This window comes from Heloderma suspectum, chromosome 15, assembly GCF_057233095.1.
Source record: "Heloderma suspectum isolate Gila_16-S chromosome 15, 16-S_ref, whole genome shotgun sequence".
NCBI classification, from domain to species: Eukaryota; Metazoa; Chordata; class Lepidosauria; order Squamata; family Helodermatidae; genus Heloderma; species Heloderma suspectum.
The window spans coordinates 15889748-15959876 of record NC_139472.1 but is presented as its reverse complement, the minus strand read 5'-3'; the positions used below and the strand labels follow the sequence as shown (position 1 = coordinate 15959876).

Below are 70129 nucleotides of genomic sequence, written 5' to 3'. Positions count from 1 at the left end.
CAATGCTGTGCATGTTCAGGCAGGAGAAAACAGCCCTACTGCTCCCAGCATGCCCCAGCCAGGCATGCTGGGAGTTGTAGGACCCCGAGGGAGCAATGCTGTGCATGTTCAGGCAGGAGAAGAAAAGCCCTGCCGCTCCCAGCATGCCCCAGCCAGGCATGCTGGGAGTTGTAGGACCCAAGGGAGCAATGCTGTGCATGTTCAGGCAGGAGAAAACAGCCCTACTGCTCCCAGCATGCCCCAGCCAGGCATGCTGGGAGTTGTAGGACCCCGAGGGAGCAATGCTGTGCATGTTCAGGCAGGAGAAAACAGCCCTACTGCTCCCAGCATGCCCCAGCCAGGCATGCTGGGAGTTGTAGGACCCCGAGGGAGCAATGCTGTGCATGTTCAGGCAGGAGAAGAAAAGCCCTGCCGCTCCCAGCATGCCCCAGCCAGGCATGCTGGGAGTTGTAGGACCCAAGGGAGCAATGCTGTGCATGTTCAGGCAGGAGAAAACAGCCCTACTGCTCCCAGCATGCCCCAGCCAGGCATGCTGGGAGTTGTAGGACCCCGAGGGAGCAATGCTGTGCATGTTCAGGCAGGAGAAGAAAAGCCCTGCCGCTCCCAGCATGCCCCAGCCAGGCATGCTGGGAGTTGTAGGACCCAAGGGAGCAATGCTGTGCATGTTCAGGCAGGAGAAGAAAAGCCCTACTGCTCCCAGCATGCCCCAGCCAGGCATGCTGGGAGTTGTAGGACCCCGAGGGAGCAATGCTGTGCATGTTCAGGCAGGAGAAAACAGCCCTACTGCTCCCAGCATGCCCCAGCCAGGCATGCTGGGAGTTGTAGGACCCCGAGGGAGCAATGCTGTGCATGTTCAGGCAGGAGAAAACAGCCCTACTGCTCCCAGCATGCCCCAGCCAGGCATGCTGGGAGTTGTAGGACCCCGAGGGAGCAATGCTGTGCATGTTCAGGCAGGAGAAAACAGCCCTACTGCTCCCAGCATGCCCCAGCCAGGCATGCTGGGAGTTGTAGGACCCCAAGGGAGCAATGCTGTGCATGTTCAGGCAGGAGAAAACAGCCCTACTGCTCCCAGCATGCCCCAGCCAGGCATGCTGGGAGTTGTAGGACCCCGAGGGAGCAATGCTGTGCATGTTCAGGCAGGAGAAGAAAAGCCCTGCCGCTCCCAGCATGCCCCAGCCAGGCATGCTGGGAGTTGTAGGACCCAAGGGAGCAATGCTGTGCATGTTCAGGCAGGAGAAAACAGCCCTACTGCTCCCAGCATGCCCCAGCCAGGCATGCTGGGAGTTGTAGGACCCCGAGGGAGCAATGCTGTGCATGTTCAGGCAGGAGAAAACAGCCCTACTGCTCCCAGCATGCCCCAGCCAGGCATGCTGGGAGTTGTAGGACCCCGAGGGAGCAATGCTGTGCATGTTCAGGCAGGAGAAGAAAAGCCCTGCCGCTCCCAGCATGCCCCAGCCAGGCATGCTGGGAGTTGTAGGACCCCGAGGGAGCAATGCTGTGCATGTTCAGGCAGGAGAAGAAAAGCCCTGCCGCTCCCAGCATGCCCCAGCCAGGCATGCTGGGAGTTGTAGGACCCAAGGGAGCAATGCTGTGCATGTTCAGGCAGGAGAAAACAGCCCTACTGCTCCCAGCATGCCCCAGCCAGGCATGCTGGGAGTTGTAGGACCCCGAGGGAGCAATGCTGTGCATGTTCAGGCAGGAGAAGAAAAGCCCTGCCGCTCCCAGCATGCCCCAGCCAGGCATGCTGGGAGTTGTAGGACCCAAGGGAGCAATGCTGTGCATGTTCAGGCAGGAGAAAACAGCCCTACTGCTCCCAGCATGCCCCAGCCAGGCATGCTGGGAGTTGTAGGACCCCGAGGGAGCAATGCTGTGCATGTTCAGGCAGGAGAAAACAGCCCTACTGCTCCCAGCATGCCCCAGCCAGGCATGCTGGGAGTTGTAGGACCCCGAGGGAGCAATGCTGTGCATGTTCAGGCAGGAGAAGAAAAGCCCTTCCGCTCCCAGCATGCCCCAGCCAGGCATGCTGGGAGTTGTAGGACCCCGAGGGAGCAATGCTGTGCATGTTCAGGCAGGAGAAGAAAAGCCCTGCCGCTCCCAGCATGCCCCAGCCAGGCATGCTGGGAGTTGTAGGACCCAAGGGAGCAATGCTGTGCATGTTCAGGCAGGAGAAGAAAAGCCCTGCCGCTCCCAGCATGCCCCAGCCAGGCATGCTGGGAGTTGTAGGACCCAAGGGAGCAATGCTGTGCATGTTCAGGCAGGAGAAAACAGCCCTGCCGCTCCCAGCATGCCCCAGCCAGGCATGCTGGGAGTTGTAGGACCCGAGGGAGCAATGCTGTGCATGTTCAGGCAGGAGAAAACAGCCCTGCCGCTCCCAGCATGCCCCAGCCAGGCATGCTGGGAGTTGTAGGACCCAAGGGAGCAATGCTGTGCATGTTCAGGCAGGAGAAAACAGCCCTACTGCTCCCAGCATGCCCCAGCCAGGCATGCTGGGAGTTGTAGGACCCCGAGGGAGCAATGCTGTGCATGTTCAGGCAGGAGAAAACAGCCCTACTGCTCCCAGCATGCCCCAGCCAGGCATGCTGGGAGTTGTAGGACCCCGAGGGAGCAATGCTGTGCATGTTCAGGCAGGAGAAGAAAAGCCCTGCCGCTCCCAGCATGCCCCAGCCAGGCATGCTGGGAGTTGTAGGACCCAAGGGAGCAATGCTGTGCATGTTCAGGCAGGAGAAAACAGCCCTACTGCTCCCAGCATGCCCCAGCCAGGCATGCTGGGAGTTGTAGGACCCCGAGGGAGCAATGCTGTGCATGTTCAGGCAGGAGAAAACAGCCCTACTGCTCCCAGCATGCCCCAGCCAGGCATGCTGGGAGTTGTAGGACCCCGAGGGAGCAATGCTGTGCATGTTCAGGCAGGAGAAGAAAAGCCCTGCCGCTCCCAGCATGCCCCAGCCAGGCATGCTGGGAGTTGTAGGACCCAAGGGAGCAATGCTGTGCATGTTCAGGCAGGAGAAAACAGCCCTACTGCTCCCAGCATGCCCCAGCCAGGCATGCTGGGAGTTGTAGGACCCCGAGGGAGCAATGCTGTGCATGTTCAGGCAGGAGAAGAAAAGCCCTGCCGCTCCCAGCATGCCCCAGCCAGGCATGCTGGGAGTTGTAGGACCCAAGGGAGCAATGCTGTGCATGTTCAGGCAGGAGAAAACAGCCCTACTGCTCCCAGCATGCCCCAGCCAGGCATGCTGGGAGTTGTAGGACCCCGAGGGAGCAATGCTGTGCATGTTCAGGCAGGAGAAAACAGCCCTACTGCTCCCAGCATGCCCCAGCCAGGCATGCTGGGAGTTGTAGGACCCCGAGGGAGCAATGCTGTGCATGTTCAGGCAGGAGAAGAAAAGCCCTGCCGCTCCCAGCATGCCCCAGCCAGGCATGCTGGGAGTTGTAGGACCCAAGGGAGCAATGCTGTGCATGTTCAGGCAGGAGAAAACAGCCCTACTGCTCCCAGCATGCCCCAGCCAGGCATGCTGGGAGTTGTAGGACCCCGAGGGAGCAATGCTGTGCATGTTCAGGCAGGAGAAAACAGCCCTACTGCTCCCAGCATGCCCCAGCCAGGCATGCTGGGAGTTGTAGGACCCCGAGGGAGCAATGCTGTGCATGTTCAGGCAGGAGAAGAAAAGCCCTGCCGCTCCCAGCATGCCCCAGCCAGGCATGCTGGGAGTTGTAGGACCCAAGGGAGCAATGCTGTGCATGTTCAGGCAGGAGAAAACAGCCCTACTGCTCCCAGCATGCCCCAGCCAGGCATGCTGGGAGTTGTAGGACCCCGAGGGAGCAATGCTGTGCATGTTCAGGCAGGAGAAAACAGCCCTACTGCTCCCAGCATGCCCCAGCCAGGCATGCTGGGAGTTGTAGGACCCCGAGGGAGCAATGCTGTGCATGTTCAGGCAGGAGAAGAAAAGCCCTGCCGCTCCCAGCATGCCCCAGCCAGGCATGCTGGGAGTTGTAGGACCCCGAGGGAGCAATGCTGTGCATGTTCAGGCAGGAGAAGAAAAGCCCTGCCGCTCCCAGCATGCCCCAGCCAGGCATGCTGGGAGTTGTAGGACCCAAGGGAGCAATGCTGTGCATGTTCAGGCAGGAGAAAACAGCCCTACTGCTCCCAGCATGCCCCAGCCAGGCATGCTGGGAGTTGTAGGACCCCGAGGGAGCAATGCTGTGCATGTTCAGGCAGGAGAAGAAAAGCCCTGCCGCTCCCAGCATGCCCCAGCCAGGCATGCTGGGAGTTGTAGGACCCCGAGGGAGGAATGCTGTGCATGTTCAGGCAGGAGAAGAAAAGCCCTGCCGCTCCCAGCATGCCCCAGCCAGGCATGCTGGGAGTTGTAGGACCCAAGGGAGCAATGCTGTGCATGTTCAGGCAGGAGAAAACAGCCCTACTGCTCCCAGCATGCCCCAGCCAGGCATGCTGGGAGTTGTAGGACCCCGAGGGAGCAATGCTGTGCATGTTCAGGCAGGAGAAAACAGCCCTACTGCTCCCAGCATGCCCCAGCCAGGCATGCTGGGAGTTGTAGGACCCCGAGGGAGCAATGCTGTGCATGTTCAGGCAGGAGAAGAAAAGCCCTGCCGCTCCCAGCATGCCCCAGCCAGGCATGCTGGGAGTTGTAGGACCCAAGGGAGCAATGCTGTGCATGTTCAGGCAGGAGAAAACAGCCCTACTGCTCCCAGCATGCCCCAGCCAGGCATGCTGGGAGTTGTAGGACCCCGAGGGAGCAATGCTGTGCATGTTCAGGCAGGAGAAAACAGCCCTACTGCTCCCAGCATGCCCCAGCCAGGCATGCTGGGAGTTGTAGGACCCCGAGGGAGCAATGCTGTGCATGTTCAGGCAGGAGAAGAAAAGCCCTGCCGCTCCCAGCATGCCCCAGCCAGGCATGCTGGGAGTTGTAGGACCCAAGGGAGCAATGCTGTGCATGTTCAGGCAGGAGAAAACAGCCCTACTGCTCCCAGCATGCCCCAGCCAGGCATGCTGGGAGTTGTAGGACCCCGAGGGAGCAATGCTGTGCATGTTCAGGCAGGAGAAGAAAAGCCCTGCCGCTCCCAGCATGCCCCAGCCAGGCATGCTGGGAGTTGTAGGACCCAAGGGAGCAATGCTGTGCATGTTCAGGCAGGAGAAAACAGCCCTACTGCTCCCAGCATGCCCCAGCCAGGCATGCTGGGAGTTGTAGGACCCCGAGGGAGCAATGCTGTGCATGTTCAGGCAGGAGAAAACAGCCCTACTGCTCCCAGCATGCCCCAGCCAGGCATGCTGGGAGTTGTAGGACCCCGAGGGAGCAATGCTGTGCATGTTCAGGCAGGAGAAGAAAAGCCCTGCCGCTCCCAGCATGCCCCAGCCAGGCATGCTGGGAGTTGTAGGACCGAAGGGAGCAATGCTGTGCATGTTCAGGCAGGAGAAAACAGCCCTACTGCTCCCAGCATGCCCCAGCCAGGCATGCTGGGAGTTGTAGGACCCCGAGGGAGCAATGCTGTGCATGTTCAGGCAGGAGAAAACAGCCCTACTGCTCCCAGCATGCCCCAGCCAGGCATGCTGGGAGTTGTAGGACCCCGAGGGAGCAATGCTGTGCATGTTCAGGCAGGAGAAGAAAAGCCCTGCCGCTCCCCGCATGCCCCAGCCAGGCATGCTGGGAGTTGTAGGACCCCGAGGGAGCAATGCTGTGCATGTTCAGGCAGGAGAAGAAAAGCCCTGCCGCTCCCAGCATGCCCCAGCCAGGCATGCTGGGAGTTGTAGGACCCAAGGGAGCAATGCTGTGCATGTTCAGGCAGGAGAAAACAGCCCTACTGCTCCCAGCATGCCCCAGCCAGGCATGCTGGGAGTTGTAGGACCCCGAGGGAGCAATGCTGTGCATGTTCAGGCAGGAGAAAACAGCCCTACTGCTCCCAGCATGCCCCAGCCAGGCATGCTGGGAGTTGTAGGACCCCGAGGGAGCAATGCTGTGCATGTTCAGGCAGGAGAAAACAGCCCTACTGCTCCCAGCATGCCCCAGCCAGGCATGCTGGGAGTTGTAGGACCCCGAGGGAGCAATGCTGTGCATGTTCAGGCAGGAGAAGAAAAGCCCTGCCGCTCCCAGCACGCCCCAGCTGCCGTGGCTGGCCGGGGCATGCTGGGACTTGTAGGACCCAAGGGAGCAAGCCTGCGCATGTTGGGACAGAAGAAAAAAGCCCTACAACTCCCAGCATGCCCCAGCCGCCATGGCTGGCTGGGGCATGCTGGGAGTTGTAGGAGCCCAGGGGAGCAATGCTGTGCATGTTCAGGCCGGAGAAAAAAGCCCTACAGCTCCCAGCACGCCCCAGCCACCATGGGAGCAATCCTATGCACGTTTAGACAGGAAAGAAGGCCTACAATTCCCCGTGTGCCAGCTGGCTGGGGCGTGCTGGGAGGTGTAGGAATTCTTTTTCTGTTTAAACATACATAGGATTGCTCCCTAAGTCAATGAGACTTAGGGGAAAATCCAACTAAAGCACAACGTAGAGTAGACCCATTGAAATGAAGGGTGTTTAGACATGACTAACTTTATGTCCCATTCATTTCAGTGGGTCTACTCTAAGTAGGACTTTAGTTGGATTCTTCCCTTAGGCAACTGGTGGCCCTCCAGTCGCTTTGGTCTACAACTCCCATCAGCCCTAGATAGCCAGTAGTGAGGGATGATGGGAGTTGTGAGCCAACTCACAACCCTAGGTTAATAGTCGCTGTTGAGGCAAGCCTTGCACATGCCTACTCAGAAGTAAGCCCCCACTGAGTTCAATAGGGATCGCTCCCGAGCAAGGCTGCTCTCCTGAACTTAGTGGGCTGGATCAAGGCTTAGAAATATGTAGAGTCAGCGGGTAGTATCCATTGTTAGTCCTACATAGAGTAGACCCATTGAAATGAAAAGGACAGGGTAGTCGCACCTAACTTAGGTCTCATTCATTTCAATGGATCTACTCTACATAGGAATAACTTTGGATACTACCCTGTGGGACTTAAATCAGTGGGACTGAAGTTAGTCGTGGGATACCATGACTACAACTTCCATTTACTTTTGTTGGGGCAACAGCAACAGCGGTCATTCATTCAAAAGGAAGCTGCCCCCGGTACAGCACTGCCTTCCTCATGCTCTCATTCCAGAGAAATTTGTTAATCACAGTACTATTATTTATTATTTCTATTTTTATTTCGTCCCTGGATGGTTTACAAAAATAATAAAACAATTAAAATTTAATGAAATGTTTTATAGTCTGTTGTGTTACAGCACGGGTAGGGAACCCAGAGCCGTCCAGATGTTTCAGACCACACCTCCTATAATCCCCTACCATCATCTATGCTGGCTGGGGTTAATGGGGATTGTAGTCCACAATATCAGGGGGGCTATCAGGTTTCCTACCCCTGTATTACAGTGAAATCCTATAAATGTCTACTCAAAAATAAGCCCTACTGAGTTCAATGGGACTTACTCCTATATGGGGGGGGGGGTGTAAAGCGGCAGAACAGCAAAGCAACAGTGAGGGTCTGGAACCAGTGTGGATGCTGTCGGTCTTAACGTAAAATGTATAAGAAAGGTGGAAAGACTAACAACAGAGAATTAAAAATACATTTTAAGCTAAACATTTTGGCTTCTGCCCTCAGTAGCTGAGCCAACGAACTGGGTTAACTGCCACTCCTGATACCCAGTTAACAGCACAGCTACTGATGATGGGGGAAGCTGAAACATTTAGCTTAAAATACATTTTTAATACTCTATTGTCAGTCTTCCTATCTTTCATATATATATGGATTACAGCCTTAATTTGCATGCTTTCTTCTATTTTTCTTCCTTTTTAAATTTACTTTGATTGTGCCTTGCTACTTTTGTTAGCTGCCCTGGGAGCATAAATTTATGCTGAAGGTGTGAAATGTAAATGGCGTAAAGAAATAAATACAAAACATAACTAAGATACCATAAAATCAGCATCTGCCAGCGGGGTTAACGTTGTATCTAAGAAGGTTGGGAAACTAAAAAGGCCTTCATCGCTTGCTGCCAAAAAGACTGCGACGCAGACATTAGGCAAATCTCTCTGGAGCAGCATAAGGTGTTTTGGACTTCCGACTTCCAAGCGCCCCTGCCAGCATGGCCAAATGTCAAGAATGCTGGGAGTTGTAGTCCAAAACATCTGGAAGTCACCAGGTTGGGGGTGGCTGCTCTAGAGTAGCTAAGGGAACTTCCCATAGCTGCCCTCCCCAAGAAGGCTTTCCTGATGCCCACAGTGTCCTCTTTTCAGCACAGGAAGACATTTCTCCCAGGCATTTTAGATTTTAATTATTTAAATTGTCCAAGGCCTTTAAAATGTTATTGTAACCTTTTCCGTCGTTGTTTTTAACCTGTGTGAGCTGCCCTGAGAGCTTTTGTTACAAAAAAATATTTTTTATTATGCGGAAAAGCATAATAAATAAACAAACAAACAAAAATAAAAGCAACAGTACTGAGAAGGTCGTCTATAAGGTAACTACCTGCCTCAGATGGAAGGGGCACCTGCAGGAGCCCTCCTCTGAAGGTTTAATGCACGCGTAGGTACATACGAGAAAGTGCAAAAGCTGGGTTGCAGTTAAACCTCAAAAAACCCCAAGATTATGGCAATCAGCTTGATTGATAACTGGCAAATAGAGGGAGAAAACGTGGAGGCAGTGACAGACTTTGTCTTTCTAGGCGCAAAGATTACTGCAGACGCTGACTGCAGCCAGGAAATCAGAAGACGTTTACTTCTTGGGAAGACAGCAATGACAAATACTGATAAAATAGTGAAGAGCAGAGACATCACACTGACAACAAAGGTCCGCATAGTTCAAGCAATGGTATTCCCTGTAGTAACCTATGGCTGCGAGAGCTGGACCATAAGGAAGGCTGAGCGAAGGAAGATCGATGCTTGTGAACTGTGGTGCTGGAGGAAAATTCTGAGTGCCTTGGACTGCAAGAAGATCCAACCAGTCCACACTCCAGGAAATAAAGCCAGACTGCTCACTTGAGGGAATGATCTTAAAGGCAAAGCTGAAGTACTTTGGCCACATCATGAGAAGACAGGACACCCTGGAGAAGATGCTGATGCTAGGGAAAGTGGAAGGCAAAAGGAAGGGGGGCCGACCAAGGGCAAGATGGATGGATGGATGATATTCTGGAGGTGACGGACTCGACCTTGGGGGAGCTGGGGGTGGCGACGGCCGACAGGAAGCTCTGGCGTGGGCTGGTCCATGAAGTCACGAAGAGTCGGAAGCGACTGACCGAATAAACAACAACAACGGGTACATACGGAGACAGCCTGGTTCTTCAAGTACCCTTGTCTTAAGCTGTGAAGGGCTTTAAAGGTCAAAACCAGCACTCTGCGTTGGACCTGGATATAGATCGGGATTCAGTGAGTAGGTGTAATATCGTAACTTCCATTCCCGGTTAGTAATCTAGCAGCTGCATCCTGCACTAACTGCAGTTTCCAAATAGTCTTCAAGGGCAGCCCCATGTGACAGCATGTGCCTGTAGTCTAGAGCACAGATGACTTAAGAGACCAGGCTATCTCTGTCTAAATAGGGTCACTGCTGGTGTACCAGCTTACGCTACAGCAGCACCACCTGGACGGGCTGTTTAGCAAATGTGGCAGTACATAAACGTTAATAATAAATAATAAAATAAGCTAGTAAAAGGCACTCTGTCCATGCCGCAGCTGCAGCTTGCGTATCTCATGACAAAAATGGATGAAGGAGCACACTAAGAACTGCTGCCCAAAATTAACGCTGCACTAAGCAACCCTGACTTCTCATATATTTCTGTACAAGAATGCAAAGAATTCATAATGTGGCCCTTAATTCTCATGACTTTACGAAAAAAAAAAATTGCATGTCAATCACCATCAACAGAGACCAGGAGGGAGAATATTTCTCCCCGCCCCCCCACTTCCAAGATAGTTCTAGAGTGCAGGAATGGAAGAATATGCTTCTGTTGCGTCTTCCGCTCAAAAAACCAGCAGCAACGTCACAGGGGGTGGGGAGAGAAGTAACGCAGAGCAAACACAGCTCCTGCGCTACGGGGACAAACATTTCTTAACTCTTTCTCATGGCCTGGAGGCTGTTCAGGTTTGGGGTGTGGGGAAGTTCAGAGAAGCAACCTTTGCCCCATTCCTTTTTCCTGAGGCACTGGCTTCAATTATGGATGGGGAGGTGAATAGCGGAGGAGAATGAGTGGAGGCGGGCAGCGGGGAGAAAGCTGCAATTCTCCATTCCTCCCTTTCCACACCCATTCAGTTTGACAGGCCTTTAGTTTAGCTATCCATTGAATTAGGTCCCATAATCTTTCGTAACCCAAACCTAAATAGATGTGACTTTAAAAATGGCAGGTTTTCCCAATGTACCCCTGCCTCCATTTCCTTCCCCATCCTCTGTAGTCTCCCCTGTATTGACTTTTAGATGGTGGGCCTTACAGGGCAGCAACCTATCATCTTGTATTCTGCAATTCATATTGATCATACTGTATTAATAATTATCTATCCCAGTTCCCAGCATTGTCATATTCTAGACTAGTGCCCAAGGGAAAAAAACAACAACCAGCCTTGCCTCTCAATGGCTGGGGTCACCAAGGGACAAGAAACAGGTTTAGCCCTCACTCCATTGGTGTTGTTGAGTGCATCCCTTTACTTTCCCCATTATAAACAAATTATTGCTGTTCACCCTTATGAGCTGCACTTGGAAACATAAGAGCCCATGGAGGGCCCACAAGCAGGACATCAACACAATACTACCCTCCTTCTAGTGTTCTCCAACAATTGATATTCAAACGCATGCTGCCTCTGCTACTGGAGGTAATACACAGCCATCATGACTAGTAGCCACTGAAAGCATTGTTTTCCATTACTTTGTCCAATCCCCTTTTAAAGCCGTCCTGTGGTAGCGAATTCTGTAGTTTATGTGCTGTGTGAAGGACTTCCTTTTATCTGTCCCGAATCTCCCACCATTTAACTTCATGGGATGACCCAAGGTTCTAGCACTATGAGAGGGAGGGGAAAAAAAGATCTCCTTACCCACTTTCTCCATACCTTGCCTAATTTATACATCTCTATCCTGTCCCCCTCACTTGCCATTTTTCTGAGTTAAAAAGCCATACTTGTAACCTTCCCTCATAGGGGAGTTGCTGCATCTCCTTGAACATTCCGGTTGCCCTTTTTGCCCTTTTTCCAGCTCTACAATATCGGGGGGGGGGGGGGTAAGGATACAAGTGTGACAGGAGTGTGCATCTAGAAATTACCACACAATAGAAACCTGATTAGATTTATTTACACATAACACAAAGCAATGGATCTGCTGTATGCTCTGATTCGAATGCTGGATTTGGGTAATTTGGCAAGTTTGCGGGCCCAGAGCGATGGCCCAGACAAACAGGCACTGGCAAAGTCTGAGATTAAGAAAAAGAAAAAGAACAAAATAAATCGGATATGTTATGAGAACCTTTTCCCCACTCAACGGAAGCTGTTAGCCCCTGCAAGCTCCATTCACTACCTGAAAACAAGGATTTAGTTTTTATCAGCTGCTCAAGGTCATTCAAAATCAAGGCAAAGTTGAAAGGGCATATTTGCCCTTTCAACTTTGCATATTTCCAGAGATAAGCTAGAGTACATTTCAAAGGACGAAGCAAAATTCTGTACAATTTTCTTCCAAACATTTCTGTGAGCAGATGCAACAAAAGACAGGAGAGTAACTGTCCCTCAGGGTGTTGGGTAGACCAGGGAAGCATGGCCATTAAAGCTTCTTCTTTCATGTCTACATGACAAATGTGGAGTGCTTCCAGATGGAGGACTCCTGGCACCACCAATGAGAAGACATTGTCCAGCTGTTCCATCTTTCCCTTCTTAGTGGATTTTCTTTGGTAAGGAAAAAACAAGGAGAAGTAATGGGAACATATAGGAGGGTTACAAATTGAAGACGAGGTCGTCGTCTGGACCCCCTCCCCTTAATAATCCTCGTCTAGAAGCACCCATGACCTCCCTATCAAAATTCCCTTTTCTACACAACTGTGAGGGTTTTCCCCTATCACGGAAGACTTTTCATTATCAATAACAATACATAATAGAAATGAAGAATTATGGCTAAAATTACAGCAAAACTTTTGTGTGTGTGTGGGAGAGGGGAAGTGTACATTCGATAAAATGCATTTTTAAGAAAGGTTTTGAAAAAATATATATTATTCCTTTGGATTATGCACAATTATTTTGAAAAGAAGGTGATTCCAGAGTTCCATGCTATAGCTTTGGGCCTTTGAGGAGTGACTGAAAATCCACCCGTTTGTTTTCAAGCAGCTAAGTCAATCATAGGAAGACACCTTACCCCATGTCAGACCATCGGTTCATCCAACTCAGTGCTGCCTACACTGACTGGCAGCAACCCAGGTTTTCAGACAGGGGTCTTTCCTAGCCCTGCTTGGAGATGCCATGGATTGAATACAGAGCCTTCAGCATACAAAGCTTGTGCCCTACCACGGTGCTACAGGATATGTTTTGGAGGTGTCAACCTTACAGTGGGTCAGGCAGGTTTCCAGATCACCACAGTTGCTCTTTTGGGGCAATCTTGTTGCAATCATAGCACCTGGAATCTTCACCCTATTTCATTTGGCCACCTACAAATATGGAATAAAAAACTTTTTCCCAACCCTAGTTCCAGTCCAAGTCTTTGCATATTGCTACGAGCACCTGAGTTTCTCTAGCCACATCAACTGGCTTGCAACACTTTTTAAAGAGCAAACTTTTTAAAGTGTTTTAAGAGCAGAAGCAGCTTTGCAGAAAAGCTATCCAGCCGCTTCGCTGTGAACTACGAGCCTCTGGAACAGCCCACGTCCTCACGTGGTCTTCATGCCTACATCCTGTATGCTCAGTGGAAGTGGCTTTCCCTCGTTGTGATCAAAAATACTGTCCTCAACTTCTACTGCGATTTGTCTCCCGGGCTCTCTTTTTAAAGGGCTTTCTTCCTTCGACAAGGGAAGGTCTTCTGTTGCTAAAGCGCAATCTTCAGAATCGGCAGCAGCCGAACCATTCAGGGACTGGAACTGCAAACCGTGGTCTGAATTACAGACGCTGACAATACAGCTGACATTCACATGCGTTCCTCCATTGCCTGATTGCTCTGTACAAAAACAAAACCGGAGAGAGAAAAGTGGTTTAAAGCAGAAGAATAGAAAACAGAGTCCTGCCAGAATGCTATTTATTTTTATTTATTTATTTAAAAAAAAACTAGGACTTTTTAAAAGTGTGTGGATTTATATTGGCTTCCTTTCATAATGCTTCTTATCTGCACTCATCTTCTTTTTTGAGCAGCAGCTTTGCTTTGTCCCTACTCTGCTTAAGAGCAGCCCGAGGGATTTGGAAGGCACAGCCAGCCACTCCCAGTGAGGTGGCGCAGCGTGGGTTGTGGCAAAGAGGCTGGATCGTACCCTGCTGACATGCCTGCCTGTGGGGATGCCTGGGGAGTGGTAAATAGAGGGTCTGTTGCTGCCTGGGTCACTGCAGCTCATGGAATGGTGTGGCTGGGGCATCATTCTGCAGCCTTAGCCACTGTGTGGGTTTGGACAGTCACAGGGCGGGGGGTGGGGGAGAAGCCATGATGGCCCATTGTTTACATAATTCTTATTCCCCTACAAACCATGCCGTGCAGGAAGTTGTAGTGTGGATACGAAGCCGCCGCGCCGCGCGCCAGGTTCGTGTGACACGCCAGCCTGCGCTGCAACGCAGGTCATTATGTAAACAGCGGGGCTTCTCTTCCCCCCTGCGACCGTCTGAACGCCCCCTGTGTGTTGTGAGGCAGGGAAGTGTGCTTTGAGAAGTTGGAGCAAAGAAGCAAGAGGGAGAGTGTTGGCTGAACCTGTCCCACTTGCCATGTTTCTGAGGCAACTCCTATCCCAACACACAAGTGCAACTGTTGCTTTCGCCCTTGCCCACGTGTATTTTGAACCTGGGGCAGGCGGGATGGCAATCAGCTTGGGTACACAGTTAGGGTGGTCAGTTTGAGTGGCAGCAGAAAAGTCATCGGCGGGAAAAGGGAGGTTGAGCACCCACCGTGCTGCTTTTCTGTTCCAAATCCCGCTGCCTTCAAATATACTTTTCCTTAGTAAACCCTAGTTTCCATGCCCTATTGTAACTAAGCCTAAATACATATAACATGGACATTCATCGCCCAACCTCTGCTTCTCTCCCTCTGTTGTTTTACCCTCTGTTGGCCGTTACTGTAAATCCTTTAAGATGGGGATACGGCCTGTTGCACTCAGTAAAGCACAAGAATTGGGATTGCTATTATTTTTAAAATCCCAGCCAAAGCACCATACGCACTGCCAGCAGTGTATAAACAAATTAATTACAATAATAATAGAAAAATGGGTTGCCAGGATCTTACATGTAATTTGTAGTTCAGTCCTTTGTCAGCACTGAAGAGCAAATCAGGACTGGAGGACTATCCAGGAAGCAAAACCAAAAGATGATCAAGGATACAGACTCAGTTTGACCATGTTGCTCAAAGCAAGGCTCAGCTGGAACTGGACATCCTTCATATTCCTTCCTGCCCAGAAGCATTCAACGACCAACCTGGTTGGACAGAGTCCATCCAGGGCCTGAAGGTACTTCAGTAGTGCCCTGCATATTGTAGGATGCCCTCCCCAGAAAGGTCCATCTAGTGCCTACTGTAACATCTTTCGGCACCAGGAAAACCCCTTTTTATTTTCATAGTATTTTAAAATCTTTCAATCGTTAATATAGTCAGTTTAAAATCTCTGCAATATGCTGTGGTTTCAGCATGGTTGTTTTAGCTCTGTTGAATGTTTCCCTTTGGCTTTCTATACTCATCCATTGTTTGTTTATTACATTTATATCCCACCTTTCTTCCATCGTGGAACTCAAGGTGGCTCCATGTTGTTCCCAGGTGGTCTCCCCTCCAAGCACTGACCAGACCCAGACCTGCTTAGCTTCAGCAACGTGGCTACCTCATGTGCCTTCAGACTATGCCCTGGGACATTGTTGCTGTGATATTTTACTCTCAAGATCTCTACTTTGTGGAATGGTTGTTTTATTGTTATAGTCGTTACGCTTGCTGCTGCATTGATCTTTGTTTTATTGGAACTGGAATGATGATTTTTAACCTCTTTCGTTTTGTACATCACCCAGAGAGATTTTGTTATTGGTCAACCAATAAATGGAACAGGTAAGTCATCTCTAATCATGCCAGTTTCTTACTTGACTTTGCTCCGTTTTGGTGCACGCAGGTATTTGATGGGGGAGTTCTTTCCGGAGTCTTTCCGGCTTCAGTTTTTAAAGCGCTTACGTTGCTGATTCCGCTGCTTTTGTCAGACCCAGGTGGGCTGTCTAAAGACCCGCTGGAGATGGAGATCTGCAAGAGATTCTGCTCCTCTTGTCTCCGAGTGCCTGAGTCTTCGGGCCAGTTGCCAGACACCTTTGTGTTGGCAGAGAATGGCTGAAAGAGAATTGAGAGCCAGACTGTCAGAGGTGTATTCAAGAGATCTAGGGTCATGCCCCAGACAGGGTTGATAAAAATCAATGTTTGTTTTTTTTAGAATGGATTTTTAAAATTTAAATTGGATTTTTAAAAATGTAAATCAGATTTTGATTAAAAAAAAAAAAAGCGTCAAAAAAGAGCCTAGGTCAAAGGTATCGTCATGAATACTAATTATACAGCTTCTATTTATAGTCTATCAATATGTTGACAGTGGCTTACGGAGATGGGAGATAACCTGATCAGCTGTATTCTGCACTGCAAGTGGTATACAGAAGGGCATGTTCTCTCTCTCTCTCTCTCTCTCTCTCTCTCATTCTCAAGGCCTTATAGAATCATAGAACAACAGTATAGTAGGGTTGGAAGGGGCCTATAAGACCATTGAGTCCAACCCCCTGCACAAGGCAGGAATCCAAGTCAGAGCATCCAGACAGATGGCTGTCCAGTCTCGTCTTGAATGCCTCCAGTGTGGGACAGCCCACCACCGCCCTAGGTCACAGGTTCCATTGTCATCTTGCTCTGACAGTCAGGAAGTTTTTCCTGAGGTTCAGCCAGAATCCGGCTTCCTGTCACTTGAGCCCATGATTCCGTGTCCTGCACGCTGGGATGATGGAGAAGAGATCCTGGCCTTCCTCTCTGGGACAACCTTTCAAGCCTTGCCTCTCTCTAAGTGCAAAGATAGAGAAGGTCAATGAATAGAGAATCTGGGGAGATGGAGTAGATCTGGACGAGGAGGAGGAGCCTGGATATAAATGCAAGGGATGAGGGAGGGGAATAGAAAGTGAAAACAAAAGTGAACAGAACATGTCCATGCAGTCTTGACTCCTGAGGAAACTTCTGCTGCATGTATCCTCCACGGCGTACCTCCCTTCTCAAGAAACCTACATCTCTGAATATATATTAAGGTTATATTAAACAATAATGTACTTCTACTAAAAAAAAGATGATTAAATAGAACCTTCCTCACTAGTGATTTAAGCTGTGATTTAAATCCTTAAAACTGAGTCCTTCAGAGAAGCGATTGAAATCATGACTGAAATCAGTTTGATTTAAATCAAATCAACCCTAGTCACAGATGTGGGATCTCCCTCAGAGAGCAGACACCATTTTTCCCCACAATGCCCCAGAGTGACACCAGGCCCGGGGCATTGTGGGGGATGCAGAATGGCACCCAAGCTGCCAACGAAGAAGTTCTGCTATTACCTCTTGTGAAAGCAGGGAAAAAACAAAAAACATGGAGGCAAGGAGAAAGAAGCCATGCCACTGCTCCCCAGTATCACCACCTGCAAATAAGGCTGAGAATTTTGGAGAGTCAGTGTGGTACAATGGTCAGAGTGGCAGGCCAGGACAGGTTCAAATCCCCCCTCTGCCGTAAGGCTCACTGGGTGATACACAGAGTGTGACAGGCTTGTTGTGGGGTTAAAATGTGTGTGAAGGGGAAGAGAACACTGTAAGTTGCCTTGGGCTTCTTGAACGACGGTTGGGATATAAATGTTGCAATAATAATTTTGAGAAGGGCATTTGTCAGCCAGCTCCCTGATCTGCATGAGCAGCTGCAATTGTGCGGGAGGATTGAGGCTTCTCTTTCGCACGCTTTCTGCCCTGCAGTTCTAGCAGTTCAAGGGAAGCAAGGCAGCTTGTTTTCTGAAGCAACAGGCTGCAGCCGTTTCACAGGAAAGAGTGAATCTAATTTTAATCGCTCCTGTGGGGGGCCAGCTTATAAGGAATTCCAGTAAACTGTACACATACCTTTGGACTCATATCTTTGCCTGGAAGATTACAATGCCTGGAGAAAATAAATCTGGCACCAAATTGATTGGCAAAACCTTTCTTCCCCAGAGCTATTCATGTCCTCTTATTGCCATTTAATCTTATCACCACTTTGAAATTTTGTGCTTATATGTTATTATTTAATGTGTTGTTAAAATTATTTCTATCCCACTTTCTGCCAGAAAGGCCCCCTAGCATCAAACAATGGCCGGGGTAGGTGGGTGTAGTATCAAATATAATAACTACCTCAAGGAGCACCTCCAGCAACACCAGACAGGCTGCTCAACAAGATCAGCCTCGGTCCGATGGCCTTCTCTCTGTCCCATCAGCCAGGACAGCTAGGCTGGTGAGGACGAGGGAGAGGGCCTTCTCTGTGATGGCCCCCACTATGTGGAACTCCCTCCCTAGGGAACTCTGCCATGCCCCCTCTTTAATGAGCTTCCTCCGTGCATTAAAAACGTGGTTGTTCAGGCAGGCATTTGGGGCAAGCATGGCCTTGGTGCTTCGGCTATTGGGCGGTAGAGAAATGAAATAAATAAATAAATATAAATAGGTGTACAAAATGAAGCAGGACAAAGGCTAATAGAGTTTTGCCAAGAGAACATGCTGATCATAGCAAACACTCTCTTCCAACAGCACAAGAGGCGACTCTACACATGGACGTCACCAGATGGTCAATATCGAAATCAGATTGATTATGTCCTTTGCAGCCAAAGATGGAGAAGCTCCATACAGTCGGTAAAAACAAGACCTGGAGCTGACTGTGGCTCAGATCATGAGCTGCTTCTTGCAAAATTTTGGCTTAAATTGAAGAACGTAGGGAAAACCACTAAACCATTCAGGTATGACCTAAATCATATCCCTTATGAATATACAGTGGAGGTGACGAATAGATTTAAGGGATTACACCTGATAGGCAGAGTGCCTGAGGAACTATGGACGGAGGTCCGTCACATTGTTCAGGAGGCAGCAACGAAATCCATCCCAAAGAAAAAGAAATGCAAGAAAGCAAAGTGGCTGTCTGATGAGGCTTTACAAGTAGCTGAGGAAAGAAGGGAAGTGAAAAGCAAGGGAGAAAGGGGATATACCCAAGTGAATGCAGATTTCCAGAGAATAGCAAGGAGAGACAAGAAGGCCTTCTTAAATGAACAATGCAAAGAAATCAAGGAAAACAACATAATAGGAAAGACTAGAGACCTCTTCAAGAAAATCAGAGATCTCAAGGGAACGTTTTGTGCAAAGACGGGCATGATAAGGACAAAGAAGGCAGGGACCTAACAGAAGCAGATAAGATTAAGGAGAGGTGGAAAGAATACACAGAAGAACTATACAGGAAAGATCTGAATGTCCCTGATAGCCATGATAGTGCAGTCACTGAACTTGAGCCGGACATCCTAGAGAGTGAAGTCAAGTGGGCCTTAGGAAGCATTACTAACAACAAAACTAGTGGAGATGACAGTATTCCAGCTGAGCTATTTAAAATCCTAAAAGATGATGCTGTTAAAGTGCTGCACTCAATATCCCAACACATTTGGAACACTCAACAGTGGCCACAAGACTGGAAAAGGTCAGTTTACATTCCAGTTCCAAAGAAGGGCAACGCCAAAGAGTGTTCAAACTACCGTACAATTCTGCTCATTTCACATGCCAGCAAGGTGATGCTCAAAATCCTACAAGCTAGGCTTCAGCAGTATGTGAACCGAGAACTACCAGAAGTACAAGCTGGGTTTCGAAGAGGCAGAGGAACTAGAGATCAAATCGCCAACATTCGCTGCATCATGGAGAAAGCAAGAGAATTCCAGAAAAAGTCTATTTCTGCTTCATTGACTACGCTAAAGCCTTTGATTGTGTGGATCACAACAAACTGTGGCAAATTCTGAAAGAGATGGGAGTACCAGACCACCTTACCTGTCTCCTGAGAAACCTGTACGAGGGTCAAGAAGCAACAGTAAGAACCAGACATGGAACAACCAATTGGTTCAAAATTGGGAAAGGAGTACGACAAGGCTGCATATTGTTGCCCTGCTTATTTAACTTATATGTAGAGTACATCATGAGAAACGCCGGGTTGGATGAATCACAGGTCGGAATTAAGATTGCCGGGAGAATTATCAACAACCTCAGATACGCAGACAATACCACCCTAATGGCAGAAAGCGAAGAGGACCTAAAGAGCCTCTTGTTGAGGGTGAAAATGGAGAGTGCAAAAGCTGGTTTGAAACTCAACATTAAAAAAACTAAAATCTTGGCATCTGGCCCCATCATTTCCTGGCATATAGAAGGGGAAGAAATGGAAGCAGTGACAGATTTTACTTTCTTGGGCTCCAAGATCACCGCAGACGGTGACTGTAGCCATGAAATTAAAAGATGCTTGCTCCTTGGGAGGAAAGCTATGGCAGACCTAGACAGCATAGTAAGAAGCAGAGTCATCACCTTGCCGACAAAGGTCCATCTAATCAAAGCTATGGTTTTCCCAGTAGCAGTGTATGGCTTTGAGAGCTGGACTATAAGGAAGGCTGAGCGCCGAAGAACTGATGCTTTCGAACTGTGGTGCTGGAGAAGACTCTTGCGAGTCCCCTGGACTGCAAGGAGGTCGGATCAGTCAATCCTAAAGGAAATCAACCCTGAGTGCTCATTGGAAGAACAGATACTGAAGCTGAAGCTCAAATATTTTGGCCACCTAATGCGAAGAGAAAACTCTCTGGAAAAGACCCTGATGCTGGGAAATACTGAAGGCAAAAGGAGAAGGGGATGGCAGAGGATGAGATGGCTAGATAGCATCACCGATGCAATGAATACGAAGTTGAGCATCGTCCGGGAGAGAGTGGAGGACAGGAAGGCCTGGCATGCTATGGTCCATGGGGTCACGAAGAGTCGGACACAACAGAACGACTGAACAACAACAAAAGGGTATTTTAGAGAATGTTTTTATTGTAGAATTTTATTGTTTTAAACTGTTTTATTATATGCTGTACATTGCCCAGAGTGGCTGGGTGACCAGCCAGATGTGCAATTAATAAATTAAATAAATAAAAAAATAAAAATTACCTTCCTTAACAGCTTCTGTTGTGGTAAGAAAAAGGATGGAAGAAGTGGTGGGAAAACACAGGATGGTTACAGAGGGAAGACAATGACTGTGTTCGCACAACATGACGGCCTATTATTGGTTGTTGTGTGAAACAAGCCACAATGGGCTGTTGTGACGTCCCAATCCGGTCCGCTTCCTGCAGGGTGGCTTGTTTGGGGACAACAAGACACACTGATAAACTGTGGCTTGTTGTAGGGGTTGTTTTACGCACAACGGGTTGGCATGTCATCCGAACCCGGCAGAGCCAACCTATAATGGGTTGCAGCAATTGGATACAGAGCCACTCGGCAAGAGCAGAAAAACCTCCTGTTGCTCTTCCCAATCAAGCTGCCTCAAGCCTCCCTCACCAGTGACAACCCCTCCAACAATGCCCAAATGGCACTTTGGAGGAGTTGTCACTCGTTCACCACCACCCCTTTTTTTTCCAGACATGTGCACAAATGAGGCCATAATATATATTTTTTCTGGTCCCGGGAATGTGTGCAAATGTGTTCATAATTTCTTATTATTACTATTTTTGTCGGCCTTTCACAGCTGTGCCAAGTGCACTCTTAGGGCTGTCAAATATATATCGCCTTGCCTTGTCGATGGCCTTGTATGTTTCAGCTGTCAAAGGGAAGGAAGTGCAGTTTGAAACATACAAGGAAATTGACAAGATGAGACTACATATGGGGTAATTTGACAGCCATTGACAGTGACGGGTCAGGAAAAAGGGACATGATTGCCCACTTAGCGCGGTGATCCCCAGGGTTTCAAGTGTTGAGCTCACACCTGTGGGTGCCCTGCTTCCATTCCACATTCCCCCGACTCTCCAGCAAGTCCTTTTAAGACTTCCTTCCCTTTGACAGCTGAAACATACAAAGGCATCAACAAGGCAAGGCTATATATATATTTGACAGCTGTTAAGTGCACACTTGCACAACTGTGAAAGACTGACAGTATTTTTAAAAACGAACATATCTGTGCAAATTCCTGCTGCTGAGAAATAGGTATATTACAGCCCCATTTGCACAAACGTCGGGGGCTGAAAAAAGTTACAAAAAAAGCCGAGGAATGAAAAGGGGTCACAATCAGAAAAGGGAGGGGGAGGGACAGGCAGACAAGATGGGTTCTGACATACAGGATGCTGGGATACCAGGCGGAGGATGGAGGGGGAAGAGGGGGAACAACCTGTCAGGGTAGAAACTGAGCCGATAGAACCCCAGAGCAGTTCTGATTCTGAGGAGAATCAGCAATCCGTGGGAGAGGAGCCAGCTCATCCCTCACAGGCACAGCAGCTGGCAGAGATTCTTCCTGCCAGCGTTCCTGAGATAGATAGTGATCCTAGCAGTGAGAAAGTGCAGGAGGGGGGCTTGCTAGATGCTCGACGCAGACGCAAGGAGCGACGAGCGATGGAGGGCGCGGAAAGGAGGCGTAGCGCCCGTTTGGTGCGCAAGCAACGGCCGCCTCCCGTGGACCCAAGGGAAAGAGGGAGGATCTCTCCCTAGCCCATATGTTCAGGGTCTTCAAGTGACTCTCCTTCAAACAGGGATCAACTGCCTACTCGGAGCATTGGCCACTCTGCTGTTCATTGCTTAGTCACTGGTGATTAGCATCTGAAAGAGTCATTAAGTTGTAAAAGGATTAAAGCCTTGAAAAGAAACCTTTCGTCTGTGTCTTGAGTTGGCTATTGGAGTCTACTGAACGAGGCCGCCAGGGCGCTCCTGACACAACCCACGGTAAGCACGATTGTCCGTCAGGCACACTGTGGGTTGTTCCGAAAATAACCCACACTGCCTAGCTTATTTGCAGGGTGGGTTGTTGTGTCATGTGAACCTGCCGAAAGTCATCTGGACCGCTTGTAAAATTCTGTGAGTGAGGCATGGCGATGGCACAAAAAAAGCCTTGTCTGGAAGCATCTTAGGAATGGGGTGACGCAGATCCAAATCCCTACTCAGCCATGAAGCTTATTTGGTGATCTTGAGCCTGCCACTCTCTCACCCTACCCTACCTCACAGAGTTGTGAAAATAAAATGGGGAGGGGGAATAACCCCATTCACCACCCTGAAAGCTGGATTATAAATGCAGTAAGTAAAAAAAAACACCATGCTTCCCTCCAACCTCCATTCATACTTGCTATTCTCATGGGCCCAAACCTTAATCTTAGTTCTCTTATATATATTTACTAGACGTTATCTCAGAATTTGCTAACACTGGCCAAGAGTCAGCGTTAAGGTATGTCGAAGGCTGTGGCAAATGCATCTCGACATCTGCATTTTACAGTAAATGAAGGGTGTAAGTATTTATCTCAGGACCTTCAGAACATTGGCCACATCAGCCAGGTAAACATTAACACACACACACCCAAAAAATGGTGGGGGAGGAGGGCAGAGGATTCGGTCCTCACTGGGAATGACACCCAGAGTGGAGGAGTTATCTGGATTCACCTTTGTCCAAGAACTAGTGTTGATTTTATCAAAAATAACCAACAAAGGATAATGTTTATCTTAGAACAATGACCACCTTCTGCATTTGGGTTGGGTGGGGGTAGAGCTGCATGCAAATGGCCCCTTGAAATTCTCCACCTTACGTACGTGTGGGCAGAGATATTTGGGAGATAATTTCACCAAATTTCTCCAGAGGAAGGAGAAATTCTCAACTGTTTCTCACAGGTAGGGCTCCCCACTGGCAGGGCTTGTAGCACAGCTTCTTTTTTGTTAAGTGTTTTGGGGGTTTCGTGCTGCAACAGCATCAACCGTCTTGGCAAGCCAGCCCCCAGTTTACATCCACCACAATGCAGGTGGGGGCAGTGTGGTGTCCAGCTCCAGGGATGGGGTGGAGTTAATGCTCTGCCAAGATCTGTCCTCCAACTTCCTGAAAGTTTTCTCCCCTGATGAAAGGGGCTTCCATTCTTCTGCCTCATTCAGGATATTTTATAATGTATTTTCATGGTGTTTTTGAGTTTACCTAATCCCAGCGAGCTTCCCAGGCTGCCTGCACATCCTGATCTGAAAAAGCCCTGTGGGAAGAATTACCTTGTGGTGCCTTAAACTGGGCTTTCACTGATGTGTAGGAAGCTGAGGAGGCTACGGGCTGCCAGAGAGATGATTGTTCAGTGACAGACAGCACACTCACGCACACTCCTCAGCCACCTCCTCAGTAAGGTAAGCCCAAGAAACCCAAACCCAACCCATGACAATCTCTCCGAAATTTCTTCACCACCGAATTTCTTTTCAAAAGCCGTTTCTCTTCTATCAAACTGAGTGGGAACGGTCGAAAAAATGTGGGAGAAATTTTCGCCACAGCGCTAGGTGGGGGCACAGTATTCTCCAGACAGTCATTCAGGAGACACGGTGTATTTTGCAGGACTGTGTCAGGGTGGACACTGAGCCCATAGAATCCCAGAGTAGTTCTGATTCGGAGGAAGAGCAGTCGCTCCTGGGAGAGGAGCGCGCCCCTTTTTCCCAGGGCCCGCAGCTGACAGAGATTCCTCCCACCCACATTCCTAGATTAGAAAGCAGTCCAGGGAGTGACCCAGCACCGATAGCAGACTGGTTGGATGCGCGGTGCAGACGCAGAGAGTGGCGCCAAATGGAGAGCGCAGAAAGGAGGCGTAGCGCCCGGTTGGCGCTCAAAGAACGGTTGCGCCCAGAGGATCCAAGGGAAAAGGGGAGGGATTCTCCCTAGTCCTTATATTCAGGGGTCTGCCAGTAATTGCTTTTCAAACGGGGACCAACTGTTCCAACTTAGGGCATAGGGATGCTGCTGCTCAGATCTAGTTGCTACCTGTAGAGTTGTAAGTTGTAAAAGAAGAATAAAGCTTTGAAAAGAATCCCTTAGTCTGCGTCTGGACTTGGCTACTGGATTAGACTGAGAGAGCCCTCCAAGGAGCCCCTGACAGCCTGGCATTAAGGGCTGGCAATATCAGGCACTTGCTGAGACCCGCCCCACAGCAGGGGGTCTCCTGCTGACCCACGGAGCCCTCTGCTGCGCCTTGCTTTGTTCCCTGTTGACCTGTTCTGTCCAAGTGAGTAAGCCATGACAGGATCAAGTCAAAGGAGTAGCAACCTCCTTTCGACTCAAGTCTTTCCCTCAGGGCGGCCCTAAAGACTGGGCCCACAAGAGGAGAGCAACTGAATGGGCACCGGTGAGGAGGAGATGCCCCGCTCAGGGCGGGAGCTTGTGGAAGACATCTCACCCAAGCCCACCCCCCCGCCCCAAATTTGAAACAAACGCTATTTGCACTCAGCCTCTCCTGGGGGATCAGAGGCTCTGTAATCGAGTCGGCGGCACCACGCGGTAAGGGCTTCACGGTTACAGGTTCCTACGCGCGCGGAGAGCAAGGACTGGCTGGGCTCCATGCTGTTTGGACAGGAGTTTGCCACCCCAGAGCGGCAATACAGAGGATTACTAGGAAATCCGCGCATCTACAAAGTGGTGCAATGCTTCTCTAAAGATTCTCCACGCACACACGCGCACACCCCATCCAGGCTCAGAATAAGCTCCTCGGGTTTTCTGAGTGCAGAGAAGCATTTCGTACGCAGCCATTCAACTCCCCAGAGGGGGCACCGTACATCTGGCAGCTGTACAGTTTAATCCAACCCCGGACGAAGCAGGAAGCGGTTTCTGAGCAGCCTGCCCTGCGGAGCATGCCATCGCAGATCCCTGAAATGCCTGCCCCCAGTTCCCAGCTGTTTTCTGTACAGACGCTTGGGGAAAGACGCTGATTATACTTGCTTTCACCCCTTCGGAGGCTGACTCAGCAAATCCGTTCCCGATTTAAAATGACGAGGAGCCAAAACGCCTACACCTTCAGGCCGTGGGGGAATCATAGAATCATAGAATAGTAGGGTTGGAAGGGGCCTACAAGGCCATCGAGTCCAACCCCCTGCTCAATGCAGGAATCCAAGTCAGAGCATCCCTGACAAGAAAACGTTAGCATAGGAAGCTGCCTTATAGTGCGAGTCATACACTGGTCCTTCCCCAACCTGGTGCCTTCCAGTTGTTTCGGATTTCGACTCCCATCAGCCCACCCAGTCAAAAACATCTGGAGGGCACCAGATTGGAGAGGACTGGCCTTCCCTGACTGGCAGCACCAGGGTCTCTCCCAAGCCTATGAGGCAAGGTCGGTGTCAGGGTGGGCACGGAGCCCATAGAATCCCAGAGTAGTTCTGATTCTGAGGAAGAGCAGCCGCTCCTGGGAGAGGAGCGCGCTCATCCTTCCCAGGGCAAATAGCTGGCAGAGATTCCTCCCACCGGCATTCCTGGCATAGATAGCAGTCCCGGGAGTGAGAGAGCACGGGAAGAAGACTTGCTGGACGCGCGATGCCGACGCAGGGAGCGGCGCCAAATGGAGGGTGCGGAAAGGAGGCGTAGTGCCCGGTTGGCGCGCGAACAACGGTTGCGCTCAGAGGATCCAAGGGAAAAGGGGAGGGACTCTCCCTAGCCCATAAGTTCAGGGTCTGCCAGTGATTCCCCTTCAAACAGGGACCAACTGTTCCAACTTAGGGCATAGGTACTCTGCTGCTCATAGCTAGTTGCTAACAGTAGAGTCGTTAAGTTGTAAAAGAGGAATAAAGCTTTGAAAAGAATCCCTGGCTACTGGATTAGACTGAAAGAGGCCGCCAAGAAGCCCTTGACAGTCGGGGATGGAACCTGGGACCTTTAGCCTGCAAAGCGGGTGCTTCATCACTGAGCTAAGTTGGGAAGGTCACACTGGGATGAGACATGGAGGCTCACAGCCCCATGCATTCGGGAGAAGAATCAGCTGTTGCAACATGTACAGTCATGTCCCACTACTCAATTATCAAGCACATACTTTGAGACAGAAGGTCCCGGGTTGAATTCCTGGGATTTCCAGGTTGTCAAGCAGGAGTGCTGGGAAAGACCACTCTCTGCCTGAGGCCTTGAAGAGATGTTACCAGGCAGACTAGATGGTACCAGACTAGATGAAGAAGATAGCTTCATATGTTCTACAGCAGGGCTGGTTCCAGGTTCAAAGGGACCCCTAGGAATGTGCACTCTACTACATCAGTGGGTCCCCATTGCAACATGCAACAGAAGGCTGCAAGCCACCCACCATTTTAATTACCCATGGCCCCCATGCAGCATTTCTCAGGGGCATTGTGGGAAACTAAAATGGCAACCGTCTTGCAAACCCAGCCAGGGAACAGAAAGCAATAGGCATGTGACGCAACCAAAACGCAAGACAGAAAAAGGTTGCCCGATACGGGATGTGTGTTTTTTGTTTTAGGTATTTTTTAAAAAAACAAAGTGGCAATATCAATGTATTATTTTAGAAGTGTTTGTATTGTTGTTTGAGATTAACCCTTGAAGAAGGAAATACTTCTTCCTGAAATGTGTCTGGGAACTCTTTAGGTGTTCTTTGACAATTTTTAGGTGCTCTTTGACAATTTTTTTCTCTCTTGCTTCGTTTTTGTTGTTGTAGAGGTAGTAGACCCAGCCACATGGAGTGGGGCGGGGGGCAAAGGCAGCAGAGAACTCTACTAGGGGTGCTGAGGAAAGAGCAAACATGCTTGTTTTAGTTTCTGGTTTAGTTGAGGATGAAATTGTTCATACAGATTCAGTGTTATATAGGAAGAGATGCTTGCACTGACCTGTTTTTCTTTGCCACATGGTGGAGCACAATGTTGGCCTGCCAAGGAGAAAATTAGAAAGTGAAGTTAACCTCCCTCCCTGCAAAATGAGTATACGTGTTTAAAAAAGCACTGCAATCCCAACCCTTGTGCGACCTTACTCTCACAAGTTACTCATTTATTTCATTTCATTTCACAAGTTTAGATATTGCTTCCCAACAAAATGATTGAAGCGGTGAACATAATAACAACATCAAGACTAAAATATAACAATAAAATAGTTACTGATCAACAATAAAACTTGTAGGGGAACCTAGTACATTATCTAATAGTATCTGTAGGAGAGGAATAATGTTGGTCATATTCCTTTTTTCAGTTGTAACTGTCTCCCTCTGTGGGGTGATTAGTTAAAAACAGCCCTGCAGTTTTAGGAGGAAATGTCACTCTTGGCAGAAAACCCAATGGTTATCAAATTCAGATGCCAAATGTAGGAAATGCAATTGGATTTTTAGCATCTGAAAACGGCCTAGGTCAAAATGGATGCTTGTCAAGTCCTCAGCAAGGGACAGACTCCAGGAAATCGGGTCAAGGACTTAGGGGATTGGGTTGCCAGGCCAAGTGGGCCTGGAGCAGATGCATGGTCCAGAACGGGCAGCGGTCAAGTTTGGAGCAGCAAACTAGGATCAAAGGGGCCAGATGATGGGGCTTAGTCAAACTAGGGGTCAAGATCCAAGGCAGCCATCAGGGAAAGGCAGCAAGCACATAGGCCATCCTCAGCCATGGAGGTGATTTGCTCAGACCAACAAGCAAGCTCTGAGGCTAAGGCTTTATAGGGCCTGGTGGACAGGGATTGGCCCTTGGTGTCAGCTGACGGAATGCTCATGTGGCCTTGTAATGCAGCCCATGTAGCACTCCGGAAGCACAGACCTCCGTCTGCCAGACTTGCAATGGAACCACAATGGTGGTGGTGGTGCAGGACGTAAGGCATGGAGGCCTGATATCAGGGAACCCGCATTCACCGCCACCGCCGCCCCGGCCCTTTGGTGCCCTAAAATGCTTGTGTGCATTCTCCACTTAGGGATGGCACGGGGGGCTGAGGGCGGGGGAGAGACATGGGAAGCCCTCTATTTACAATCAATGTTTGGGTTCCACCACAGTTCCAAAACCTGCTAGAGACCCACGGCCTTCTCTGCCCTTTAACTATGAACTAGAAGGACGTCAGCTGTTACAGCATCTGGGCTTTCTTTGCTCCAAGCACAACAAGCAACTCTTCAATAGCTGTGTCTTTTATTTGAAGCAGCTGTGTTTACTGCCTCTGGCAGGGTAGCCCAGATGCTGAACTTATTCTTTTCTCCAACTTCCAGTTAAAGGCTCTTGCAAATTAAAACCAATAAATAAACAAAATCCCAGCACCTCTAAAAGGTCAACACATTCATTTGTCCTGCCTCCATGATGCACTCCTTACCTTTTTTTCTTAATGCGAAGAAGAAAATAGTCCCTCCTATCAGGGTAAGAATGGCAAGCATCACTCCAGCCACCCAACCTGAAAACAAACATAACAATGCCAAACAACAAACCCCAAAACAAAAGCACGCAAAGCTGGAAAAAATCACAGCTTCCACACACTCCTACCTACCAGGAAACTTTAAGGGTAAGATGTCAGATTTCTGGAAATGCTGAAGTCATGAAAGACAACTACTGTGCAGTAGAAAGACTGGTTTAAAATACACGAGGAATTCTGGGGAAAATTGAATGATACATAACCCTTATCAAACCGAAACTTTATTTGCCACTCTCAGAAGTGCCCTAGCTAGATCTAGATGGTGAAATGTACTGGCCACAATCCAGAACACTGCCTACTGTCTAATTAGACCTAGTGTGTCTAATTATGTGCTCTGTTGTGGCTGTTTGCAATTAATAACAACAATAATAATAACAATAATAATATAATTAACATTTGCACAGCACGTTCAAGTGTCCAAAGCACTTGACATGTATGTTCTAGTTGTAATCCTAGTTACCATGATCCTGTAAGTCAGTCTTATTGTCCCGCATATTGCAGATGGGAAGTCTGAGGGCATCTCTACACCAGCCTGAAATTCCACATTTAAAATGGGGCTTTCTGCTTCCATTTTAAATGCAGGACCACAACAGACTCCCTTTACAAGCACTTTCTCCCCCCCCCGCCCATCCCGCTTTCCCCCTTATCTGAGTCTTCGATGTGTTTCATTCTACAGCCACTAGATGGCGCTGAGGTCTAGCGCCTCTTATTGTGGGGTTTCCTATTTTCATGAGGGAACTGAAGGGGAACTCAAGCGCGGTGATTTGATAGCTCAGTATCTCCAAACTTTTAAAAAATTGAATAAAAGTAATTTAGTGCAGGAGGTTGACGACGTCATCTGAAGGACCCGCAAACATCTGTGGGTAACCAATCTCAATAGCAAGTTAAAAGCTCCATGTGGAGAATCCCTGAGGCTGAGAGAGACTTAGCTAAAGGCCACCTGGCAAGTTCATGGCAGAGGCAAGGTTCGAACTGGAGACTTCCTGATTTGTAGTTCAGTGTCTGAGTCACTACGAAGTACAAAAGGGCAGGCCCTTGCTCCAAGGAGCTATTAGCTCAAATTTGTCATGGGGAAGAGAAAGTTAACACAAGGTTGTTAGCTCAACCTTGGTCCATCATGCTCAGTACTGCACAAACATCATGTCTGCACAAACTGGCAGCAGCTCTCTAGGGTCTGAGACAGAGGCCTTTCCCAGCTGTATCTGGAGATGCCAGAGACTGAAACTGGGATCTTTGGTGTGCAAAGCAGGTGCTCAACCACTGAGCTATAGCCACTCACAATACAGGGGAGAAATCCCAGCAACCCGGAGCTCACTTAATAGTCCACTGAGAACTTCAGTTAATTCACCCTTGCTCACCAGCAATGGTTGAAATGTCTGTTGACGGGTCTTGTTTGACGTCCAGCGTTGGAGCCCTAGTCACATCGTGCTGTGGCAGCAACGGCCCCTTTTCAGTGGTTGTGGTGCGCGGAGAAGTTGCAACGATGCCAGAAGACCCACTGGGATCGCTGCAAACGGCATCGCTGGTGCTGTTTCCAGGAAGAAGTTCCGATTTGCAACTGTGAGGAACAGCAAAAAGGGCAACTCAGAACATGGGAAATGCAGCAGGAATTCTAAAACCAAGGCTAATGGTAGTTACAACAACATTTTAAAGGAGGACTATACTTTAGTAGAGTATCTACGGGGTGGGATGAGGGGTTGCAAGGGAATCACTTGATTGGCTGAAGCTGTGGAGAACTGGCTCTTGCTCTTTCGCTAAAAAGGACATCTTTGAAGCTCAGAGAGCGCTGCAACCGTAATCCCTTCTCTTGCAAACTTAAGCAATGTAGAAACATTTATTTCCTATGTTGAAGCTCTTACAGTTTAGGATAAAATTCCAACCAAATACAGTTGCTTCTCTTTTTTTAATTAATACACATATACACACAAAATGACGTAGACTCACACATGCTCTTTTTATATGTTGTGTAACTTCTTGTTGTTTTTTACTTTAGTTATGTGTTGTGCTCCTGTTTAGGACGTTTTACTGTAGATGTTCCTTAAGCCTATCAGTTATAGGCTAACCTTTATAATTAATGAATCCCTTTGTTTCTTTAGTGATTTTGATGTATTTATTTTTTGTTGTTGTTGTTGTTCAGTCGTTCAGTCGTGTCCGACTCTTTGTGACCCCATGGACCAGAGCACGCCAGGCCTTCCTGTCCTGCGCTCTCTCCCAGAGTGTGCTCAAGTTCATATTCATTGCATCCGTGATGCTATCTAGCCATCTCATCCTCTGTCGTCCCCTTCTCCTTTTGCCTTCAGTCTTTCCCAGCATCAGGGTCTTTTCCAGAGAGTTTTCTCTTCGCATTAGGTGGCCAAAATATTTGAGCGTATTTATTTTTAATTATTATTATTATTATTATTATTATTATTATTAATAATTATAATGTTCGGTCTTTTTCTTCTTTTTGTTGCCTTTATTTTAAGTTCATTTCGAAATAAAATAAAATTTCATGGGCAGTGGTGGGGGGTGGGGATGGGAGGCAACATAGAAACGCCCAGTTCGGACATCAGAATTAGCCAGGGATCTGGGACTGAGCAGAATGCTGGTACACGCCCCACCCCCACCCCCTCCAGGATTTGTTGATCATATCATCCAAATTATGAACTTTGTCTGTCCCCAAGCAATCCAGAGCCAAAAGCCATGGTTTGTTGTTGGATCGTAGCCCACTGTGCACTCTTAAAATTTAAAAATGTATAATTAATATTTACAAGGGATAATTATTTTAATTAGAATTAGAATTCATTATATAGTGTACATATATGTAACTGGGGTTGAAGAGGGCCCTTAGCTCAGGGGCAGAACACCTGCTTTGCATGCAGAAAGTCCCGCCAGCTAAAGGGAGCAGATGACAAGAATCCTGCTTAGCTGCTGCCAGTCTGAGCAAACAATATTAGGCTAGGTGGACAAATAGTCTCGCTCGGTGTAAAGCAGCCTCTTGCGTTCCAAGTGTGCAACAAAATGAATACAGAACGTCAGAGGAAAGTGGCTATTATCAATGTAAGATTAGAGATGGGGAAACGTTTCCCATGTCAAGGTCGCAGTACCTCGGTCAAAACCCCTTCACAGCTCTGCATTTCAGCAGTGGGTATGACCAGAGGAAAAAATGGGTGGGCCAGAGAGAAAAAATGGGTGGGCCAGAGAGAAAAAATGGGCAATCTTACAAATGTGATTCTTAACATTGTTTCCTATGTGATGGAATACAAACAGGCATTTGCATCTAGACATTCTCCTTCCCCAACTTGTGCAAGGTTCCCTCCATCAGCTTTGTAGTTGTAGGACACAGCAGGCTGGGGTAAATAATCATGATAACCCAGAGTAGGGGCATGGCCTGGGAAGAGTCCAGAGGTCCGGACTGAGAGGCTTGGAGGTCCTCATTTGGCCCACAGGCTGGAGTTTCCCCACCACTGGTCTAGCAAAACATATTTTCATGATCGGGCATTCATATCGTGCATCACGTTTCTGGGACTGAGCCCAAAATGTTGGTTCTTAGGTGAATCGAAATAACCCTGTTGCAATCCTAAGTATGCTTACACAAAAGTAGTCCCATTACGTTCAGTGGGATCCACTTTCTTTCAAGAGCTGGAAACACTGAGATTTCTTTTTTGGCCCGAGAGCGATGGAGGGCTAAAGTAGCCAACACAACCTGCTATTTGCTCTAATCAAATTGTCTTTTGAATTGGGATAGAGGGGTTGTTTGTTACTGCTATCATAGGAACACAGGAAGCTGCGTTATTCTGAGGCAGACCATTGGCCCATCTAGCCCAGTATTGTCGACATTGACTGGCAGCAGCTCTCTAGGGTTCCAGGCAGGAGTCTTCCCTAACCCTACCTGGAGAAGCCAGGGATCAAACCTGGGACCTACTTCTTGCAAAGCATGTGCTTTATCACACTGAGCGATGGCCCCTCCCCAAATGAGAGCCTAGAGGTTATTTGGCCTTTACTTTCCCAGTATTCAGGTCTATGAAAAGAAACCATCTCCTCCGTCATTGGGCTCCTCCCACCCACCCCCCAAAACAGGATCACTGCTGTAGCTTGCAAATATTCCAGATGTGCACTGACATCTTAAAAAGAGGAGACTGGGCAACTCACCTCCTATGGCGCCTGCAGGTGGCACTGTGGGATTCCACATCTGAAAATGTGCCTCGACTGCAAGGAGCGCACTGCACATCGCTGGTTGCTGTGCCTATAAACAAAAGAGCATTGTCAAATAGTTCCAACTGGCTATGCCTGGAGGAAAACAGAGCGAAGGAAAGGGTTCCGAATGTCGGGTTGATGTTTCAGAGCAGAGACAACCTAGTCCTGCCCTTCAGCCCCTTCTAGACAAAGTTCAAATTTAAGAGCCAGGTTTGCTAAATCAGCAGATCAAGTATTCTCACCCAGGCTCACAGGGCACTGCAGGGCTCCCCCTGGTATCAGGTCAGGGGCTGGCAGGATTGCCACAGTCTGCCACGTCCCTTCGTCCTCCCCCTTCGCAGTCAACACACTCCAGGATGCCAGGCTTCAGGCTCACAACGTTATTAGTTAACGACCAGCTTCCTTGCAAATGCAAATTCTAGGAAACTCACAGACTCCAATGGAAACAGCTACTCCACGCGATTACGAATCTCAGCAGAGGAGCCGAAGTGGAAGTCAGAGAAGTTGCCAGCAGTCTGAACAAGAACTTCTCGGCCAGACTAGCTTCGGAGGGACACCCCTCCCTCACAGTGGCTCCCTCCTATGTTGGCTTCCACGCACAGCCACCCTGGTGGAGCATCTGAGCTCCGCCTCTAACTTTCCCCGCTTCGCTGTGCGACGGACCCTGGCCTCCCTCGCGTCACGCCCCTCGCTCTCCTCCTCCCCCGAGACCTGGGTTCTCACGGAGGAGGAGAGGGGGGAACCCTTCAGGCTGAGCCATCTGTGTGCCAAGGTCTCGGGAAGAAGGCCTTGCCAGATCTGAGCTCACTGAGGAGGGAGCCTCCCCCTGTTCTGGCTGTTCCCATTCTGAATCTGAGCTGCTGGACATCTCCACATGCTCAGATTCATTCCTGACACAGTCCACCACTGGGGAAGAAAGGTCCATGCTGGCTGGCGGTCAGGGGAGGCTTACGGCTCCCAGCAGCCAACTCCAGCTCTTACCTCCTGCGCCACCAGCACGATGCTTCACCTACAAGCCTGCCATATAGCCCTCCATATCAGCTTCCCTGAGCATTCTGTCAGGTGGCCGGCAAGGGCCAATCCTTGCCCACCAAGCCCTGTAAAGCTCTGCCCTTGCAGAACTTGCTCTTCATCTCCGCAACCCGTCTCTGGAGCAGTGACACTGCCAAGGCTCTGGCTCCATTGGCAGGGTTGCGGCCTTGCATTTGAATGAGACGCCTGCCTCAGGCCCCTCGGAGCCTTGGAAATCAAGCCCTGCCTCTTCTGGACCATGCGCCTACTTTTGGCCACTTGGACTGGCAGCCAGCTCATAAGAACATCAGAAGAGTCCTGCTGGATCAGACTAAGGGCCCACCCAGTCCAGCACTCTGTTCACACAGTGGCCAACCAGCTGTCCATGGGGAACCCGCAAGCAGGACACAAGCACAACCGTACCCTCCCACCCATATTCCCCAGCAACTGGTGTACATAGGCTCACTGCCTCTGGTACTGGAGGCGGCACATAGCCATCAGGACTAGTAGCCAGTGACAGCCTCTTCCTCCCTCTAGGTCCTGGAACCCAGCTGCCCAGATCCTGACCCTTGCCAAGTCCTGACAGTAACTTGATTGGCCTTTCCGGAGCTAGGCTGGACCTCACTCCTTGAGCTGCTGCATTTCTTGGGAATCCTTGGCCTGGAGTCAAAGCAGCTTCACCGGCTCTTTGTGACACTGCAAATCTCTCCCCACATTATCGGTCACTGTCTTTTCCTGTCCCTGTGTAAACGTCCTCTTCCCGTCAGTAAATGTTGCTCAACAAAGTGCCTGCTATGTGCAGAGATTCCAGTCTTTGCCATTACTGCTTCATTACTGCTTTGCTTCTTTGGCCCTGCAAACTTTCCCACCTCCCTCCCTCTCTCTGTGCCTGCCTGATTTGCCTTTCTGAGCTTTTATATTGTCTTGCTTTATAGCAAAACTGTCTTGCTATAAATGACCAGCTCCTGCAGAGATCCAGGTCCTTCTGCTATGCTTGTGAGAGGCCCTGATCCCACCTGGGGAACACAAGACCTACCCAGCATACGACACTCATTTCCACTTAGAAGTTCAACCAGACAGCCAAGTGACTTAAGCCAGGCAAGACAAGGTGATATAGGGTGTAATCCCATGCACGTGTAGACAGAAAAATGTCCTACAATTCCTAGCATACTTCAATCAGTGTGGGAAGCTGCAGAATGCTGGTAGGACTTTTTCTGTCTAAATATGTATAGGATTGCACCCATAGCCACTTCTATCTCAGCTCTTATGGGATGTTGTGTCCTTTAAAAAAAATGCAGCTGTGCAGTTTATGATGTCAATGGAACTGAGACCAGAAGCAATGAAGAAAAGGAAGTCTAATGCTCAGGAAGTTTGTTTGTTTGCTTGCTTTTAAGGATAGTCAAAGTATTATCATGGCCATTCTCTCTAAGAATCCTTCTTTCAGAATGCAAAACACACACACGACAATCTTTTGTGGCCCCTTGAAGAGTCACCGATTTATTGTGACAGCAATAAATCTGCTCCTTTATGGCAAGGGCGGCCAGACTTCAGACTTATGGATCTACTTTGGGGGGGGGGGTTTAGAACCCTGGAGTCTACCCACAACAGCCAGGAGCAAAATACCATCTCAGACAGACAGGCCTATGCTAAAGTTTTAAGGGACAGGGTGCCTCTGAGCACATGCTAAGGCCAGGAATTTGTGATCAGCACCAGAACCAATCTCACAAGTCCTTTCACACAAAATCCACTCCAGACATGCTTCCGGACAAATCTTGTACTGTGCAATCCCCCTGCCTCATTCACTGGATTTTACAGGGGGAGCAGACACTGCCACTATCATCTTCCATTTGCAACCCTTCCCGTGTTTTCCCACTGCTTCTTCTGTCTTTTTCTCCCCAGAAAAACATCTGTTAAAGAGGAAAAAACAGAACAGCGGCTCAGTGCCTTTTAATTGGTAGCACTAGTCTGGATTGGAAGCACCCCTGGTTTTTCCCTGAAGTATTATTTTTCAGCAACTGAATTTAGGAGGAGAAGAGCTTTTTAGTTGTTGCTGTGTTATACAACTGGAAGACAGAATCCCTTGCTGATCTACTGCAAATCACCTGGATCTATCAGTAGATCCCAATACACGGTTGGCCCATCTCTGCTTTAAGGCCCCCCAAAGACACTTATTTTCATGTCTGCTATAACTAATTGCCTCCAAGGCAGAAAATGACTACTCGAACTTAGAATCATAGAATCACAGAATAGTAGGGTTGGAAGGGGCCCACAAGGACATCGAGTCCAACCCCCTGCTCAGTGCAGGAATCCAGGTCAAGGGATCCCGACAGATGGCTGTCCAGCCTCGTCTTGAATGCCTCCAGTGTGGGAGAGCCCACAGCCTCCCTAAGTAACTGGTTCCACTGTCGTACTGCTCTAACAGTCAGGATGTTTTTCCTGAAGTTCAGCTGGGATCTTCACTTGAGCCCATTATTCTGTGTCCTGCACTCTGGGATGATCGAGAAGAGATCCTGGCCTTTCCTCTCTGTGACAACCTTCCAAGGACTTGAAGAGCACTACCCTATCTCCCCTCAGTCTTCTCTTCTCAAGGCTAAACAGGCCCAGTTCTTTCAGTCTCTCTTCATAGGGCTTTGTTTCCAGTCCCCTGATCATCTCTGTTGCCCTCCTCTGAACCCTCTCCAGTTTGTCTGCATCCTTCTTAAAATGTGGTGCCCAGAACTGGACACAGTACTCCAGATGAGGCCTAACCAGTGCTGAGTAGAGGGGAACTAGTACTTCCCGGGATTTGGAAGCTATGCTTCTATTAATGCAGCCCAAAAGAGCATTTGCCTTTTTTTGCAGCCACATCACATTGTTGGCTCCTATTCAGCTTGTGATCGACAACAATTCCAAGATCCTTCTTACCTGGTTGCACAACCCCGTAGCCTTTTCCACATCGCGTGTGTGCCTGACACTGGAAGCATTCACCGGAGAGCTTTAAACTACAGAAATGGTGAGGCTGGCACTGGCATTCTCGGTTCTGAGTCCGATTGCATTCCTTCACTTGCACAAGTTCTGAATTTGAGGGAAAACATTGGATGTCACGTGGTGCTAGAACAGGTGAAGCAAGAGCCCTCACTGTTAGAAGTCTGTGCTAAAGTACCACCCTGGCCCCCTTACTTTTTGTGACATCCCCCCAAAGCTGTGGTTTGTAGAAGGCTACTGGGACGGCATGATTTGGTGGGAGTGACAAGGTGGGCATTGCAAGACTACCTTTCCCCCTCATAAATCAAGGCCTATATAAGAGGCAGGCACAAAGCAGAAAGGGCCCAAGATGCAAAGTAAAACAGAGAATGCGAGATGGGTCAGTGACTGTAGCCCGCACATCATCATCTCTATAACTGTGACATTTATATCCTGATTCTCTTCCAAGGAGCCTGCGGAAGACTACATAGTTTTCCCCTCTTTTATCCTCACAACAGCCTGATGGAGTAGTCTAAACAGAGAGAGAGAACAACTGGCCCAAATTCAGCCAGTGAGCTTCATGGCTGAGTGAGGATTTGAACCTGGGACTCTGCAGTCCAAGACTCACACTCTAACCGCTACACCAGCCTTCTCCAACCTGGTGTCCTCCAGATGTATTGGACTACAACTCCCATAATTCCCAGCCAGTATGGCCATTGGCCATAATTTTGTGCAGTGTTCAGATTTTGGATTGGGAGGGCCACATTTCATGTGGAACCAGGAAAGAACTGATTCACTGGGTTCACACAACACGCTAACCCACCCAGTGTAGGCTGTTGTTGAACCATGGGTTATCGTGTTGTCTGAATGCAGTGCGTTTTCCACAGGGTTGCTTGTTAACCATGCTGTGTGGCTTGTTAACCACCCTGAACAACCCAACAATAAGCCATAGGTTCTCAAAGTGGCTTGTTCAAGAAAAATAGACAATGCTGCATGGTGCGATAACCCACCCTGTGGAAAACGCACTGCGTTCAGCCCATGGTGGGTTAGTGTGTTGTGTGAATCCAGCTGCTATGTTATGAAAACATGCAAAAATGAACTAGATTTAGACCGATCCATCCATCCATCCAAAATTGTAATACCATTATCCTAGAAGAGGCATTCCTTGGCATGTGTGAATAAAGGGGGGAATGCCTCTTTTTTAAAATGGCATTTCCAGTTAATCTGGCTTTTTTTTTTTTAGTTGATCAAAAGGCTTTTAAAACATCAGTTAATTGTGTGAACTTTGCAACCCACCTGAGCCAGCATTGAGGGTTGGCATAACTGGGTATGTGTCCAGGACAACACCCCAGCAGAAGGCCCACTGGACCCAGCTGTCCCTGCTGTTTTTCCTACAGCTTCTGCTGCCTGTCCACCTGCCTTGTCTACCCATGCGAGCCATGACAAGAGTGGGGAGAAGAAGCAGCACCTGCCCCCACTTGCGTTGTATGCTCTCCCTCTATCGTAAAATGTGGATTGGGCCCAAAGACCCGGGGCCAGCACATAGGCTACAGTGACAGTGGTAAGGAAGAAGTGGCCTCCACATAGCGCATCATACCCAATGCCTCCCCCCCGCTCAAACTACAGCCAGCACTCAGATATTTTTATCTTCTGGTAGGGAGTTACAAGGATAAGGGATTTCTGTTGCAATGTCACTAGGGCTGTCGGAGAAATCCACAGCGGAACCGAAGCAGTCCAGATTTTCATGAATCCGGCCCGTGGATTCCACAGCGGATTGGCTTTTCCCCTGTTGGGTGGATTCCATGGACCTGAGGAACATTTTTATAACTTCCCTGAATTCTGTGCAAATTCCATCATAGAAAAACATGCAAAATAAAAAAAAAAACAGCCAAAAATGTGCATTTTCCCCACCGGCTAAACCGTGACAATGAGCATATGTGAATTTGTGCAAATTCGGAAGCAAAAAAAAAATCCAATTCTGTCAACGGGTAGATGATGGAATGAAAGTTGCCTGACAATCTGGGAAACATAGACGGAACCGATTTTACACAATCAGTACATCCCTAAGTGTCACCTCCCACCTCCATGACCACCCCCACCCCCGCAATTCAGGCTGACAAGCTCCAGTGGTCTACTGTATACCTCCACTACATTCTGGGTCACAGCTAAAACAGCGTTCAGCTCTACTCCAGATCTTAGTAAACCTCCCATCTTCACATGGTGTACACTTTGTGTCAACGCTCTCGTCGCAGCTTTGAAGCATGTGAAAACCTGCAACACAAACAAGGAAAACAAAACATCTCGTCAAAATGGGAGGCTGGAAACAGAATCCGCTTTGTGAAAGTTTACTGCCACGTTCAGGTTCATTTGCGCTGCTGAAGGATCGCTTTTCCTTTTTTTTTTGTTTGCAATATGTGGGAACTGGAATTGAAATGGTGGCACCAAATGGCACTTAATGTAGTGGTATATTATCTGTCCATGACCCTGACCCAGATCCTACTACAAAGTTTACTTAGAAGTAAGTCCCATTCAGCAAAGGCAATTGTATCTTTGAACAGAAGTATCTTTCTTGTGGCTTCTGCACCTCTAATCGGTTCTGCTCCTGTTCACTTGCAGGTATTTCTTAATTGGCCTTTAATTAGTCAGTTTCTATTCCATAGTGGGGGGGGGGGTGTTAAGTATTAGCTTTTCTTATCTGTGTAGCCAGAGCACTTGCTTATTTTTTAATGTGTTTATTTGTTTGTTTTTATAAGTTTGATTTTGCAATATTGCAATTCCACTAAAAAAAAAAAAATTGGAGCAATTGTTCTTGAAACTAGTAATTAACTTCCCCCTACTGCCGCAGCAGAAAACAGATGCTGAATAATCAACACCCAATTAAGGACAAATTCAGTAATACCATATTCCTGCTAAACAGGAAGCAAATAGAGGCAGGCATCATGAGGAGGAAACTTCTAACTAAAGGTGCATTTGACCTGAAAAGCTCCAATTGGCAATGCAATTGTACTCAAAGCCGGAAAAATCACCACAAACCAGGTCTTTAAAAAGATGTACGGAAAACATAGGAATCATTGTAATGCCCTGGCATCTCCAGTTAAAAGGATCAGGTAGCAAATGATGTGTACAACCTCTGCCTGAGATCCTGGAGCACGGCTTCCAATCAGAGTAGACAATACTGAGCTAAATGGACAAAGAGTCTGACCTGATATAGGACAATATCATATGTGTGAGGTCCCAGGAGATCCAGACCAGAGAATCTGACAGCAGGACCCAAGCACCTTCCCCCAGGGCCACTGGGGCAGCCCTCAGACCGAGGGAGCTATTGCTTCAATCTTTACTGCTCTCAGTGCTACCCAGATCACGGCCGGAGGGGGTACTGCAAATAATCTGTTGCCTCGCACTTGGCTCCTTGGTGTAAAGAACTTGTCTGGTGCAGCTGTTGTTCTAAAGCAGCCTTCCCCAAACTGGTGCCTGATGTGTTGGACTGCAATTCCCATCATTCCAGCCAGCATGGGAGTTGCATCTGGAGGGCACCAGCTTAGAGAAGGCCGTTCTAAAGACCCTTGTTCCTCAGACTGCACACCTGCCTCTGGCCCCTGTAATCATTGTTCACTCCTCTGGACATAGACTTCTATCTAAACTGGATGACATGCTCTCCTCTGCCTCTTCCAACTGAATTCTTGCAGATTTGACCCTGCCGGGTCCTGACAATCATAGAATAGTAGGGTTGGAAGGGGCCTATAAGACCATCGAGTCCAACCCCCTGCTAAATGCAGGAATCCAAGTCAAAGCATTCCTGACAGATGGCTGACCACCTTTATCCTGAATGCCTCCAGTGTGGGAGAGCCCCCCCCCCCAAGGGAATGGGTTCCATTGTTGTATTCCTATAACAGTCAGGAAGTTTCTCCTGATGTTCAGCCAGAATCTGGCTTCCTGTCACTTGAGCTCATGATTCCGTGTCCTGCACTCTGAGATGATCGAGAAGAGATCCTGGCCTTCCTCTCTGTGACAGCCTTTCCGGTACTTGAAGAGCGCTATCCTATCCCCCTCTATGTCTTTTCTCAAGGCTAAACACGTCCAGTTCTTTCAGTCTCTCCTCGTAGGGCTTTGTTTCCAGTCCCCTGAACATCTTCGTTGCCCTCCTCTGAACCCTCTCCAGCTTGTCTGCATCCTTCTTAAAGTGTGGTGCCCAGAACTGGACACAGTACTCATGTCAGCCTAGCAGCCCATGTTGAACTGGAAAAGTCACTTCCACCGAGTTATTTAACTGCCAATCCTTCCCACCTGCCACCACCCAAAGAAATCTCAAATGCATGTAACATGTAGTTTGAACCCTCAGCTCTCCCTTTTGTGAGTCTGGAACCAGTTGCCTGCTGAAGTCAGGCTAAGTGCTGTCCTTGAAGATCACTCTGAGAAACAGCTGGCCCGAGATTTCTCAGGAGACATTTTTCTGAGAAAATTTCTGAAATTTCTTTTTCTCATCACACCCCTTAGAAAAAAGAGGACTGGATTTTATCCATGGTGACCAGGTTGCCAGCTGCTGCAGCTCTTACTTGCAGTGGCAGGAGAAAAACAACCTTAGGAAAAAAGAAAGAACCTGTGCGATTGCCTCTGCTAATGGTGAGCCTCAAGCCAAGGAACTGTTGGAGAATTTCCCCTTGTCCTAGAGAAATTTTGCGAGATGGTCTCCATAGTTTCTCCACCCACAAATATAGTGGAGAACCTCAAGAACCTGTTTGTTCACAGCTCTACGAGATCATCTGCTAAGGCACCAAGTTAAACAGTTTTTATTCTCCTGAGCACTGATGAATGATGTGTTTTCTGCTATTCCTCACCACCACCTTCTTTTTCTTTTATTTTTAAGGGGGTTTGGAGTAAGATTTCTATAGCTTTTTATTATTTTGGTTCAATGGGCTTAATATGTGTAATCCTCCTTAAAAGGCTTTTTTAGACAAAACGAAATAAATAAATCCCTAGCTTTCAATCACTCAGCTGACTCAGGCTGCACAGGAAAGCATGAATCAGCAAATGGGAATTTGTTTTGAGAATGGATGCTTCCCAGAATCTGCAATGGAATGGATTACATAAGTGAAAAGATCACCACTGTTTTGAAACTGTGTATTTACCTGCAGCGTTGACCATGGGCACCGTATTCCCATTATTTTGCATTCTTTCTGTGTTTGTTTTGAACTTTTAAGAAAGGGGACTCGCTGTGGGAACACACTCTTTGCATGCACCAGATCCCAGGTTCAAACCTCAACATCTCCAGGTAGGGCTGGGAAAGACTTATGTCTGAAACCCTGGACAGCTGTTGATGTCACTACTGAGATAGATGGTTTGACTCTGTATAAGGCAGCATCCTAGGTTCTTGATATACATTAATATAATATTAATAACAGTTGTCTGTGTATTCAATTACTAGCATACATTCTTTCCATACATGCGCTTATATAATCACATCAGTGGCCGGGCAATGGAAAACGTCAACATGAGACTCTCCCCTTCGACTTCCAAGGACTAAAGAGTTCTCTTTTGAGAGCTTTCTGAAAGACACACTCCTTTGTAATTATAACAAAGAAAACCCAACAATATTGCTAGTAATTAGCCATTTTGTAGAACTTGGGTTCCTTCCCTTGTTCCCTCTGATTCCCTGCTTGTTTCAGCCAAATCGTGGTGACCAGGACAAAAAGCACATGGCGTATGAGAAGACACAAACACCAGATGACTCACAATCACGTCTGTCCCAAAGCATGCATTGCCTGAGTTATAAAACCACGGTGGGAGTGGAGAGGACAGCTTAATGACTACTCCTTCCACCCCAAGGCACTCTCCCCACATTACACATGGAGAGGATGTAGTTCTAGAAAACTTCTGGGAATGTCGTGAAGCTTCAAAAAAGCCCTGACTGATGCTTCCACCTGAGTTGTAGACGGGAGTTTGATTGTACAGGGATTAATTCTGTTCCAGTGGACAGGGTCCTGAGATCCTTGGAGCCTGGGCTGTGGGATGAGAATAATTAAGGCTGTCTACAGATATACACAGAAAAAGGAATAGGAAAAAGAGACTCTGGAAAGTTGCGGGATAACAAGCCTACTGTGGAGAAGCCCTGATCGACTGAAATATTTTAAACACTGACTAAAAAGGAACCCCAGATTAATTGGGCAATGAAAACACATTACCTGGAGGACACGAGCTGCAACATTTATTGATGGTTTCGTCATAGTACTCAGTCTTCAGATTTCGGCACTTTTCCCCATGCTGTGGGGTGTACGGTGGTGAGTATGCCTGTGGAAAGAGACATTGGTTCTCAGGTTGCAGATGCAGTAAAAGCTCATAATTGCCAGTTCCCAACCGACTGAGTCAGACGCTCATCACTATTCTGAGCTCTTCAGAGGAAAGATGGGATACAGATAAAGAGGCACCACTAATGAGCAAGAGAAAGCCAGTTCAGTCCCAGGGCAACCCAGCTCACTCCTTGGGCCAACAGATGGCCATCCCAAGCAGACATAGGGCAACTACTTCTGTTTTTTGTTAAGAGACCTGGATAGCCTGAAGCCTACAATGTGGAGCCATAGCTCAGAGGTGCAGCACATAAGTTGGCCCTGAAACAAAATGTTGTAGTATATCCTCGCTTCCTACCTACATTTTTTCTTTTCTTTTTCCACCTGACACAAAACGTTCTGCAGCTACTGAGCATGATCAGTCCTTATTGGACTTTTTTTGAGAGAGCGAGAGACGGGGAGAGAGAGCGAGAGATGCCAGGTTTCTCTCAGGAAAAGGTCTGGACATCTGTAAGCCCCAGGGCTCCCCTGAACATGCTGGTGCCTCCATCTTTTTCTCAACGGTTCTGTTTTCGCTATAATCCTGCCTTGTTGGCACACATCATCAGAGCTTTGCAATTAGAGTGGTGTTTTGTATGCAGAAGGTCCTAGATTCAATCCCTGGTGTGCCCAGTTAAAAGGATCAGGTAACAGGTGATGGATACAACCTCTGCTGGACAGCCACTGACAGTCAGGGTAACACAGTATAGATGGACTAATGGTTCAACTTGGCATAAAGCAGCTTTCCTTAGCCAGGCAACAGCTAAATTGGAGTTACTCCATTCCATGAAGGGTTGGTTTGGGTTTTCCTTCTTTGTGGGGGTGGGGGGAGTGCATAACCTGATCTAATCACCCCCTGGTTTGCCGCAGCAACCGGCTCCAACAGCCTCAAAATTAAAGCTCACAGAGTGTGATTTGGGGAAAAAACATGTTTTTCCCCAAGATGATGTTATACATGGGATTCGAGTGCCAATCATTCAGACAGGCCCCCTGATTAATCAGGGCACTCATCTATACAACTTTCTTCATCGATGACTTAGGTGACCACATTAACATGGGAACAAAGTAACCTTCGGTCCTGGGGTTAGGAAGATCATTGGGTGAACTCAGACTTGAGGCCAAAGCCTGTTAATGTGAGAATGGAACCAATTACCTCAGGAGGTGGTGGGCTCTCCCCCACTGGAGGCATTCAAGATGAAGCTGGACAGCCATCTGTCAGGGATGCTCTGACTTGGATTCCTGCATTGAGCAGGGGGTTGGACTCGATGGTCTTATGGGCCCCCTCCAACCCTACTATACTATGATTCTGAGGCTGGGCAGCCATCTGTCAGGGATGCTCTGACTTGGATTCCTGCATTGAGCAGGGGGTTGGACTCGATGGTCTTATGGGCCCCCTCCAACCCTACTATACTATGATTCTGAGGCTGGGCAGCCATCTGTCAGGGATGCTCTGACTTGGATTCCTGCATTGAGCAGGGGGTTGGACTCGATGGTCTTATGGGCCCCCTCCAACCCTACTATACTATGATTCTGAGGCTGGGCAGCCATCTGTCAGGGATGCTCTGACTTGGATTCCTGCATTGAGCAGGGGGTTGGACTCGATGGTCTTATGGGCCCCCTCCAACCCTACTATACTATGATTCTGAGGCTGGGCAGCCATCTGTCAGGGATGCTTTACCTTGGATTCCTGCATTGAGCAGGGGGTTGGACTCGATGGTCTTATGGGCCCCCTCCAACCCTACTATACTATGATTCTATGATTCTGAGGCTGGGCAGCCATCTGTCAGGGATGCTCTGACTTGGATTCCTGAATTGAGCAGGGGGTTGGACTCGATGGTCTTATGGGCCCCCTCCAACCCTACTATACTATGATTCTGAGGCTGGGCAGCCATCTGTCAGGGATGCTTTACCTTGGATTCCTGCATTGAGCAGGGGGTTGGACTCAATGGTCTTATGGGCCCCCTCCAACCCTACTATCCTATGATTCTATGATTCTGAGGCTGGGCAGCCATCTGTCAGGGATGCTCTGACTTGATTCCTGCATTGAGCAGGGGGGTTGGACTCGATGGTCTTATGGGCCCCCTCCAACCCTACTCTTTTATGATTCTATGAGAATCAACATGGGAAGGATCCATTGGAGTCCTTGCACTGGAGAACTCTACCAAAGCCCATCCAAACATCCACACACGTATGGGGAAAGAGTGAAACAACATGCTGTTTATATGATACTTGTTTCCCATGGACAAGATGAGGCTACAAAGAGGTGCTCTGAAGTAGATCATGAGTAGGAATTTCCTGATGTTAAAAGCTATTATTAAGAAAAACATGATTGGTGCAGTACAATCTGCAGAAGCGGAGGCTGTGGGAGGAAGAGATCCTCACCAAGATGTCGAGAAACTTCATCCGGTCTGATGGCTGCTCTAACAAGCTCATGCACAGAAACAACCCGGACAATTTGGAGAATGAGAGAAACAAGGAGCAAGAACAAGGAGGCACAGAGATAGAATCGAGAACATGCTTCCGCCACTCATTACTGTAAACCCCACAGTGACCTCAATGGGCCTGCTTTTTGGTAGCAAAGATAAGCATCTGCCTCTCAGTCTCACTGAAAAGGAAACATTTGATTTTAATGTGGAAAGACAAATAAAAAGTTTTTGATAATAGTTTAAGAACAGGCTTTGAAAGTAGGAAATCTCTCTTGGTAAGTTTCGGGGGGTTGGGGGGTGATAGCGCTAAGTAGCCAGCCGCTTAACTTCATTTTAAGTGTTTAGTGCTTTACGGAACAAGGAACAAACGCTGGTTTGGGCGTTAGCAAAAAGAAAACAGGAAGAGGTGGCTACACGTCTGGTCGGAGCTGGTGGGAAAATGCCAGCCTGCAATTACTGACTCGCTTGCTGTGCTTGCCACTTCAAATAGCCCAGAAAGAACTGCAGGCAGGACTCCGCATTGGTCGTATAAAACGCCACAATGCACCTCTGAGCATCTTGTGCGTATTTTGTGACATATAGCAGGGCTGGCCCTCTCACGAGGCAGGGTGAATCCCCTGCCTCAGATGTCAGCACGGGGAGAGTGGCAAATTGTGTGCTCCCCCTGCCTGCACGCACACACCCCAAGAGCGCCCCCTGCTGCCGGGTGCTCCAGAGAACCCTGCCAGCCACTCTTCTGCTGTGGCTTTTCCCACAATGGGAGCGCAGGGCTCTCCAAAACCTCCGCCCGGAAGACCTGCTGTAGCACCACCAAGCGGGCAGCAGCTTCAGAGAGCCCCGCCAGCCCCGCTCTCCCACTTCAGCCAGCGGGGCTCTCCAGAGCACCCACCCCTTTGGGGCTTGTTGTGAGATTCTCAGAACAAACCTGAGGAAGGGCTGTCTATAGAGCTGCGTTGGCCAGCGAAAGTGGCTGTCAAAGGTACCCCTGTTGCCTACTGAATACTCCAATAACCAGAATCAACATTCAGACGAAAGGGCTGCTTTCCAAGGCTTTAATTCCATTTATCCTAATGAGGCATTCAGATGCTAGTTGCTTGAGACTCAGAGAAACTACAAAGGAACAGCCATCTAGGGGTTTCTAAGGGTTAGGATGTCAGTTGATCTCCGTTTGGGAAAAACACGGCAATTCTCTGAATTTAAGGGGTGGGAGGGGAAGATCTCCCCCTCTCCTGCGATGCTTCTGGGTGCAGCTGTTGACGTCAAGCCAATTGGGTGGAACGCCGGAGCTCGGCCCCTGCGATCTCTCGCTTGTGCCTGTGTCTGCGCCTTGCATCTAAAAGTTCAGGTTGTCCCTCCCTTTCCACGCCTGGTTCGCTGTCGCTCCCAGGGATGTGAGGGAGGGGTCCCGCTCCAGCTGCGCCTCTGAAGCCTGAGAGAGTTCCTCCCCCACAAATTGTCTCTCCTCCTCAGAATCAGAGCTGCCTTGGAACTCTATGGGCTCAGATACAACCCTGACAGTGGCCAGCATGGCTCTTCAGAGAGCCTGCCAAGCCCAAATGCTTGGCTCTGAGGAGGTCTTCTTCAGAGTCAGGCACTGTGGGAGGGGTGTCCCAGGAGACTGCCTATACAATGGTACAGGTTATCTCCTGGGGGATCCCCGCTCCCAATGATGCCTAGCTTTAAGGAAGGACCCTCTCAGAGCCAGACATTTGAGCGCAGCTGTGGCCACTTCTCTGAAGAGCTGTGTTGGCTGGAGCAGCCGACGCAGCTCTTCAGAAAAGTGGTGGCGACAACGGGATGAGGAGTGGGAACGGGGTGGTGAGATGTGGTGATGAGAGGGCATAGGCAGCAATGGGGGGCATCGGTGCACATATGCTCTTCTACCTGAGGGGTTAGGAGAGCTTACACCGGCACTGACACGTAGGTATGCTTTAATGCTGGAGAGAATCTGGAAGAGGAGCCGAATGTACACCGTGGACAGGGAGAGCCAACGTGGTACAGTGAGTAGAGAATCTGACCAGAACTTGAGAGATCCAATCCCCATCTAGATACCGGGCAACCTTGTCCCAGGCTAACCTACTGACCTGGTTGTAAGAATAAAATACCTGGTGGGCAGGAAGAAACAGGGGTCTTGCCCTGAATGCCACAGATGAAAGGTGGGGGACCTTTTTTCTGTTGAGGGCCACTTTCCCTAAGGGATAATCTGTCATGCTTGTGGTTGGTAGGGCTGAAGTCGCCATCCCTTTTTTGGCCACCTTATCTCTCTTTCGCTCTCTTCCTCCTTCTCGCTTCCTCCCCATGCTGCAAACTTCTGGCGGACAGACAGATCGCTACTGCAAGAGGTCTGAACTGATCCCTTGCAGGGAGCGTTTGAAATTCGGCCAAGGGCTACATGGAGCTCTACAGATGCAGGTTTCGGCTACGGAAGGATGTGGGCACACAGTGACCCTGTTCGGATATAACGTTCTGGACAGCCACCTGTCAGGGTTGCTCTGACTTGGATTCCTGCACTGAGCAGGGGGTTGGACTCGATGGCTTTATAGGCCCCTTCCAACCACACTATTCTAGGATTCTATGAAGCTGGACAGCCACTTGTCAGGGATGCTCTGACTTGGATTCCTGCACTGAGCAGGGGGTTGGACTCGATGGCTTTATAGGCCCCTTCCAACCACACTATTCTAGGATTCTATGAAGCTGGACAGCCACCTGCCAGGGATGCTCTGACTTGGATTCCTGCACTGAGCAGGGGGTTGGACTCGATGGCTTTATAGGCCCCTTCCAACCACACTATTCTAGGATTCTATGAAGCTGGACAGCCACCTGTCAGGGTTGCTCTGACTTGGATTCCTGCACTGAGCAGGGGGTTGGACTCGATGGCTTTATAGGCCCCTTCCAACCACACTATTCTAGGATTCTATGAAGCTGGACAGCCACTTGTCAGGGATGCTCTGACTTGGATTCCTGCACTGAGCAGGGGGTTGGACTCGATGGCTTTATAGGCCCCTTCCAACCACACTATTCTAGGATTCTATGAAGCTGGACAGCCACCTGCCAGGGATGCTCTGACTTGGATTCCTGCACTGAGCAGGGGGTTGGACTCGATGGCTTTATAGGCCCCTTCCAACCACACTATTCTAGGATTCTATGAAGCTGGACAGCCACCTGTCAGGGTTGCTCTGACTTGGATTCCTGCACTGAGCAGGGGGTTGGACTCGATGGCTTTATAGGCCCCTTCCAACCACACTATTCTAGGATTCTATGAAGCTGGACAGCCACCTGTCAGGGATGCTCTGACTTGGATTCCTGCACTGAGCAGGGGGTTGGACTCGATGGCTTTATAGGCCCCTTCCAACCACACTATGCTATGATTCTATGAAGCTAGACAGCCACCTGTCAGGGTTGCTCTGACTTGGATTCCTGCACTGAGCAGGGGGTTGGACTCGATGGCTTTATAGGCCCCTTCCAACCACACTATTCTAGGATTCTATGAAGCTGGACAGCCACCTGTCAGGGATGCTCTGACTTGGATTCCTGCATTGAGCAGGGGGTTGGACTCGATGGCCTTGCAGGCCCCTTCCAGCCCTACGAGTCTGTGATTCTATAACAGTGGCAAATTGATGCAAATGAATTGCATCCGGTGGCAAATCATGCATGAATTAACCCACAAATTGCACACACACAAGCAGCTTCCTGTTTCCAAGTGTCCTTGTTCAGGCCTCATGGAAACACGCCTCAAATGTGGCATTCAAGAGTTGTTAATAGAAACAGGAAGTGGCTTGTGTGCAGTGTGCAGCCCCAAATTCATGGGTCAAGTAACCCATGATTTGCTGCCGTTATTTCCAGACAGGGTCAGACTGAACATCGTAGAAAAGTTGATCATGTTTACAGCTGTAGAGAGTTCGGAAGAATCTTTTGTCTCTTATCTTCCCCCCCCCCCGCTTTTGTCAGGAAAGACACAAACCTAAACAGTAGTGGTAGGAATATGAGGAATACCCCAGTTTTGCTCCTTTATTTCCCCTCTGGTTCGCTTCCCCTGTATTCTATTCCTCTTAAATCCCAGTTTAAGTAGGAAAATTACGCCCCCGCCAAAACAAATTCACTATTGGAGCATGCAGTTTGCCACAACCTTAAGTTCCTTTGTATTGTCCCCTTCTCTGATGTACACTCCTGCACTGATAAATCACAGAATCATAGAATAGTAGGGTTGGAAAGGGCCTACAAGGCCATCGAGTCCAACCCCCTGCTCAGTGCAGGAGTCCAAGTCAAAGCATCCCGGACAGATGGCTGACCAGCTTCATCTTGAATGCCTCCAGCGTGGGAGAGCCCACCACCTCCCTGGTAGTTGGTTTCGTTGTTGTATTGCTCTAACAGTCAGGAAGTTTTTCCTGATGTTCAGCCGGAATCTGGCTTCCTGTCATTTGAGCCCATGATTCCGTGTCCTGCACTCTGGGATGATCGAGAAGAGATCCTGGCCTTCCTCTCTGTGACTAGGGATGTACGGACTGTGTAAAATCTGCTCCGTCTGTGTTTTGCGGATTGTCAGGTGCCTTTCATTCCGTCATCCGCCCACAGACGGATGAGAATATTTTTTTCATCATGCGGAAAAATACGGAAATAATTACGTAAATATTTATGTAAGTCTTTACGTAAGTCTTTACATAATTTACCCCAGTACATAACATTTAGTGTATTGTCCCCTATTCTGGGGACACTGCCAATATCATACTGCTTTTATACAAATCTATGGTGCGACCACACTTGGAATACTGTGTACAGTTCTGGTCACCACACCTAAAAAAAAATATTGTAGAGCTGGAAAAAGTGCCGAAAAGGGCAACTGAAATAATCGAGGGGCTGGAGCATCTCCCCTATGAGGGAAGGTTACAACAGCTGGGCTTGTTTAGCTTGGGAAAAGGGTGAGTGAGGGGAGACAGATAGAGGAGTACAAAATTATGCATGGTGTGGAGAATGTGGATAGGGAGACATTTTTCTCCCTCTCTTACAATACTAGAAACCAATGGGGTCATCCCATGAAGCTGATTGGTGGAAGATTAAAGACAGATCAAAGGAAGGGCTTCTTCTCAAAGTGCATAATCAAACTCTGGAATTCACTACCACAAGGTATGGTGATGGCCACAAATTTGGATGGCTTTATAAGGTGGTTAGACAAATTCCTAGAGGAGAAGGCAATCAATGGCTACTAGTCCTGATGGCTCTGTGCTACCTCCAGCATCAGAGGCAGTGTGCCTATGTACACCAGTTGCTGGGGAACATGGGCGGGAGGGTGCTGTTGCACTCATGTCTTGCTTGTGAGTCTCCCATTGACAGCTGGTTGGCCACTGTGTGAACAGAATGCTGGACTAGATGAACCCTTGGTCTTATCCAACAGGGCTCGTCTTATGTTCTTATAGGAAAAACCTCTCTGCTGAGACCCTAGGTAGATCCCAGAAGACAGAATACACAATACTGGGCTACATTGATAAATAGTCTGACCTCATATAATGTGGCAGCTTCCTATGTATAGCATGCAGTATAAAAGCCACTTCACTGGCGATGAAAATTCACCACTCAGTAACTGCATCAAGCGGAGAGGAGAACCGCTCAAAAGTCTTGGTTCATGGATCACTGGCTTCTACAATCGTCGCACAGGAAAAGGCAACAAGCAATAGAAAAACCACAACACTTGCAAATATGTGCAGAAATCATTTTCAGAGGTAGAAAACAGTAGCAAAGCAAAGCAGCGTGGGGACAGGGGACAGAATAAGTCCCAACAACAATGGAATTATTTTTAGGTCAATCTTTTTTGCGGTTTATACAGAGGAGATGGATCAAGTGCCTCAGCTGCAGCTCTGAAGCCACTATCAACCAGCTTAAGCAAAAACAGCCCCCAAAGAAATCTAGAGGTCTTTAGTTCAAGCACAAAGAGAATGATAAGACAGACCACATTAAAAAGTATCATGTGGGTGAGGTTATTCACCAAGTACTTATCTTGTCTGCTGCTTACCAGAGCAAAACAGTTGAAATGAGGAGCATTGATACTATTCTGGTATTATGTATCACAAGAGTGGGCAGGAGGTAGATTATGGGCCACTGGGCAATTTCTGGTAGAAGAACTCATTGCTGGAATTCTTGCCAAGAACACTAGTCTAGATGGACCTTTGGTCTGATCCAGCAGGGCATTTACTCATGTTCTTAAGCCAAGCTGCATACTCAGGATCACTTAAAATGGAGTAACAATCCCATAAATTGTTAGGAGATCCTCAACCATGGTTTCCAGTCTCACTTTGCCAGGCAAGCACAAAGTCCTCGAAGATTTGTTGCTGTAATGTCAAACCATGGTTTGGTGTTACGTCTGAACCAATCCAGGAAGTGAAATTGAATCTCCGCATTTCGCCTTGCTGATAAAGTATCTCCAGTGTGAGTTAAGCTCTACGCAATCAGCCTATCTACGCTAACAAGATTAGATAGGTTTGACACCACTTCAACTCTTCCCCCCCCCAAAAAAAAAAAATATCCTGGGACTTTTAGTTTTGGTGCAGTGCTAAGAAATCTGCTAGAGATTGCTAGTTCCCCCTCAGCACTACATTCCCCATGGTTCATAGAATCATAGAATCATAGAATAGTAGGGTTGGAAGGGGCCTACAAGGCCATCGAGTCCAACCCCCTGCTCAGTGCAGGAGTCCAAGTCAGAGCATCCCTGACAGATGGCTGCCCAGCCTCGTCTTGAATGCCTCCAGTGTGGGAGAGCCCACCACCTCCCTAGGTAACTGGTTCCATTGTTGTATTGCTCTAACAGTCAGGAAGGTTTTCCTGATGTTTAGCCGGAATCCGGCTTCCTGTCACTTGAGCCCATTATTCGGTGTCCTGCACTCTGCGATGATCGAGAAGAGATCCTGGCCTTCCTCTCTGTGACAGCCTTTCAAGGGCTTGAAGAGCGCCATTGTATCTCCCCTCAGTCTTCTCTTCTCAAGGCTAAATATGCCCAGTGTCAGGGTGGAAACTGAGCCAATAGAGCCCCAGAGCAGTTCTGATTCTGAGGAGGAACAGCAATCCATGGGAGAGGAGCTCGCTCATCTCTCACAAGCACAGCAGCTGGCAGAGATTCCTCCTGCCAGCATTCCTGGGATAGATAGTGACTCTGGCAGTGAGAGAGCGCTGGAGGGGGGCTTGTTGGATGCTCGGCGCAGACACAGGGAGCGACAACAGATGGAGGGCACGGAAAGGAGGCGTAGCACTCTTTTGGCATGCAAGCAGCGGTCGCGTCCCGAGGACCCAAGGGAAAGAGGGAGGATCTCTCCCTAACCCATAAGTTCAGGGTCTTCATGTGGTTCTCCTTCAAATGGGGACCAACTGCCTTACCTGGAGCTTAGGCTACTCTGCTATCTTTCCCCAGTGCTGTTCTTTGCTTTGTCGCTAATGATTAGTATCTGAAAGAGTCATTAAGTAATAAAGGAATAAAGCCTCAGAAAGTATTCCTCATCGTCTGTGTCCTGAGTTGGCTATTGGTAGGGACTGCAAAAGGCAGCTAGGGCGCTCCTGACACCCAGTTCTTTCAGTCTCCCTCATAGGGCTTTGTTTCCATTCCTCTGATCATCTTTGTTGCCCTCCTCTGAACCTTCTCCAGCTTGTCAGCATCCTTCTTAAATTGCAGCGCCCAGATCTGGACACAGTACTCCAGATGAGGCCTAACCAGTGCTGAATAGAGGGGAACTAGCACTTCCCGGGATTTGGAAGCTATGCTTCTATGAATGCAGCCCCAAATAGCATTTGCCTTTTTTGCAGCCACATCACATGGTTGGCTCATACTCAGCTTGTGATCAACAACAATTCTCTGAGAAGAGACACGGACTGTTGAAATCATGGTGAAGTCTAAAGTGTGAGGACCGTGCCAAGTTGGCACGTTTCTTCTCGGATGCTACAATCAGCTGCTCATGGCTGCATTCTGCAACAGAGTTTCCAGATTGCAAAAGCAGCCGCCGCCGCCACTCACATGCAACACCAAATCTCCTTCCCCAAATTCAGGTTGCCATATATGGAAATTCAGCCATTAACTGTTGGTTGTACAGAGAGAGAGAAACACAGAGTGGGGCGGAGGGAAAGTGCTGGGAGGGCCTCAGGCATGGTCTGAAGGCACGTGAGACAGCCACTTTGCTGAAGCTAAGCAGGTCTGGGTCTGGTCAGTGCTTGGAGGGGAGACCGCTGGGGAACCACATGTAGCCACCTTGAGTTCCACAGCAGAAGAAAGGTGGGATATAAATGAAATAAATGGATGGATATCCTTTACTGCATAGCAGGAGTCGGAGAGACAGAGAGGTGCATCAATCTTTCAGTGCTTTGCGTGAGGATTCTCTGGTTTCTCCCTGCTGCCTAGTCACTTGAGCTCTCCCTCTGGGCCCAGTCCGCACAGCCACCCAGCAAGAGAGTGCAAAGAGAGTGGAAGACGCTGCTCCTTCTCCTTCTTGTCGCTGTTCACATGCTCAGAGAGGGTAGGTGAACACCGGCAGTGACAAGAAGGAAGAACAGCAGGATCACGAAGCTTTGGTGGCTCAGCAGTGCCGCCCCCCACCCCCGCAAAGGCAAGGGTCTCAGCAAGGGTCCCTAACAACGCCAATACCTGATGCCAACCCCCTCAATAGCTGCTATGCATGATGGCTGTATGCTACCTCCAAGATCAGAAGCAGCACGTCACTGAATGGCCAGCCACTGGGAAACATGGGAAGGCTGTTGCCTTCATGTCCTGCTTGTGGGCTTCCCACAGGCATCTGGTGTTCCATTGTGGAAAACAGGATGCTGGACTAGGCCATCCTTTGGTCTAATCCAGCAGGGCTCTTCTTACATGAAGTGACACATGAGCGTTTGCTGGATGGAAACCACAGAATGTCCGCTAGACCCAGTGGTGCCATCAGGGTAGGACTTTGGAGCAGAGGTCCAGGGTCCCACTCCATAGAATGAGCCCGAGTGCCCCCAAATGCAGCAGGGCTAGCTGACCACATTTTGAAAGAAGTGAAGTAACGCGCGTTACTGCCTAGAGGGGGTGAGGGCTATGAGTCCCTGAAATCCACCATCTAGAATTACCCAACTGCACCACCGACTGGACTCTAACCAGGAAGTGACACCCGTGCGGTATCAATCTGAAAAAGGAAGGGCCATTGGCACACGAGTCCACCCTGCCCAATATTCCGTCTGTAGTTGTGTGGCAGACCTCGGGGCCCTAGAAGCTGAAAAGAAAGCCGGTATGTTTAGATGGGGATGGAAAAAAAAGAAAAGAAGTATCACACACATTAGATGAGAAAACCACAGTGACGAAGCCGCCCACTTTCTGACATCAGATCCTGGGGCTGTGGAAAAGAAGAGTGTTTCTGAGACCGCTGTGTTCAGCAGCAGAATCTTGTGAAAGGGGAACAACGCTGCGCTTTTATTTTTCTATTTTATTCATGTGGGTTTTTTCATGAAGAAAAAGAAACGTCCACCCAGCAATCTAAAGAGGAAACCCCATCGCGGTCCAATCTGTCGGACAGTGGCAAGGAAGGCAACTCAAACGTCGCCCCAGCGAGTCCAAAGTCAAAGACAGCCAAAGCACACGACTCATTCTGAAACCACATTCTTATGTAAGAGCGTGTTTGTCACTTAAAGGGGCATTTTGGACCATCCTACTCATGCCCTAAATTTCACTCATCTGGGGAAAGCCCACTGAAAGGTCTTTGTTCCCACTTAGGCCTCCTTTCTTAAGGCCAAACTACGCCGGACCCTAGAACGCACCATTTAAAGTTGCATGAATGTTTTAAAAACTCTGAATGCACAGGACTGGGAGATGATCAGGGTTGGAACTGTTGTACACAGGGGTGGGTGGGAGTTAAGATCACCACCTTTCTCTGTATTCCTGCTAGGAGAGAAGTACATTTACCACCTACAAAAGAGAAGGCACCTTGACTTTGAAATGCCTCCCACTAGAGGTATGCCTGGAAGGGATGTCAGAGAAATCTGCAACGGAATCAAATAAGTTCAGATTTCTATGAATACAACCTGCGGGCTCCACAGTGGACTGGCATTTCCTGAGTCACTGTTCTTTTTCTTTTTTCTGAAAAAAACTTTTTTTTCCTGCCGTTCTAGCCTATGTAAATATTTACGTAGGCTATGGTGAAAAAAAAAGGAATGCAAATAGCGCCCACTACGCTATTTGCGTTCCCCTTTTTTTCGCCGTAACAGCCTACGTAAGTATTTAACGTAGGCTAGAAAGGCGAAAAATAGGGAACGCAAATGGCGGCCGCCGTAGCCGCCGCCATTTGCATACACTTTTTTGTTTGTTTTTTGTTTTGGGTTGCCATGATAGGCTACGTAAATACTTACGTAGCCTATCACGGCAGCCTGGCAGCCACGGCGGCCACCATTTGCATCCACAGCAGCCCGTCCGCAGCCGGAAATCCGGCTGTGGATGGCCCTGGCCGGCTGCTCTGCGGAGCCGCCGTGGAACAGAGCTGGCCGGGCAGGATTCTGGGGGTGGGGGAGGACCAGATCGCCTCCCCCCTCATCAAGGATTCTGGGGGGAAGGACGGAGCACCTCTCCCCCCATCGCGAAAAATTCCGCAAAAAGGTAAGTGAGTTTCGTACAACCCTAGTATTATGAGAGAAAAATGTTTCCCTATCCACATTCTCCACACCAGGCATAATTCTGTACACCTCTATCGTGTCTCCCCTTAACCTCCTTTTCTCCAAGCTAAACAACCCCAGCTGTTGTAACCTTCCCTCACTGGGGAGTTGCTCCAGCCCCTGGATCATTTTAGTTTTCTTTTCTGCACTTTTTCCAACTTTACAATATCTTTGTTTAGGCGAGGTGACCAGAACTGAATACAGTATTCTAAGCATGATTTCAATGGGTTTACGCCGACTAAATCTGGAGCCCACCCTAATGGTGCAATCCTAAATCAGTAACTATGGACTTAAGGACCTTACTGCGCGCACGCACACATACACACACACGCGCGCACACCTTAGATGGTACTGTGCATTGCTTCACTTACTTCAAAGTGTGATAAGCCAGCAGGTTGAGTGAGCCCTGGACTTCTGCCCCAAAGCCTGGTCCTGAGGGCACCATTATCCTAAACACACTTACTAGGGAGTAAGCCCTGTCACCAGAGGATGGCAGAAGCTGGCCTTTCTTACACCCTCCACAATGAAATCAGCAGACATGACACAAAGGTCTTTTATCAGCTCTCTGACAATGTGGCCAGCAGGTCCAGAATAGGTGTTCATTGGCCTTTAGCAAATGATAAGGTCCAAACCACCCTTCTTTGCTGCCTTGTGACTAATGCTGACAAGACGCAGCTGATGTTATCCTGAGGATCAGTCATGAGCTGACAAGATCCCCAGCGCATTTCTTTGACCCTGTAAAACAATGGATTGTGTTTCTCGCAAAGTCTGATTAGCTTGAGACACTACAGCGCATGCCAAGCACAGCTGTTTGTGGCTTTCTGGCTTACGCTGTGACTCATCACGGTGGGTGCCGTTAATTTCGCGCTGTTACATTAACCTCTTTCCAAAACACAGCAGTAAACGTGAGAGTCACACTTCAGAGACGGATTTGAGTCATGCTTCCTGTAATTCAGCCATTTGCCATATCCCGCCTCCATGCAAACCATGAGTGCGTGGGTGGAACTCAGCAAGCTTTGCTAAGGGAGCTCGCCAGACTTCTCCTCGGCACGGAATTATTTTATTATTTACATTCCTATCCTGGCTTTCCTGCAAGGGCCTCTGGGTAGCATTCATGCAATCAACCGTTTTTATCCTCAGGACAACCCTGTGAAGTTGGTCAAGTTGAAAGGTAATGAGTGAGTAGCCCAAAGGCCACCCAGTGGGTTTCGGGCTGAATGGGGACTTCCCTTTCCCCCCATTTCCCCAGTCCTAGTTTGACACTCTAGTCCTCTTTTCCCCAACCTGCTTCCCTCCAGAGGTTAAGGTGCAATACAGCTCCCAGCATCCCCCAGCCAATGCTGGAGTCCAACACATCTGGAGAGCACAAGATTGGGGAACTGCTCTAGCCACTAGACCACACTGAAGAGAGAGGGAGAGATACCCTTCTAAGAAAGCAAAATATGTCATAAAGGGGGAACAGTGCAAAGAAGGAGACTTATGTGGAGACTTTCTGGTATTTACCAGTCTTTCTGGTATTGGGGAAAAAACAAAATTTTCTGGTATTGCTATGAGGAACACAGAGACTTTCTGGTGTTTCTGGTGAACGTGGAAACTTTCTGGTGTTTGCTGTTTTCCTAGCCGAGTGCCCCACAGTGGCATGCTCTGAAGAAACATTTTGTTTTGTTTTTAAGTTAAGTTTAAAAAAAAATACAGGCGGAAGCATGAAAGATCTGATGGGTTTAAAAATTACAGGGAATCAAGTGAAGGAGACTGAGAAATTACTTTCAGTCTTGACCCGACATAATGGCAAAGCACTAAAATATTTGCGGAGGGTTTCTAAAAATGAGCTTAAGGAACAACGCTTTAAACTAAATTATGAGCCCTCGGTTAAAGAGACAGAGCGGTGACTCGGGCAGGGGTGAGGGGGGAGAATTAAAATCTTTACGGTTTAGAAAAAATGGCAAGAACTTCTTGTAAATCTCTCTCTCTTTCAAATATTGGCAGCTCACATAAGATCTTGGCCAAGAGGCAAAGTGAATCAAGCACTGTGCATGCTTGCGGGAGAAGCACTCCTAGCGCTAGCAATCAAAAGACTTTGTGTAGCTATCCCATCTATTCCTCCTTGATGGATTTTCAGTGGTAAGAAGAAGAAAAAAAGGAGGAAAAACATGGGACGGGCCTACAAATGGAAGACAAATTCATCTGGACCCTCAGTAAAATTCCATGAAGGAGGGAGAGCAATGGCAAAATAAAAGCCTCGCGTCGAAGCCCACCGGGTTTGCAATGCAAGAAGGCTGAGAATGACAGTACTAATTGTTAGAGCGGTGCGCAAACGGCCTCTCAGAATTCTCCCGCCTATTTGTGGGCAGAGAAATTGGGGGGACAATTTCACCAAAGTTCTCCCAGGGGAGGAGAAATTCTCCAACAGTTTCTCACAGAGCGGGCTCACTATTGGCAGCGGTTGCAGCACAGCTTCTTTCTTTTTCCCCTCAGGGTTTTTATTTCATTGCACTGCTTCTGTAGGCGGCAACAGCATCCACTGGGTTGAGGCTTCCGCTTTTCTGAGGCTGAATTTTGAATTTCTTTTGGTGGTCTTTTTGAGCTTACCCAATCACTGTGAGGTAGCCGAGGGTGCTGTGTTTCTTTCCCCCCTCTCTATATTACACATCTTTCCATTGCTCTTCAGCCTCCCAGGCCACCCGCACTTCCTGAACTGAAAAAGCCCCTCATGAATTGCCTCATGATGTCTTCCTCATGATGGCTCTAACTGCAGTGTGGGAAGCCAGGGAGGCTGCAGACTGCCACAGAGATTATTGTATAATGACAGACAGGACACTCACGCATACTCCTCAGCCATCTCATGAGTAATCTAAGCACAAGAACCCCAAACCCACCCCATGAGAGTTTCTCTGAAACATCTTCTTTAAATTTCTTTTTGAAAGCAATTTCTTTTCTACCAAATCGAATGAGAAAAAAATGTGGGGGAAATTTTCAGCACAGCACTACTAATTGTTTCTAGCAGGGGGCCAAGCCTTCTAGCAAGGTGGCCCTATGGCTGGGGTGTTTCGGCTCTTTTAGCCGGAGGACCGAATTCCATTTCAAAGGTGCTCTTGGGGGCCGCATCCCAGTGGTGGGTGGAGCTGAAGACCAAAGGGGTGTGGCCCAAAATACCAGCATATTTTCAGCTTAAAGTTTTTACTTCCAGCAACTAAGCCTTCGGAGAGGTGTTACGACATTTTAGAATGGAGAGAAAATTACACAAACACCGGGAAACCACCCAACGATTGGTGGTCGCAGTGGGGGCGGGATGTTGCCATCTGGGGAATTCTGGAGGGCTGGACTGGGAACCCTGGGTGAGGCAGATTAGTTCCCCAGGCCCCAGATTCTGCACCCCTTCCCCATGGGAAGACACCGCATCACTTCTCAAGGAGTGGGGGTACACCCAGTGACTGGCCATCAGAACAGAGGGGAAGATGCTAGAGAGACTGACATCCATGCAAAGTGTCTGCTGTACCTAGTGGAAACATCTCCCACATTTGTTTTGACCATTCTCATTCAATTGGATTGAAAAGAAATGGCTTCCGAAAAGACATTCGGAGGAGAAGAAATGTGCTTACTTTACCTATGAGGTGGCCAAGGAGTTTAATTTACCTATGAGGTGGCCATGGAGTGTACAGAGATTCATTGTACGATAGTCTCTGTGGCAGCCTGTAGCCTCCTCAGCTTCCCACATTTCAGTTAAAGCCATCAGGAGGAAGATGTCATGAGGCCATTCCTCGCATGGGGCTTTTTCAGGTCAGGAAGTGCGGGTGGCCTGGGAGGCTGCAGAGCAAAGGAAAGATGTGCAATAGAGAGAGAAAACACACACAGCACCCTCGGCCACCTTGCAATGATCAGGTAAGCTCAAAAACCAAGAGAGAGTCAAAATTCTGCCTCAAAAAAGTGGAAGCCTCGACACAGTGGATGCTGTTGCCCCTTGCAGGAGCAGTGCAATAAACCAAAAACCCTTAGGGAAAAAGAAAGATGCTGTGCTACAAACCCTACCCTTAGCGAACTCTGTGTGTAAGAAACTGTTGGAGAATTTCTCCCCCACAGGAGAAATTTGGCAAAATTGTCTCCCCCCCCCCCCCCCGCAATTTCTCTGCCCACAAATAGGCTGGAGAATTTTGAGAGGCCCTTTGCACGCAGCTCTAGCTGTACCACTGTGATATGGTCCTGTATTGGAACCTGAGTCAAACCACTGGTCCGTCTAGCCCAGTATTGTCAGTACTGACTGGCAGCAGCTCTCTGGGGTTTCAGAGAGGAGCCCTTCCCTGCCCTACCTGGAAATGCCGATGACATAAACGGAGGGCTTCTGCGTGCAAAGCACATGCTCTCCATGCAGCTCTTTCACATTTCTGCCCAAACTCACTTACATTGGCCACACGTATACAAAGTCGCTGTATCTCAGCCTCCAATCTTCCCCGGAAATTGTCACCATTTGCTTTTCTTGTACCAAACAAAAATGGAGAAATGTTGCTTAAAGGGCTGATCAAAGTACCATCATTTACCATTATTATTTATAATACCAGACTTAGGTGGCCAAGTGCATAGCAATTTGAAAGTGAAACGGGACCAGCCAAAAAGAAGGCACTCATTTTTAGTTACCAGGAACTGGGGGGAGCTCCCTAAATATGCAGGAGCATATATGTTTGAACAGCACTGAAGCCTTCCACACCAAGGCATTTGATCTCATCTGATCTCGTAAGCTAAAGCAGGGTCAGCCCTGGTTAGTACTGGATAAGAGACCGCCTGGGAATCAGGCTTCCTGCATGGAGCAGGGGGTTGGACTCGATGGTCTTGTAGGCCCCTTCCCACCCTATGATTCTATGATGTTGAGCAAAGGGCTGGATGCACCTGATCTTGTCTCTGATCTTGGAAGCTAAGCAGGGTCAGCCCTGGTTAGTATTTGGATAGGAGACTGCCTGGGAATCAGGCTTCCTGCATGGAGCAGGGGGTTGGACTCGATGGTCATGTAGGCCCCTTCCCACCCTATGATTCTATGATGTTGAGCAAAGGGCTGGATGCACCTGATCTTGTCTCTGATCTTGGAAGCTAAGCAGGGTCAGCCCTGGTTAGTATTTGGATGGGAGACCACCTGGGAATCAGGCTTCCTGCATGGAGCAGGGGGTTGGACTCGATGGTCTTGTAGGCCCCTTTCAACCCTATGATTCTATGATTACAAGAAAATGTTCAACCCTCCTAACGGGGAAGTTTCAGGAGGGAGGAAAGGAGAGAGAGAGAAAAGGACATATTTTCCCTTTCCGGCTCTTCAGAAACATTTCCTCTCCAGTGTATAGCAATGAAACCATTCATGTTTTACCACATTGCAAAGGAAGCTTTCTGGAAGATGGGGAAGAAATCAGGTGTCCTTTCCCTTCCCATTTCAAAGCCTCCCTCACCTTCTGCAAGCCTGTTCCGTGTTGGTAGGAGTTGTAAGCAGGAACCCTCCTGCTAGGGGGTGAGGTTAATTTGCAACGTCCTGTTGCTCCTCCCCACTTATTCCCGCTAATAAAAAAAAAGTGGGTGTCCTTGTGCTGACCAGGAGGGCAACCCACATGTAAAGGGTGGAGTTTGCCTGACCAGGGGAATTCACAGCTATGCACAGAAATACTAGGTTGGATGCAGACTCAGTCATACTTAGACGAGAGCCACTGAAAGCAATAGGACTGCAGCTAGTCCTCATGACAAACTTAATTAATATAGTTATTATTACCTATTATTTACTCAGTCCCATTGATTTCAATCAGCCTACTCTAAGGATGACTCAGTCTGGCTCCAACTCGTTATTGCTTAGTTTAAAAAGACACTCACATTGTGAATGGGAGGGACTGAGAGCCACGCATACACACTGTCTTCATGCTGCCATAGAACCTAGAGAGCACGAGGACACAGTGCTATCCACTTGCTTTCCTTCAGCCTATGGCGTAATGCAAGGAGGAAACTGGGGGTCAAGGGATACACCCCCGACAGCCAAAAATAATTGGTTAAATATAACTGTGGACATGTGTCTATTTTGCAATGTCTATCTGCAATGGAAGGAAAAGGTGTGTGGTCCTGGCTGCCCCACAACTAGCAATGTCAGAGAAATCTGCAACGGAGCCACTTGACTTCAGATTTCCATGGATTCAACCCACAGATTCCTCAGCGGATGGGCTTTTCCCCTGTCGGGTGGATTCCACAGACTTACAGACCGGTTTTCTAACTTTCCTGAACATTGCGCGAATGCTGCTGTCAGAAAATATGCAAGCAACATTTTAAACGGCCAAAAATGTGCATTTCCCCCATAAGCTGAAGTGCGAAAGCACGCATTTGGGGGGAATTTGCTCATTTTTGCATGTGCAAAATTGCGCACATTTGTAAACGAAAAAGATGTGATTCCGTCGATGGGTGGATGACAGAATGAAAGGCGCCTGACAATCTGTGAAACACAGACGGAATGGATTTTACACAGTCCGTAATCCCTATGCACAACATGGGCAATGAAAACAGTCACGTACGTACCAATCAGATGTGATGCGAGATGCATGAAAAATGGCTCCCACGCTGTTCCCTATACAGAAATGCTTTTGATGTAGAAAATCATGACTGTCCAAAGTGTACATCAGCCTGAGGCAATCTAAGGGTTGTCCTGACCCTCTAGAATAAATCACAGGGTGGTGGAGGGAGGATGATTTGTACAAAGTTATTTCCTAGAGTTGAGTAGGGTTGGAGGGGGCATGGAGATAGCTTGACTATAAAAGGCGCCATGGAATTGGGCATGAACACTCATGATCAATGATTTGGAGTCGCAGTCTGGCAGCAAAGCATACGATGATGCAGAATTATTTAGAACGGTGAAATCCCAAGCCAGACTATGTGGAGCTCCAACAAATCTCCCCAAACTAGACAAATGGGCAAATGGGGGAGGGCCTCGATGGTCTTAAAGGCCCCTTTCAACCCTACTATTCTATGATTCTATGGCAGATGAGTTTTAAGGTAAATAAATGCAAAACAATAAACATTACACATACAGACACACACCAAAGAGTGCGGGGGCGGGGGGAGGCCTGAACTGATCTGAACTTGTTGTGCCTTCCCAGGAAAAAAGATATCTGGGGTTGTGACAAAGTGTAAATGTGAACTTGGTGCACAACCGCAGAGGATAAGGTAAACCAAAAACCCATTCCACACAGTCACGTCATTCACACGTGCAGAAACAGCTGCCAGGCAAGTATGGGTCAGACACCCAGGGCTGGCCCAAGACATTTTGCAAATGGCACCTCACACCCACCCAAGTCAAGGTGCGTAGGATGCAATGCCAGGCACTTTGTTCGGGCACATGAGGCGGAAAATCCCACAAGTGCCTTTCCTCATCTCTAGCAGTAAAAATACAATATTAACAAACTGGATAGCTAACAATTCGCTGCCCTTTTAAATCTGCCAGCTGAGGCAACTGCCTCACTCTGTCTCATGGCAGAGCTGGCCCTGCGAGCGTCACCCTTTTGCTGGCTGTCAAAATGGCACCATGCCATTCTATCCGTCTTTCATGTGACTATATTTAAAATACTGTGTATATAGCTCTGGTTGCTGAATCCCGAGACCAGACATGATGTGGACGATCTGTGATCTGCTCTCCTGACATCTTTTGCTTTGGGTAAGAGCAGCTGTGGTCCCCTGCCTCCCCAATGTCGATCAGGGCTGCAGCATCTGGGGAAGGAGGAGGTTTAACCTCTACCCATGTCACAAAGGGCTACACTACATGTCACGGGAAACATGTGGTTTAGCGTTGTGTGGGCACATGCCATTTCTCAGACAAATCACCCCCGAAGAGCTGTGGTGGATCAGCCTAATGGCCAAACTAGTCCAGCATCCTACATTCCACACTGGCCAACCAGATGTCTCTGGGATGCCCACAAACAGAGGATGAAGGCAACAGATATCTCTTGCTTATGTTCAACATCTGGCATCCAGAGGCTGTTATTAGCTGTGGAGGCGGGGGCATTGTTCCACTCACACCCTTCCAATCCATCATGGTTCTCACAAATCAAATCTCATTGGGTCACCTCAAAAGGCGATCAGAAAAGAGCAGGTAAAAAGAGCGTAGGATGGAAGCATCACAGAAAGAAAGAGCTGAATAGACTGGTCTTTACTCCCAACATGTTTCAAGATTATGCATCCCGTTCAAAGGGGGCAGGCAGGCAGGCAGGCAGGGCTGAATAGATTGGTCTTTACCCTCAATATGTTTCAATATTATACATCCCTTTCAAAGGGGGCAGGAAGGAAGGAAGGGCTGAATAGATTGGTCTTTACCCTCAATATGTTTCAATATTATACATCCCTTTCAAAGGGGGCAGGAAGGAAGGAAGGAAGGAAGGAAGGGCTGAATAGATTGGTCTTTACCCTCAATATGTTTCAATATTATACATCCCTTTCACAGGGGGCAGGGTAAGGGTGGAACTAAGTCTACCTGAGTAAACTGCAACTCCAAAGGAGAACAGATGTACAAACCTTTTCCTTAAAGAAACCTAGCCCCCCCCTCTCTTTCACACACACACACACACACACACACTGTCTCAAAAAAAAGCCAATAAGGAATGACCATGCTTAGTAGCCACAGAATGTTTTGTGTCACTTAGAAAAAGAAGAATTGGGGGTAGGAGGTGAGGATACACTGCAACATTTTATTGCAGGTCCCACTTATGGGCCATACCACTGAGGTATGACCCCTCCTTATAGGCTTCAGGGTTTCTTACTGTGTTTCAGGAATGAATAAGATACCCCCCCCTTTGGAAAAATATGTATAAGATACTTCTTATGCCTGTTTTTGATTCCTTCCCATCCAGATGACACCCCCCCAACACACACATGTGCACACACACACACACACACTCACTCACTCAGGCCTGGGGTGAGACAGTAATTTGCTAATCTGCAGCATTTTCAACATCAAACTTTTTTTTAAATCCCAGCCTTCACTCATCCAATTGGGGGGGGCACCCCCTAACTCCCACATAGCTCACCCCATAACTCCCCACATTTTAGCCAAATTGCACTGGATCACATCCACGTCCATTTAGCCCCGCTTCCCTGCAGTAGCCAGCAAGATCCTCCCGGAAGCTTATAGGCAGGATACCAATTGCCACCAGAATAAAATAAAGTCAAATGAAATGAAATGAAATTAACCTCCATTTTACATCCGAAAGGTTTCTGTGCAGGTGGCTATCAATTCCTCAACGGATGGCTCTCTGCTTTGGTGCTAGGCTTTTTCCATGTGATTCGACTGAGAACATAGTACAACAACCCTGAGAGGCAGGTCAGATCCACCCTCCTTGGCTTGAAGTAGCGTTCTCTCTGACCTGGTTTGCAGGATCGCAGGGTGGTTAATAATAAGCCACAGTAGTGCATAATTACTCTTAGCAGCTCTGCTTGCCTTATCATGCAAACCCAGCCTGGGAGGCCTGAGGCCAGAAGCAGCGAGCCACCCAGAAACCTACAACAGCTCATGGGTTCTGTGGGTTTTATCCACAGAAACAAGCCAGCCTGGCTGGGCTGACAAGGGTAATTACCCTAAGACCCCTGGCATGCAACCACCACACGTGGTGGGGCGAATAAGCTGCCGTGGCTCATTTCCCCAGCTGTGATCTGAACCGTCCCCCACTGCTCCCTTGCGTAGAAAGTGGGAATACAAGGACAAGTGAAATGTTTCCTGGAAAACAGAAACCTATCGCTGGGGGCCCTATTGCTGGAACTGCCCCAACCACCTCAATTCCTTGTTGCTAGTTGTTGGGCGACCTTCCCTGCAAGAATAGACTGAAGTATTTTGAGTTTTGTTTTGTTTAGGAAAAAAAGACAAAAATCGTGTGGGGATGACATATAGATATAAACGGTGTACAGAAGTGGATTGTTTTTCTTCCCTGCTGCGAGAACTCGGGGCTTCCCCAGTAAAACCTATTCCCGGGAGATTGAGACAGACAGAATAAAGTTCTTCTCCTTTTTCATACAATACACAATTCACCTGCAGAGCTTGCCGCCGCATGACGCAGCGGAGGCCAGATTTCAGGCCGCAATCCTGTTCACTCTGGCTTGGAAGCAAGGCCCTTCGAACTCAGTGGGGCTTACTTCTGAGTAGATGTACATAGGTTTGTGCTGCAAAATGGCTTTAAAAGAGGATTGGACTGGATCAGGCAGACTTCATGCTTGCAGGGTCTACTACCTTTTGTTGCAGTTTGTTTACTAGAATCCCAATATACCCCAACGGGAATCCCAATGTACCCCATGCAGGCTGGGGAACGCTGGGAGTTGTAGGGCTCTTTTCAGTGTAAACATGCATAGGCTTGCACCCTCAGAATTAAAGAACGCTGAGCCCAGGAATGTGTTTTGAGTGCCAGAACTGAGCAGAATTGACAGCCCTTCCACACAGAAATCCAGTCCTGGTGACCCCAAGCTGTCTTCATTTCAGCAGCATAATTTGGGGGTGGGGGGGGGGTCTGTTTTTGTTTAAATGTTGCTGCTTTACTTAAAAATTGCCAGCGAGAAATCCGGGCAGACAGACGGCAAATCCTCAGAGAGCTACCAGAAGATCAGAACTACCTTCTGCCCACGCTGATTAAAAAAAAAAAAGGAGGGACGGGAGGAGAAGTCTCCCTGCAGCTATGGGTTCACTAAAATAACTGACAGTCCAGTCTTGTACATGTCTCCTCAAAAGTAAAATCCTACAGAGTTCAACCGAGTTTGGTCCCAGGAAAATGGGATTGGGACTGCAGTTTAAATGGAACCTCCATGAGCAGTTGAAGTATATCTTTGGATGCCAGCTGCTGGGAATAACAGGGAATGTCTATTACCTCCAGGTCCAGCTTATGAGCTTTTCACGGGGCATCGATCTCCGCTTGAAGTGGATGAAATTCAGCCTGACCCAGATCTCTCATATCAATAGGACCCCACCGTGATGAGCATTTTATACCTCATAGCATGCACAATGTCACCTGTTGCGGTGTTTCAGATGACACGGGATAAAAAGTGGGAAATAATGCTAGGAAAGTGGCGTACCGCATACGTAAGGTGCCCCAGCGGTTATCAGGGCACTTCAATGCCAACAAAAAGCACCAGGGAAGATCTACCTCCAGCTTTTCAAACGCGAAGCCTTCTCAAGCCAGCCAAACACACAGTTGCCGTGTGTCTTTTCCTTCCGCCGTTTTTAAGATACCTTGAATGTGCCGAGATCTCGAAACCTAGTGTTGCAGGGGCTGATGGAGAAAAGGGCTGTTGTGGGGTGTTGTGGCCCCTATGTGGAATTGGAGGGGTGGGGAGGGGGGGACAGGCAGCAGAGGCTGGTGGCTCGGACCCCAGTGGGGCAGCAAACCCGCTCCGGGTTCCAGTCGAAACCAGTCCGAACTCTAACGGCGCTCTCCGAGGTGCGAAGCGCTTTTCATCCCCTGCGAAGGCCCTTGGAGGGCTCCGTTAGAGTTCTGAGTGGTTCCTTTTTTTAAAAAAACAACACTTTTTATTCTATTTTTATCTTTCTAAATAAAATAAACAATACCAACAACCGAATCAGTTTCCCAACAATACAGTATTCTTACAAGGACCCAGCAATAACGAAAAAGAGGGGGGAAGAAAGGGAAAAAGAAAACAGAAGGAGAAGGAAGAAGCGAGCAAGAAAAAAATGAAAAAAAAATATATTAAGAAGTTACTTAAAAGGATTACATTTAAACTCCACTACGCACAAACTTCAAATACCATTCCGCTTCAAAGTTACACCTATATAACATTGCCAATAGTACAATTCAGTACAGTGCAGATAATCAGCCTTACATTTCAATATCATAGCATCCGTCTTAAAGCAAGGAAGCGGGCCTACAATTCATTTCCGATAGCCGTATGTTGCCCTTCAGTGAACATACAATAAGTTAGTTAACGATTCAGCTAGCCTGAAATATTACTGACCGGGCTCGTAATGACGACAGTAATAATAATACTAAAAAAGGGAGGAAATTCTAAAGCATAAAGAATAATGAGCCCCTAAGCAAGCGCAAATTGCTGCGCAGTAATAAAGCGTGAAATCAACCTCGCAACAGCCACTCATATATGTTGCGCTGGATGCAGAAAGCAGCGCGCACGTTTCTGCACGCCCGCAAACCAAAGGGTCTGAGCGGTTCCGATGGGGGCCCGGGGCGGATCCGCGCCCCGCGGGCATCGGAGCCGCCGGCCTGGGCTGGGGCAGGTCTGGGGGGCTCGGAGGAGATGAGGCAGGCTGGCTGGCCGGGCGAGGGATGTCTGTCCCGGGGGGTGGGGGGCGCTGGGAGGGTCCCGCTCGCTCACCTGCAGCAGCGGCAGCGCCGAGCACAGCAGCGCCGCGAAGCGCCGGCCCGTCGCCATCCTCCCGCCGCGGCTGCTCGGAGCGGAAAGCGAAAGCGGCCGCCGGCCGGGCCGGGTCCAGGCGAGACCGAGGGGGAGGTCTCTCCGGAGGGGAAGGAGGGAGGACGGGGCGGAAGCGCGGTGGGGCGCGGGGCCTCCCTTCCCGGCCTCCAGCGGCGCCTCTGAGCATGGGGAGAGCGCCCCCGCGCCGCCGCCGCTTCTCCGGGCCGGAGACGGGCGCGGGCAGAAGCCTCTCCCCCGACGCTGCCGCCAAAAAGTGCGCCTGGGCGGGCGCAGAGAAATCCGTTGGCGACTGCGCGCTCCTGCGCGGCCGGCAGCGGTTCTGAGCGCGCACAGAGAGCCGCCGTTGCGGCTGCTGTGTCTCCAAGCCGCAGACGGCGCCTCTGGATATGTGCGGAGGGCCCCTACCCTAGTGAAGCTGAGCGCGTACAGAGACCCGCCTTTGTGGCTGCTGTGTCTCCAAGCCGTAAACAGTGCCTCTGGATATGTGCGGAGGGCCTCTACCCTAGTGAAGCTGAGCGCATACAGAGACCCGCCTTTGTGGCTGCTGTGTCTCCAAGCCGTAAACAGTGCCTCTGGATATGTGCGGAGGGCCCCTACCCTAGTGAAGCTGAGCGCGTACAGAGACCCGCCTTTGTGGCTGCTGTGTCTCCAAGCCGTAAACAGTGCCTCTGGATATGTGCGGAGGGCCTCTACCCTAGTGAAGCTGAGCGCGTACAGAGACCCGCCTTTGTGGCTGCTGTGTCTCCAAGCCGTAAACAGTGCCTCTGGATATGCGCGGAGGGCCCCTACCCTAGTGAAGCTGAGCGCGTACAGAGACCCGCCTTTGCGGCTGCTGTGTCTCCAAGCCGTAAACAGTGCCTCTGGATATGTGCGGAGGGCCTCTACCCTAGTGAAGCTGAGCGCGTACAGAGACCCGCCTTTGTGGCTGCTGTGTCTCCAAGCCGTAAACAGTGCCTCTGGATATGCGCGGAGGGCCCCTACCCTAGTGAAGCTGAGCGCGTACAGAGACCCGCCTTTGCGGCTGCTGTGTCTCCAAGCCGTAAACAGTGCCTCTGGATATGTGCGGAGGGCCTCTACCCTAGTGAAGCTGAGCGCGTACAGAGACCCGCCTTTGCGGCTGCTGTGTCTCCAAGCCGTAAACAGCGCCTCTGGATATGTGCGGAGGGCCTCTACCCTAGTGAAGCTGAGCGCGTACAGAGACCCGCCTTTGTGGCTGCTGTGTCTCCAAGCCGTAAACAGTGCCTCTGGATATGTGCGGAGGGCCTCTACCCTAGTGAAGCTGAGCGCGTACAGAGACCCGCCTTTGTGGCTGCTGTGTCTCCAAGCCGTAAACAGTGCCTCTGGATATGTGCGGAGGGCCTCTACCCTAGTGAAGCTGAGCGCGTACAGAGACCCGCCTTTGTGGCTGCTGTGTCTCCAAGCCGTAAACAGTGCCTCTGGATATGCGCGGAGGGCCCCTACCCTAGTGAAGCTGAGCGCGTACAGAGACCCGCCTTTGCGGCTGCTGTGTCTCCAAGCCGTAAACAGTGCCTCTGGATATGTGCGGAGGGCCTCTACCCTAGTGAAGCTGAGCGCGTACAGAGACCCGCCTTTGCGGCTGCTGTGTCTCCAAGCCGTAAACAGCGCCTCTGGATATGTGCGGAGGGCCTCTACCCTAGTGAAGCTGAGCGCGTACAGAGACCCGCCTTTGTGGCTGCTGTGTCTCCAAGCCGTAAACAGTGCC

The 70129-nt window shown here is 48.9% G+C and overlaps 1 protein-coding gene across 1 annotated transcript; it reads right to left on the bottom strand.

Moving 5' to 3' along the window:
- Positions 1-11276: 11276 nt before the first annotated feature.
- On the bottom strand, positions 11277-68663 carry LOC146335397 (tumor necrosis factor receptor superfamily member 1B-like). The gene is made up of 10 exons (XM_084821536.1): positions 68347-68663; positions 42812-42917; positions 38775-38903; positions 36594-36743; positions 32634-32727; positions 29861-30060; positions 28407-28484; positions 26963-27000; positions 15232-15469; positions 11277-13135 (listed from the first exon to the last, which is right to left on the bottom strand). The coding sequence occupies exons 1-10, from the start codon at positions 68401-68403 to the stop codon at positions 12852-12854; spliced, it is 1374 nt and encodes a 457-aa protein (XP_084677662.1). The 5' UTR covers positions 68404-68663; the 3' UTR covers positions 11277-12851.
- Positions 68664-70129: the final 1466 nt, after the last annotated feature.

Bases quoted from the DNA above. Each gene is read 5' to 3' on its own strand.
- LOC146335397 (XM_084821536.1), bottom strand. From the start codon at position 68,403: ATGGCGACGGGCCGGCGCTTCGCGGCGCTGCTGTGCTCGGCGCTGCCG. The intron at 38,904-42,811 runs GTAATGTGTTTT...TTTGTGTTGCAG, and splicing joins TTGCAGCTCGTGTCCTCCAG to GTTTTCACATGCTTCAAAGC. The intron at 13,136-15,231 runs GTAAGAAACTGG...GTTTTTGTACAG, and splicing joins CCAAAACGGAGCAAAGTCAA to AGCAATCAGGCAATGGAGGA.